Source organism: Brassica napus (genome assembly GCF_020379485.1).
Source record: "Brassica napus cultivar Da-Ae chromosome A5 unlocalized genomic scaffold, Da-Ae chrA05_Random_2, whole genome shotgun sequence".
Lineage (NCBI taxonomy): Eukaryota > Viridiplantae > Streptophyta > Magnoliopsida > Brassicales > Brassicaceae > Brassica > Brassica napus.
The window spans coordinates 3048-75136 of NW_026014014.1; the positions used below are offsets into that span (position 1 = coordinate 3048).

The following is a 72089-nucleotide window of genomic DNA, read 5'->3' on the forward strand; positions in this document are numbered from 1 at the left end:
CCCTCCTTAGTCTTTACTCCAATTGCAGTAGAACCAAGCTGCAGGAGTTCCACACTCATGAGAGAGACTCAAGAAATATAATACGAACACAACTGAAAATCCCCAACTACAGCGAGCAATGGTCTAAAAGCAGCCAAAGAAAACACATTTCTTCAAACTTTTATAGGTTCTCCTATTTATCAATGAGCTACCTTGATAGCTTCAATGGCATACTCGACTTGGAATAGCCTTCCTTCAGGAGAAAAGTGTTGACTCCTCTGTCGTACTCGGTCCTTCCGACAACAACAACAACATCACAAATCACCATAAGCAAAAACCCAACAATTGAAACATAAAAAAGGAAGAAACTTTAAGTAAACCCAAAAGATAGACAAGACAGACTTGTGAGAAACATCTTCTTCTTCGATCTGTAAAACCTTATCAGTTATCCACCACAGAATCAAAACCTTAGAAAATTAACAGATCTGGATGAATGCAAGAACTCGGGAACAAAAGAAAGGGAGTGTAATCAAGGAAGAACTTGTTGATTAGATAATCATAGCAGCTGATTGATTGATCGGCGAATCGAAGAAACTGAGATGCTTTGTACAAGTTCACTACTTGAACAACAAGTTAGATGGATCCCAAACCCGTCTTTTAAAATGGCTTTCATAGGCCTAACTATCTTATTCATTGGCCACAAGTAGGCCCTACCTTTTTGCTCTTAATTTTGATAATGAGCTGGAGTTTTAGTTGGGTTATTGGTAGGATTTAAAATGAGAAAAAGACTATGATAGCACCAAACCAAGTTTTTGTTCCCAAAGTAGCATTCAAGGTTCAAAGTCACAAAAATAGGTTTCATTAAAGAGGTAAATATACACTTATACCCCTTGGGTTAATTAATCTTAACCTTAGGGTTTAGAGTTAAGGGGTGGGGTTTTGGAATTAGAGTTTAAAATTTTATTAAAAATAAATACTAAAATAAAAAATAAAAATTTTAAAAATAGTTTCAAAAGTATTTTTAAATTATAAAAAGAAAATTAAAAAAAAAATTTCAAAAAAAAAATTATAAAATTTCGAATCTGAAAACATATAATCTGAAACTATAAAAAAATTTTTATTTTTATTTTATTTTTATTTCTTTTATTTTATTTATTTTTATTTATTTTTGTTTGTTTATTTATTTTAAACCAAGGGTATTAGGGATATTTTACCCTTTAATGAATGTCATTTTTGTGACTTTCTCTTTCTAGTGCTATTTTTGAGACATAAACTTCAAAAGGTGCTATTATTGACAATTGCCCATTTAAAATTGTGAGGATTGGTAACTTTTTTTATTTTTCAAAACCACCTATTATTAACTTTTTAGTGATTTATAATAGAGAAAAAGACCAAAATAGCACTAAATCAAGTTTTTGTTCCCAAACTAGCACTCAAGGCCAAAAGTCACAAAAATAGCACTCAAGGGGTGGAGTTTAGGGTTTAGAATTTAGGGTTTAGAGTTTAGGTTTTAGGGTTTAGAGTTGAAAAGTAAGGTTTTGGGGATAAGATTTCAAATTTTGAAAAATAAAAAAATTTAAATTTTTCAAAAGATAAAATGCTATTTTGGTCATTTTAGTTTTTGAGTGCTATTTTTGTGATATAAACTTAGAAAGGTGGTATTTTGGAGATTTGCCATTTATAATATTACTTAACATATAGTATTATTGAATCATATGAATTTTACAGTATATTTTGTGGATCTTGAAAGAACAAAATATGCTAAAAAAGAATCAATCGGAAAGAACAAATATAATTGTACAAATACTAATTAATATGTATTTTTATAAAAGGAAAATCGCATAAAAATCTTGAAATTGTCACACTAACACTTTAAACTCTTAATTTTTGTAGCTAGCACTTTTAACTTTACTAGAGTTTGACCCGTGCATCCGCACGGATATTTAATTTAATAAAAAAGATATATAATTTTTTTTACAATACAAAATATAATAGTTGTACAAACATACATTCATATGGGTATTTATTCGATATATAATTGTGATAAATGGACTATTTTTATTGTGTGTAATTTGTTGATTTCTCATATTATGATAGAATACAAAACAAATTAAAAATATATTATATAATATATTTGTCGATTTATTTTTTGACTATAGTAACCATTTTGATGTATTTATTTCTAAATTAGAGTACCAATTATTATGTTTATATATATTAATAAATCTATATTTTCAAAATTAAATGTATCATGTTTTAATAACATAGATATATATATGTCTCTAATTTTTTTTATATGCCAAATAAATTTCACTTTTATTTTCCTTTTTGACAAAATATTAAATTGAAATTTATTTGTTGTATTCTTATAATTCAAATTTATATGTGTGAATTGTATTAATCATCAAATTATTAATATCTATTTTAAAAATAACTTTATATATTTTAATAAAAATCTATAGTTTATATTTTGCATGTGAAATAAAATAATGATATATATGAATATATCTATAACATTTAAAGTTTGTAGATACATTTTAAATAAATTTGTTTAGTTTTATTGTAAAATTTGGTTACAGAATAATCTGGTTAGAAAATAATCGTAAGTTTCGTACGTTTGGTTAGAAAAAAACTTAACAAAATAAATGATTTGTAGTTAATAAATTAAGTTTAAAGTTTGGATAGCAAAAATCTAACAAAATAAATGATTTGTTGTCAATTAATTAATAATTTTTAATTAGGTAGCACATGTAGTTATTAGAATGAAAAAAAAATTCTAATACTTACTTCACTTTTAATAATATAGATATATTAAAATAGATATTTTGATTATATTGAGTAAATGAAGAGCTTAACAAAGATATAATATTCATTGAACAATGGATGATGTTTGTATATGTTTTCTTATTGTTCATATGTTGATCTCGTGTGGTTTAAATTGATTTTTTCACTTATTATTACGTCATATTTTTTGTTTTTACACTATAGTATAAATATATATAAAAATTGGATTGCAAATTACAACTGATTCATGATATGATTATGAAAGTACAAACTAATTAATCATCTTTTTCGTGAAAAAATTGTCTCAATTGATTCATGTTTTGATATTCCTTATTGTTTAGATTTGCATAAATTATTGTTGCCATGTTTTTAGTTAAAAAATAAATTTAAGAAAATAAATTAATAAAACAGGAAAGACAAAGAATATCTATTTTTAGGTTTATTAAATATTGCAATGGTATTCTATTGTAAATATTGTGCAAGTTTAAGGGTTAATTTAATTTTGTACTCCTCTTTTAATAGATTAGAAGTGACATTTGTATCATAAAAACCTTCAACCTAAATTAATTTCATCAAGTAAAAATTTGACATGTTGTATAAGTAAAAATGATGAAGTGTCGTTTTCTTCCAAAAAAATAATTATTTAATTAATAAAATAAACAAAATTCAGAATTTAAAGAAAAAATCAGAAAAATAAAAAATTTCAGTAAGTTAAATGAAAATTCAGAAAATTAAATACAGAAAATTGAAGAAAATTTAAAATCCTGAAATTTCACAAAATTTCAAAAATTCAAAATATCTTTTCTTTTTGAAAAAAAATCACACGATTTTTTAAAATTACAAGGTTACATGATTATATTTCGTTATTGACATATCTACTACTGTCATTTTCAACGGTGATGTCAAAATTATCATTGAAGATATGTCAAAAACTGTTATTGTTAATAGTTATGTGAGAAACCATCATCATCAACAGTGATATGTTTAAAACTTTTATTGTCATCGATGATATGTTAGTTTAAAAAAAATCTTGTAATTTTTTAGAAATATTTTTATTTTTGTTTAAAAGACATTTTGAATTTTGAATTTTGAATTTTCTATTTTTTTATGAATTTCTTAGTTTTAAATAATTCTTGTTTAATTTGATGTGTTTTAATTTAATTTAATTTTATTTCTTAATTTTTAAGTAATTTTCTGAATTTTTATTTAATTTACTGATTTGTTTTTGTTTTTTTATCGAGATTTTTTTGTTTAGTTTTCTGATTTTTCTGCAATTTCTGAATTTTTCTTTATTTTTTATTTTATTTTATTTATTATGTAATTATTTTTTGGAAAGAAACTGACACCTTATCGCTTTTGTACATGCCAACTTTTTATTTGATGAACAAGTAACTTAGGTTAAATGTTTTTATGCTATAAATGTAATTTTAAAGGTTAAAAGTGTTAAAACCAACATGATTATTACCCAGATCTTATAGTGGATTTTTTTATTGATTATACTTCGTGAACTTAGAATTCGCAGGTACTTCGGGTTTTGGTGGACCCACATGATGTAAAAGTTATAGAAAGAATACCACTGAGCAGAACTCGAATGGTAGATAGGGATGAATGACATTTCACAAACAATGGAAAATATACGGTTAAATCAAGATATCATGTAGAACGGGTTTACTCAGACAGGGACAAACCACCATTAATGTTTGGATCCACAGTTGATATATTGAAAGCGTTCTGCTGGAAAATATGGTGCCCACCAAAGATAAAATATTTTCTATGGCAATTAGTGACGGGATGTATAACAGTCAAGAAGAATCTGCAAGCGAGAGGGATACATGAGGATATACGTTGTGAAAGGTGTGGATGAGGAATCTATAAACCATGTGTTTTTTGAATATCTTCCAGCACTTCATGTTTGGCCTCTTTCAAAGATACCATCAAATCCAGCTATTTTTCCAACAAACTCGCCTTTCACAAACATGGATCATCTCTTCTGGAGAGTTTTTCCGCAAATGGATGATCATCAGTTTGCATGGATACTACGGTATATTTGGAAAGGAAGGAATAATAAAGTTTTTAGTAATCTGGACATTGATCCTAGGGACAAGCTTAATTTGGCAGAAACAGAATCAATACTTTGAGCTGAGGGCCGTCTAACAGCACGTGCAACTGGAGCGGTCGAACAGGGTCCGAATATTTTTAAATTTTTTTTAGAATTTTTCAACAATATATGCATAAATTATGGTCTAAATTTTCAAAATTAGATATAGTACTCACTAATTTATAATTTATAAAAAATGTTAAACATATATAAATAAAATTATTAATTTATTAAACAATTTTATTATATTTAAATATAACGTTAATATTTTTTGAACAGGGTCCAAACAAAATTTGAGACGGCCCTATGAGGCACAGATGTTGAATGAACAAAGGAATCTACAACACATAGAGGTTACGACTCTACCGTCAATTCCAGGAAGATGGTGTTTCACAGATGGTTCCTGGAAAGAGAATGATATTTTCTCCAGAAGGATTTTATGGGCTGTTAGGGGCGAGGAAGTTTGGGCTAGTCTTTCACCTCTTCATGCGGAGATGGAATCACTATTATGGGCAATAAAATTCATGAGAAAATCATTACTATGGGCAATGAAATTCATGAGAAACATACGTCAATTTCAGGTCACGTTTGCAACAGATTGCTCTCAATTGGTGAATATGGTTTCGGAAACAGAAAAATGACCAGCTTTTGCAAATTATTTGGAAGATAGTAAGGTCTTTAAAGAAAGTTTCTTCCAATCAGAGATTATCTATGTACCAAGAACGCAAAATATAAAAGTAGATAGCCTAGCATGTAGCGTTAGGAATCAACCGTCTTTCGTCATTCACATGGATCAAGATCTGTCGGTTTAGTTCATAGAGTCAGTATGAGTCTATATAAGTTGATGACAAAAGAAAAAAAAATTAAAAATGTTAGTCAATAAAATTGAAAGTTTAAAGTATTAGTAGGTGACACTTTGAAATTTTTTTTAATGATTTTCCTTTTTCTTAACTCAATATCAGAATTTAAGTGTTACAATAAAAACAAATGACAAAATAGCCTGCTGAATTATGTTTTTGCCTGTACAATGTACTGTGTCAGAATTTAAGTGTTACAATTAGTGCAAGGAATACAACCAGGCAGAAAAGAACAAAAAGAAATGCAGGAATATTGTCTTGTAGATTACGGAGAGGAAGAAATGCTGTTACTTGTTGCAAGGCTTCTCACGTTTTTGTCTTTGTTCAGTCTTCTCTCTGTATTTAAGCTTTTGCATAATAACAACAATTCAAGTTTAGTTAAACAAGAAAACAACAACAACAAAACTCCATAATACAGGAAACAATAGGAGCTTCACTGGTTAATATTTTCTTTTCTTTTCCAATTTTTTTAAAATCGTAATGTTAAATCATCCACTCTTAAATTCAAAAAATTGAGAGTGTTTAGTATGTAGTTATCAAAATAATGCCATACTTGACGTCTAGAAATCATAAAATAAACTATTATTATATGTTTACGTTTTAGGTGGAGTCCAACAAAAAAAAGTTTTAGTAATCTAAAAAGGGAAATTGGTTTGTATAACCATCAAACAAATTATAATTTAATGGCTAACCAAAAAACCTTGATCATCTATACACTTTCCTTCTTATACATAATATTGCCATATTGCCCTCAGATACAACCGGTTGAAACCTGCAAGAAAAAATAAAGAAAAATTAATAATAATAATAATAATACTCAAAAGTAACGTGTGGCCCTTGAAAATCACACATTCTCTCTCACATGTGCTTTGTTTTGGTAACTTTACAGTAGATGAAATTCTTCTTCCCAGATTTTTTCTTGAATTGATTTCTTCTCAAGAGAAGATCAATCAACTGTGGTAAAAAAAGAGGCAACGATGAAGGTGTAGACGGTGAGAACACACACCATCTCTTTAATTTTTTCCTCCATCTCTTAACTCACTGATTCTTACAATCATGCTTTTGTTTTCATATTGTTTTCGTTTTTAAATCTTGTAAATGAGATGGGATTATCGCATCAAAGTTAGATCTATGATAGATATCCACTGATGAAGAGTAACGACGGCGGATCTGTAGAGTGTTGTTGTGTCAGAAAAAAGAGTACATGAAGACGATCTTTATATGGAAATAAAGAATAATGAGAGTGAGCCAAATGAATGCGTATCAGCATGTCTAAGAATGAAGAATTGAAGAAGATGAACTTTTCGTCTATACTATATTCAGTGAAATGAATAGTATATATATTCAGTGAAATGAATAGTATAGTATATATTCTTTAGGGTAGCTATTTGTGTAAAGATACCATACTATTTGAGACGAAATGCTATACTATTCCTTAAAATGTAATAATATGCCATGTTTTCAAATTCGATAGTTATTTTCATTGTCATTTTCTGTGATTGATTGTAATATGAAATTTATTTTTTAAATGTTGCACAAATTTGATTATTTGGAATCTTCATTATTACCAATTCTAGTTTAGAAATCTAAATTCTATTATTTAGATGAATGGTGGTGAAGTTGAGGTTTGCATTATATTTTGAGATTTGGGTTTACAGTTTAGGGTTTTGGGTTTATATTTGGGTTAGGATTTAATAATTAGTGCTTAGGGTTTAGTAATTTCGTTCTTAAACTTGGTCATTTGGAAAATGTAAATGGAGTGGACCAGTACATCTATACTATTTATAGCGGTTCCATACTATGTCGTCTACAATGAGAAAATTGACAACATATTATATAGATTGTTTGGGTTTATACTTTAGTTATTTGGGTTTAGATTTAGTAACTAGGGGTTTGTCTAGGGTTTTAGTATTTAAGTGGGTGAGTAGAGTTTAGTTTTTAGAGTTTATATTTGGGTTTAAAGTTTAGTGATTAGGGTTTAGGGTTTATATTGGGTTTAGGGTTATATTTGGGTTTAGGGTTTAGTGATTTGGGTTTAGGGTTTATATTTGGGTTTAAGGTTTAGTGATTAGGGTTTAGGGTTTATATTTGGGTTTAGGGTTTAGCGATTAGGGTTAAGGTTTAGTGATTAGGGTTTAGGGTTTATATATGTGTTTAGGGTTTAGTGATTAGGGTTTAGGGTTTATATTTGGGTTTAGGGTTTAGTGATTAGGATTTAGAGTTTAGTGATTAGTGTTTAGGGTCTATATCTGGGTTTAGAGTTTAGTGATTATGGTTTAGGGTTTATATTTGTGTTTATGGTTTAGTGATTAGGGTTTAGGGTTTAGTAATTTTATTTTCAAACTAGAGTTTAGGGTTTAGAGTTTATATGTCATGTCTTCAAATTTGATATTTCTCTTCTATGCCATTTGTATGATTGCTCGTAATATAAAATTAGTTTCATTCAAATGTTTGACAATGTGAGGGTCATGTCTAGTTTAACAACGTCTTTTTCATCAACAAGTACTTTTATTTCTTCTTCTACTATTTTACATATGATTCCCAACTAACATAAATAGAACAAATATTTGTATACTATTTTATACAATGTTCCATACTATGTATGTATAGTACTTGAAAATATTATAAAATATTATATATTTCAGATTTTGATTTTCTTTTAAATATATATTATAGCTTAGATTTTAGTTTAGGATTTAGTGGCCATGATTTAGAGTTTAGTAATTAGGGGTTGGATTTAGAGTTTAGTATCATATTTTCCATCTTTATATACTATAGTTTAGTATCACAAAATATTATATATATTTTTAGATTTTAATTTTATTTAAAATTATAAATATATAATATAGTTTACATTTGAGTTTGAGTTTAGTGGTCCATTTAGGCTTTAGTATTTAAAAGTTGGAGTTAATGAAATGTTTGTGGTGATATAAAGTAAAATTAATGAAATATTTGTGATTATGTGTATGTGATGTGGCTGTGTTATCTTCCTTTTGTTGGTGACAGTTTGCATTAATTATTAGCCACACTTGGATTTTGTCAACGTCATCTCCACATCTTGAAGTCACCGGCAACTTGCATGAATCAAGGGTAAAACCGGTGGAAATGAAGCACAATTGATAGATACTATATTATGTCAAAATCAGTGCTCTGCACTTAGTTTCTTTTCCAAACTTGGTCATTTCACAAATTGACCCATCTAAAAATGTAGTTATCCACTAATTTTTTTTTTTGCAAATAAGTTATCCACTAATTCCTTGTTGTATTTCATTGTTATTATTAATAACATAAATATTGATAATCCAACACACATAATAAACAAAAATTCTTGTCATTGTTGTCCATTTGTAATATACTTTCTCTTCTTTAAAATAAGTTAGTGACAAGTATTAGTGCAAGGAATACAACCACATGAGCTTCGCCCAGAAACCAAGTAGCCACGACGGTTTGTTAACTTCCTCGCCGTTTCAGCTGCTCTGTGCAACTGCTCAGCATGTTGCTGCCTCGTCGTAGCTCTCCAGTCCTCCGCTCTCCGGTGCACCGTGTCCATTCTCTTCATCAGTTTCTCTTCAAAATTTGATCTCATCTTCTGTATTTTCATCTAAAACAAATAAAACACCACACAAGAAAAGACAAATTAATTATTAAATGTTAAAAATCAGCACAACGCTGTAAAATTAGGACTTGTATGATTTAATAAGTTACATAATAAAATGATTAACGGTTTAATACAGATATAAACTCTATAAATAAATTTTCACATGGGACTTGCACAAGTTTCAAGGACAGCTACAAGATACATCATCATCTCTTTTTAAAAAATTAGAAAATCGAAGTTTGTTTGAAAAAAAAAAAAAAAAAAAACTCGAAGACTTTTTTGCTTCTAAAGTAACAAAGACTAGTCAATGAATTCGTGTAAGGGACTTCGGACATTACTCTAATATTTGGCGCATGGCTCCACAAATCTATTACTAGAACAGAACAAAAACCGTATTTTTATACGGTTCTCTCTCTAAAATATACTCGTATTACCATGCACATACCTCGAGTTTCCTGGACTGAGCTTCGGCTTTAGCATTTTGGAGATTCACCCATGCCTGGATCTTGGCTTCTTCTCTTTGATATCTTCAAAAGAAATCAACTTTTTGAGTTTACCAAAATTAAGTTTTTTTTAATAGGTAAAAATGTTTTAATAGTTTAACAGAAAAAAAAGGTTTTAATAGTTTCTTTCAAGACTTTTTCTTTTTCTTTCAAGATTCATGTTACCTTTGGCAAAACTTGATCTTGTCGTCTTGACCATCCCATAAAACAGCTTTAGATTCTGAAACACTTCTCCGTAACTCACTTTCCATGTCCATTTGTCTTAAGCTCTTCGATATCTCTTCTTCTTCTTCTCTTCCCTCGAGTTCCAATGAGTGACCGAGTTATAGTACTGAGTCGCTGCTGACCCACTGAGTCGTAGCTTGTCGGCGAACTCGGAGATGTCTATAACGTTTTTGGTTTCTGTTAACGGACCAGACATTTTCGAAGGCGTGTTGTGTCTCGCCGGAGACATGCTTTTGAACGGCGTGTGACATCTTGAAGCGGTTACGCTTCCGGCTGGTGTCATCTCTGTTCCCATGTCTCTGTGTTGAACTTGAGCTTCTTCTTCTTCCTGAAACTGGAGAAACTTGTCGGAATCTCTGAATATAACCCTTCCGTTGATGGGAGCACTTCGTTTGCTAACTTATCTACAAGAACACAGAGTCAAAGATCAAAACTTTTCAAGAATCTATTAAAAGGGTTTCTATATTTGTACCTTTAAGTATAAGACCTGGTGGAGATAATGAGACTTTCTCCTCTGTAACCCTAGACTTCTCCGAGTAAACAACTTTGAGGGAATGTGCCGGAGATTCATGACCGGAGGTGACCCATTTCTCTGCATCGACCCATTTAGAAGGAAAGTTTCTTCTTCTCCCAGAGACATTGCTACTGAAACTGAAGACTCCTCTACCTGGAGTGCAAGGAGACTCCATTAGCATAACTCTTCTCTGCCCACTGCTTCTTCCTTCTCCAATGCTCTTTTGGGACGAGAAACTCTGTCTTCTTTCATTTACCATATCACTACTGCTGCTGCTACTGCTTAGGTCTGCATTTTTATTTGGGTTGATTCTGCTTGTAAGCGAATCTTCTGCAAATGGGTTTGTGTCCATTCTTGGCTCCACATCTACAGTTTTCTCCTGAAAACAAATAAACACAAGAAAGAGAGATTCAATAACAAGAAACAGAAGAGAAGTATTAAAGACAAGAAAATACATTGTTTCTTTTACCATATTAGGAGGAAACAAAGACTGAGTTTGAAGATGGAGTTTGGTGTTGCTGTTTCTTGTGATGTCCATGGAGTTTTCTTTGTTTTGTTTCTTCTTTTGTGGTTTTGTGTTCTTATCTTGCTAACTAGTTGTATGCATCTATGTAGCAGTTCTATTGTCGTAGAAGAGCCTATAATTAAAAAGTGAAGTAATTTTAAAATGGCATTAGCTTTTAGATGTCTATAGGAAAAAGGCTTGACCAGTTTTTAAGAGTGGACGGACCATTGGATTCTATATTTCATTCGTTTTCTTACTTATCTTGTATTATTCTATACTAGTCTTTGGATTCTAATAGGAAACACTTTTTTTTTTTTTGAACAACTAATAGGAAACACTAAAAAATGATATAATTATAAACTAGATCCGCGCTTACAGAAATATTTTTTTTTAACTAAATCTACTTACAATATGAATAGACTTAAACATTTTTTTTTTGATAAGTAATGTTTTAACATTTTTATTTTTGTGAATTTCAAAACAATATAATTATATCATTTTACATTTATATTAAATAGGAAAGTTATCTAATATATTTCTTAATTTTGTTTTTAATTATTTCAGTCCATTTCATTATGAAGTTTTAGTAAAATATTTGTAGTTTCTTTGACTAAATTTGTAATATATACTTATTTGATTAATTTTTAATTGTTAAACTTATGCAATGTTAGTTTGTATAAAACTATTTGATGTCTACTTAAACCAAGCATAATCTCGCATATATAATTATATGTTCTTAAGAATAAAAATAATTTACGAATAAGAATCTAATATTTATTAAGTTAAAAGGAATGAAAATACAAACAAAATAATCTATTAATTTAATTAATTTTTATAGTAAATGATTTTTGTAGTATCTAAACCCGCAAAAATATATCTATTATTAAACAAAAATCATTTTCATAGACCCAATCTTTCTTTCATAAGCTTTTAAATTATATACAACCTTCTACTATATACTTAAATTCACTTTTCTAATTATGGAAAATAACATATAAACTACTAAATGTGTTTCCAAACAACACGATAACTAATCTTTTGGCCAAACAATATAAAACACTAGGTAGTAACCCGCGCTGTGCGCGAAGTGAAATAGTTTATTAGATTATTTATTGTATGTTGCACTAAAAAATTCGTTGTATAGATTGTTTAGTGATGTGCATTCATATATTCGTTCGGATTCAGTTGATCTATTCAGATTTCAGATTTTTAGAGTTAAAATTTTAAATCGTATTCAGATATTTACAAATTTTGGTTTGGATTTGGTTCGACTCATTGCGGACTCGGTTCGGATTCGAGTTCATGTACCCATATTAATTATGTATTTTTTTAACCAAAATCTAAATATACTTAAATCCTCAAAATCAAGAAATAAAATAATATAAAACATAAAATTTGAATAATGCAAGACTAAATATTTAAATTTACGTAACAATTAGTTCAATTTAAATAGGATGGAGAACGAATAAATATTTTCAGTATTTTGAACATTTTTAGATATTATCAAGCTATTATAACACATTGGATAGTCTAGCACGATGTGCCAGAAAACAATCGTCTTTCGTCGTTCATATGGATGCAGAGCTTCCGGATTGGTTCGCAGAGTCTATATGAGTCTGTTTGTTGTTGACAAAAAAAAAAAAAAAAACACATTGGTTTTCAGTTGGTTGGGTCATGAATCAAGATTTTGTTCAAATCCGGCGAGACACCAATCTTTCGGAAACAAAGCCAGCTAGTTACAGAACAACCACTGGAGCCATAAGCTGGTGGACATCAACCACATCCCCAGAAACTAGACAAACATAACTAAAAGCTACAATTTTCCAGATAACAATTTAAGATCCAATATCACAATACACTGATAAAAGTAAAGATTAAACGTGATAAGAAGGATAGAAAGAGAAACCACCAAGGTTCGAACATTATTAAGGATGTTCAAGCCCTGGCTCTTTATTTTTCTCCAATCCACTTCATATCACTTAGGAGACATGAGTAGGAAACATGAAACAGCCACGTAAGACGTAGAGAAGACCGGTTACCTAAGAGCATGATTATCCCTAGAACCCCATTAGGATCTCTTAATGATTTTTTTTTTAGTAATAAATGTTAGTTAAGAACCTTAAGTTAAGAAACACCTACTTTTTGTCCTCCATTGCTAGTTTTTTAATTAAGAGTTAAGAAATTGTTTTTGATTGTTTACAATAGAGAAATTGTTTTTGATTGTTTACAAGATAGAAGAAGAAGGAAGAACATGCGAAGGAGAATGGAGAACAAAAGCTATATATACAAGTTTGTGAATTACCTTGAATATATACAAGTTTGTCTCTGCATCAAATCCTCCTGCGAACTAAAAAAACATACAACAAATAAACAGATTTATTTAGAGTTTGGACAAACAAATGTTGTAACAGAACCAAACCAAAACAGAAGAAGATGATCAAGGCCTTTTGCTTTTACCTGATGAACATGGAACGCAAATCTGACGCCTTGAACCATAAGCTCTTCCTCTTCAGGGCCACCGCCTCCAATGGCTTCAAGCTCTGCAGATACTCTCTTCATTTACTTCATTGCTAGTTTTACATACGCCAATTTTATCTAAAAATCACATTTGCTACACACTTGAATACAAACTTCCATATTCCAAATTTTTTATTTGCACAAACTTTCACCATGTAAACACGCAAAACAGAAAACACAATAATAGAGTGAAGACAAACCAATCTTCTTACATTGTCCTGCCTGTGCCAGCCAGCAACAATTCACTTTAATCAAAGAATGGGGACCATAACAATTGTTGTTTCTATTATCTTCTTTATTCATCACACTACTCCAATCGAATAGTAAGTAGTGACCACAAGTAACTAGCTAAATCAAACCATTACCGATTTGTAATCAGACCATTAAGCAAAAAAAAAACAAAACAAGTGTTACTGACCTCACTAGTAATGCCGTTTTCGAGCATCCAATCAACAGGAATCTGGAAAGTCTTGAACTTTGTAACAGCTGATTCCTTCATCCTCGAGAGACTATAAACACAGGGAGACTGAGACATATTAACCATCAAAAGCCTTGACCTTTGCTTCTTAATCCGCAAAACAGGGACTTTCAGTTCCTTAATCAAACCTCCAATTGATTTGTCTGGTAATCGGTTGAGAATCTCCCTGATGATCTCTGGAGGAAGTTCGAAAGATTCCGGAGAGGTTTCTTTCGTGATCTCTTCTCTCCGCCGTCTCCTCTTCGCCAATCGTCACTTCCATTACTGCGTAGAGAGAGACAGAGAGATAGCGCAAAAAATGACTCCTCTCCTCTGCCTCCTGATCTTGTGACACATGTCACTTAGTTTCCTTCTCTTAATTAAGAGACGTATCTTGGATTTATTTTTTTTTCATTTTTTTAAATTCTAATTACCTTAAGAAACATATTTAAGAAAATGCGTTAATGATGGCCTAACACCGTAAAACTGTAAAAGCCTTAATTTATTACGATAGGACAACTTTTATTTATATAAAAAAAGAACATAAATAAAAATTACAATATCAAAATATAAAAATAAAAATAGTTACAGAGTACATATGACAAATTCTTTCCATGGATCTTTAAATGCCCGTAGGGCAACAATTTTGTAGATATCATATTCTCAAGATACAATTCTAGTGTTTTTTATTGTGCAACACTAAAAGATAGAATCTAGCGAACCAAGAATATTTGTTTACTTTTAAGGAAACAAAGTAGAGAGAAAAATATTGAGCTAATTTGCTCAAAAAATATTCTAAGGAATTGTTGAATATGTTTTCCTCTGTCTCAAATGAGCTACCACAAGTGTGTTCCTATTTAACTTGAAAATGAGTCACCTTGTGTAATAATGGAGTAAAAAAAAACGTACCAATTTGCATTCAATTGTAAGAATGAAAGTTTTAATTACCATGGCACACACGTATATTTTTCATATCAAAGCCATAAAGATCATCAAATACATCAATATACTTTATTAGGTATATATTTTTATATTTAAGCAAATATAATAATATTTTATGAATAAGATTTGAAACTAAATTAATTGGCATAAAGTCTAGTTAATAAATTTTAATTTTAATTCAAACCTAAATAATAAAAGTGAAATAATTGCTAAAATTTCATATCTAGCCAAATAAAAACTTCGGAAATTTTCCAAAATAGAATGAAAACAATTTTTTTTTGTCTCTTTGATATAATTCCTTTTTGGTCATTGTTTTTTTCTCTTTTACTCATTCCATTTTTCAAACTTAAAGAAATAAATAGTTTTATGAATAAAAAATTATGAAAATAGAAATAATTGATTAAATATCCATATACACAAACTGATATTTCTTTTGGGTTGAGAAATTTGTTAAATTAAAAATTTTAATTATGTTCTAAGAAAAGTAGATTTCATCTTCTACAAAAAAACAGCTTGGTAGAAATTGAATTTCATATTAAAAAATTTAATCTACTTTCTCTAGAACCAATATTCTACTTTTAGATAAAATTCTAAATATGAAAAATGCGAAATTTACGCACTGTAAATGTAGTTACATTTTTTCTGAATGCAACTTCTATTTTTATGAGCAATTTTAAAGTTCTAAGAATACGAAATTCAGAAATAACTCAAAAGGCTACATACAGTAGAATCTGCTTACTTCGTAGTTGTCATTTCTCTACATAGTGTAAAAGCTACATTCTACGGATAAGAATAACAATATTTCCGAAATATGGCAAGTTTAGTTACAAAATATTCTGAAAATATTTGAAAATAGTTTTAGTTTCCTATAACATGTTTCAGAAACTTTTCTTGTCAAAAAAATACAAATAAATTTTCATATTAATTTTCGATTTATTTTCTACAAATAGATTTTCAAAAATAAAAATAAAAATAAACAGTTTGATTTATTTTAAATTATATTTAAGAATATATATGTAGATATTTAAAATTACAATCTTAGATATATTTTCATTTATTTCTTTGGGTTAAGATATATTAAATCAAATTGTATAAAATTAAAAAAAAATTATAAAGATAAAAATACAAAATAAACAGAATTCGTATATTAAATTGATTTGGGGATTTATTTTCTTTTTATTTGTTTCCATTTAGATTTTTTTTAATTAGATCTTGACATAATTTTTTGTGTTTTCTTTTGTTTTTTGGGTCAAAATTTGTTTTTGTTTTTAATTGAAAGGGGAGAGGGTGTTGAAACCATTGTACATGATCTTAGGATATCTAAAGTGAGTAGAAGGCTTATAATATCTAAACTTACATGAATTCGAAAAAAAATTAATCAAACTAGAAATGAATTTAGTTCCATATTAAGTTGACATACATAAAATATATTCAAATCTGAAGTATTATTAACTGAACTCGATCCAACGTATATAAACTTCAAATGAGACCTATGAGACCTAGAATTGTGAATCCCAAAACCCCCAAAACTTTACATAAACAAAAAGAAATTTTGAAAAAACAATTTCCAAAAAAAAATTCAAAAAAGAAAATTTATAAAAAAAAATTGAATTTGAAAAAGTATAATTCGAAAACATAAAAAATTATTTTATATTTTATTATTTTATTCATTTAAATAATTATTTATTAAATATATAAAAAACAAGTATCTAATAAATATATAAATAAATGCTTAATGGATAATGGTATAAAAAATGGTAAACATGAAAATTCTTCATGATATCTTCTCGAATTTGAGTTTAGGCAAAATACAATCCTGAAATTAAGGAAGATATTGATAAATATGTTTTTAGGGAAAAATATTGATAAAAATTTATAATAATATATTCATAAAATTTAGAAAAAAAATCATAAATGTGTATTTTAAAAATACATTCTTAAATATATGTTAGGGAGACATTCATGAATATATATTGATGAATACCCTATTAGATTTAAGTTACATGTATATTTAGTAAGATATTCTTAAATATGTATATTATCTTCCTTAAGTTTTTGGAAGAACTTCTTCAGTTTGATATCTAAATTTTATAAAAATAATATATATATATATATATATATATTTAAAAGCATCGACGTAAATTTTTGAAAGATGTTATATATTGAATAATAATTTTCTAAATATGCATATAAATCAAATTCAGGAAGATATCATATATATTTATGAGAAGCTTTCTAAATATTGATACAAATCACATTCAAGAAGTCTTCCGACTTATAAAGAAATTTCCTAATTTGGGAAAAATAAAATGTACATATTCAAAAAGATATTATTAAATATTTAATAAAAGTTATCCAATTATTATTTTTATTTTGTTTGAGAAATAGTTCGTTTAAAAAGGAAATTTGATAATATAGTGGAACTGATAAATTTGATATTTTTACAATTATATAACTCTACGGGTTATTTCCTCGATCATCCAATAGATTAATCATATTTAAATGAACCCAATAAATCATTTTCATTAATAAGAAATAAAAACAAATAATTTTCAATGCAAGACATATTAAACGATGTATTACTCTTTTTCATTTTATTTTGTTAAAAATAAATTAAAACAAATTTGACTCTTACCAAACTAAAATTAGTGATTTATAAATTTATAAAATAAAATAAAAGAGGCAACTATAATTTATAGTGGATAAAATTTTGTAAATAAAAGTAATCTCACGGTTTGAAAACACATATACAATTTTATTATTTATTAAATAAAGATTCTTACTCTTATGGCTTTATAATATTTTCTTATCTTTGATAACAAATTTTTAAATCATTAATCACTAAATTGAGTCTTAATCATATCTTAGTTTTTAAAATACTGACAAAATATATCTTTGGACAATCAACTTTACATTCATTTCTCGATTCTTTCCACTTTTAAAACACTCACAAAATATATCTTTGGACAATCAACTTTATATTTTGGGTTTAAATTTTAGTGATTATTGCTTATGATTGCTGTTTATAGGATGTGTCTGAGTTTATAAAAACTTAAAAATGATTTAAAAGATTTATTTTAGTCTTTTACATCATAAATTTAGAATATTTATGAAAATGACTATTATTTAACGGTAAAAATTGAAAAGTAATATCAAATTTGTGGTAAAACTAGAATTCTCCCTACATTCATCTCCCCATATTTTCCAACTACATTCCGGATGGAGTTTATAATTGGTAAAAATATGCCATCTATCTATAGTTTTTCTATAAATTCAACCTATATAATGAAATGATATAATGTTTAACAATTATTTTCCCTCCAAACAATCTATTGTTTAAATAAATTTATATAAAAAATAAAACATGGTTTAAAATATTACTAACCACCTTAACTAACAAATAAAATGCATTATTATTAAACTTTAATCATGTTTTATTGTTTAGAAATTTATTCCCAAATATATTAACGTATTAATTAACTATATTAATGTAAAAGAAATTAAAATAAATATTTTTTACCAAAAAAGTAACTATTAGACTGAATCAAAATCAAAAGTTGAATATCTGATCTTTTTCTGAACAAAAAAAAAACAAAAGTGGAAAACTTAGAATTAAAAAGAATTATTTAATTAACATTAATATTTTCATCTAAAATTGATTATTATTTATTATTTAAGATAAAATTTCAAATTACAAAAAGGCAATTTGGAAAATGTTGAAAAATAAAATTGAATTAAATTATATATAAAATTGATTATTATTTATTTAATTAACTTTATTTTTGCATCTTAAATTGATTATTATTTACTATTAAAGATAAAATCTAAGATTATAAATATTTAATTTGAAAATTTTGAAAAAGAAGTTGAATTAAATTAAAGGCAACTAAAAATTATATTACACACAACTACTTATATATATATATATATATATATATATAATCACATTAAAATTTATTTATTATCAAAATTAAATAGATCATAATTATTGAAATATCTATATGTAATCACATCTATTTATTTCTGTAAAAATAAAATTTAATGCTATAAAACATACCATATTTTAAATATAGAAAGAAATGAAAAGAGAAAACCAATTAAAATATAAGAAAACTTTAGTAAGAAAATCTACTCAAATTAAAAAAGATACAAACAAAAGTATTATATATAGAGTTTGATTTATTGAAAATTATATAACAATCATAATTATAAGATAAAAATAAGAGAGAAAAGGGTAGAACAAGCTTGTTAAGATATAAGAATGGCAAAATGGAGTGCAATAGTTTTAATAATGATGGTGGTGATTGCTGTTGCGGTTACAGTAGAAGCAAATAAAAAAAAAGAATGTTTTCACAAATGTTCTAAACCTTGTAAGCCTCACCACGGTAATTGTTTTAAACATTGTAAAGCTAAATGTGGTGAGACAAACCCTCATCATGGTCCAGGAGGACATCATCATGGTCGAGGAGGACCCCCTCCTCCCCCTAGGTACTAATGTTTCTACTCCTTCTATCTAATACTATTCTATTGTAATGTATTATTAGTGCTTCACACAATAAATTTTACCTATAAATTGTATATGGTTTATTTTCACAGACAGAACTTTACATGAAATGGGACACGTGGAAGTTCGTGGAAGAAAAAAGTAATTAAAAGAAGTTATATAGAAAGTTTGTGATAATTTCTATAGTTTTAATTTCTTGTTAAAATCGAATAAAAATATTGATAATATAATTATTTCTAATTTCTTATGCGGGTTATATAAGTCCCAGAAAGTAAAGAAAACTACTGAATGACAAAAAAGAAGGAAAAATAATATATTACAAAACAAAACTACTAACACAAAAAAGATAATTGGTTTTACCGACTTTAAAATTATGAGTTTATATAAAACTGTGCCATGTTTTATCAAAATTTGGTTGCTCAACAAATTTCTATAATAAATTTTACAATATAGTATATATATGAGATCATCTTAAAAGTTCGAGATCTTTTTTGTCAATATTAATAAAAGTATCCAAAAAGATTCATTTAACCCAAGTCTCTGAACGGATTTAAATAAATAAAATTCGTGTTAAGTTAAACTCAGCCAAATAAGATAAAAAGTACTTATAAAACTACAATTGGTTTACGAAAATAAATTTTCAGCATGTTTAATTTATGTTACTGTTAAATAAACGCTTCAACATTGAAATTATGTGTGATTGATATACGAAAAAATTGTTTTTAGACAAAGATCATTGTGTTTGAAAAAACCATTTATGTTATTATAGAATTTTTCCATTTTATAAATGAAAAAAAAAAATATATATATATATATATATATATATATATATATATATATATATATATATATATATATTAGGCATGGTACTATTGGGTTTGGGTGGAGTCTGTTAGACCCACTGATTCTGTCTAGTAGAACCCCATTTTGAAAGACGGCAGGGATACTTGTACTTGAACAGAGGACTGGTGGTGGCTGCGTCAGTGGCGGTAGTGCTTCTTCGGTGGCAGTGCCGTCCCAAACAATTAGGTGGCTTAAAGCATTTGAAAAAAATGTGGTCTTCATAGAAATTATGTGTGTCTCAAAGACAAAATTATGTATGTCCATCGAGATGGTCAAAGTTTTTTTAAAGTCACGGCTGAAAGAGCTTTTTTTGTTTGTCAAATAAGTTAAATTTCCTTCTTTTTTTTGTCGAGGATTTATTTAGATATTACAATTATGAAAAAGATTACAAAGACGATCAACCGACAATACTACCTACCTTATGAGGATCTACGTCTAACTACATCATTTGAGCCGTCCTATGAAGATCACGCCTGACCGGATTTACTTGCACCATGTTGAGAAACTCTTGTAAGCCTTTCTTCCGTAATCGCATAATTGTTGAATATAATAAATTAAAAAATGGAAACTCGTAAAAAAGAATGAAGATCATGCATTTTTGGTATTAATATAATAAATGAAAAAGGCTTGTATACAAAATTTAAGATGTGGCCTAAATTTTTTTTAAAAATTATGTGGCCTAAAGCTTGTGCTTTTGTTGCCTTAAGAGGAACGGGCCTGTTCGGTGGTTTCCATGGCTCTGTTTCAGTGGCGTGTCTTCAGTTTAGAGTTAAGTAGTGGCTTCGCAGTGGTTCAATATCTTCATCGGTGTGGCACCTCCAGATTCGTTTGGCAGAGACTGCGGCATTCGAGTTTTCATTTCAACTATTGAACCGCTTTTGGGCTTTTCTGCTCAATCTCTATGGTCAATCGGATCCAAATTTAGTGGGCTTTGATTTTTCTTTACAACTGTTATTTTTTTATCTTCTAGATTTTATAAATTCCCAAAAATTAATATGAAAACCCTTTGAAAAACCCTTTAATATTAACATTGTATATTCCAAAACCATAGAAATGAAACCTCAATTACTTGGACTAGTGGGCCAAAAACCATTTTCACTAAATTCTTCTGTATTTTGGTTTAGATTTTATCATCAACGGTTTTACAAGATAGAACACTTTATGTTCATCAAATATATAGCACACTAGGTAATAAGTCAGAGTATTTGCATTCTCAACACAAGCATCATATTGTATTTAGCTATATACACATTTGAATCCTTCCCCACGTTTTTCTAAGGTATAATGACTTTTCTGTCCTTATGACCTACATTATGTACATAGCTAAAATACACTAAAGTATTTTGGTTGAGAATCCAAATACTCTATTACTTACTCTTCTTTGCTTGTCATCTCTCTCCTCTCGTCTCCTAATTTTTTTTACAAAAATCTTTATTTTTCTGCAAATCTGAAATCTCCACTATCTCTACCATCGATTCATCTCATCGTCATCTCACATTCCTCTGTGCCACTTCCTATCTTCGTTTCCTTTTCCATCTGATCCAATCAATTTTTTATTCTTACAAAATCTTCTTTAAGTTCAAACTCCAAATCATCATCGACACCGGAGGACATGCCTCCTCTCCCGTCTGAATTCTGCTTTCAATTTTATTTTCACTTTTTCACAATTTGTGTCTTAATTCACTGATTCTTTGTAGGTGGTAATATGTTCCGGCGCATATATAAATCCACCTCTCCCTTTTTATGTTCGCTTGTCCAGTGAACATAAATGTTCAGCGTTGACTTTTCTTATTTCGAAAACCCAGACTCCTTGTTCGAGCACTTACATAATGGAAACTGGTCTTTGAGCAGAGCAATTACAAAGTGGTTACATAATTCAATGAAGGTCATATATTACATTAATGGTTAGAGGAAAGTTTGACAAACCAAAATAATCCAACACCTCACTAAACTCACCTGTAACCGTTTTATGAAACATATTACATCCTTGAAATTGTTCATATATGGTTACAAGAAAGTTTAGCCACAAAACCTCCCCAAAACAAGCTAAACTTTTCTGTAACCGACAAATTTGAAAAATGGTTACATAATTCATTGAAGGTTATATATTACATTAACGGTTGCAAAAGTTTTTGACAAACCAAAATAATCTGACACCTCGCTAAACTTTTACGTAACTGTTTTCAGAAAACATCTTACATTCTTGAAAGAGTTCATATACAGTTACAAGAAAGTTTAGCCATAAACCTCCCTACACAAGTTAAATTTTTCAGTAACCGATTCAAAATGCTACAACACCGCATACATACATTTTCGAAAAGAAAAATATATTGCACTAGGAATACTAAGCCTTTCATCTGCTCAAAGATTCAACACCTACCCTCCCTCTTGCTCTCTACGGAGGAACTAAATTCCCAGTTTCTCTCCTTTTATACATAATAATTTTGTATGTAGATGAAGATCTTTTTCTATGATTCACCATTAATTCTATCCGAATTTGTCAATCTTCCTCAGCCTTTGATTTATTAATTCCACGGGACTCCATTGTTTCACGTTATTGCGAGGAGAAAAATAAATCTAAGATAAATCTTAACCAAATATTTTTAAAATCCTATTAATTAGCCTCCTATGGTCCTACCTATACACATCCCTAACCTAGATTGTTTCTTCAGTAAGAGAAGGGCTGAAATGTAATTTTACTTCTCCTTTTTTACTGTTCAGGCCAAAAAATTATTGTCGTGGGTATTTTGCTAATTTATCATATTTTTTAGGATTTCTACCCAATTCACTCAATAAGTCATACCTTGCACGGAACGTTTTTTAATAAAATAATTGTTAAGTAAATAATTTTTTTAAACATATTTTGAAGTTGAAAGAAAATACATTTTGAAATAATATATATAATTTTAATGATTTGATCAAGTTAAAATTAAATAAACAGTTAATTTTGTCAATTTAAGTATGAGATCCGATCTGGATCCGATCCAAAAATCCGGATATCCGGCGGAGCCGAATCCGGATCTGGATATTAAAATGTTGGATCCGTCAAAGCCGGATCTGGATATCTTGAGTTTTTAGTCTGGATATCCGGATCCGTAAGTTTTATTATAACTATTTCAAAAATAGTAATATCTATATATAAAAACTAATTTTATTTAATATATTTTCATTTTTATAATAGTATATATAAATTTTATGTAAATTTGGTAATATTATACAAAGAAATAATTAAAAACCTTATATTTTTCATTTTTAAATTATTGTTAATATTTTATATATTAATATTATTATTTTTATTTATTTTAAGGATCTAGATCCGAATCCGGATATCCACCGGGTATTACAGTTTTTAGAAGGATATTCGACGCCCGGATATCCGAGAACCCCGGATCCGGATACCTTAAAATTGTCGGAATACCCGATCCGTCCCAGGCCTACTTGTCTCTTGCCGACGTATATTCTCATAATTTATACTATTAAATTAGAATTCCAGATATGATTATGCCCTTAGTTTTTAGAATTATTTACAAAACAAATGCCATTGCTTATTTTGAATTTTTTTAATAATTAATTCGCTTTCTATATTTATAACGAATCATAAACAACATTATTTTTCTTAGTCAAACTTAGTTCTTCAAAGTTGCTAATTAACATGATTATGACACATGACACTTAAGAATTTAAAATGTTGACATGTGTTAAACTATTTTATAATTAAATATATCTATATATATATATATATATATATATATATACTAAGAAAATAACAAAACAAATTTTATTAAAATGCAAATTTATATATATATATATATATATCAATAGTAATTTTCCATTTTTAAAATTCTAAACAAAAGATAATTGATTAATATGATTGTGACACATGGCAATTATCTATTTAAGATTGTGATATGTGTTAAACTATTTTATAACAAATATAAATATATATATATATATACTAAGAAAATAACAAAATCAAATTTTATTTAAAAAGTAATTATACTTATTTGATAGTAATTGTCCTTTTCTAAAATTTTAAACATAAGAAAAATTAAAAAAGTGTTTAATAAATTATTTAATAGTATAAAAATTTTAAAATTATTTAAAAATATTTTCTATTTAAATTTTCCTTTTTAAAAATCTTAAATAAAAAATGATTTTTAAAATAATTGATTAATACTAATTTCCTTTTCTAAAATCCTAAAGAAAAGATAATTGTAACATATTATGTGATTGTAATTTTTCCTTTTAAAATTTTGACATGTGTTAAAATATATCATGATTAATAAAAAAATATATAATAAGATGACAAAAATCGTTTTTGAAACAAAATATTTTAAATATTATTTTCTAAGTTTTTTTTGTAAATATAGTTAAAAAGTATTTGTAAAATAATTTATTTACTACTAATTTTCTTTTCTAAAATCCTAAAAACTTAATTATTTGATAGTAATTATCTTTTTCTAAACTGCTAGGAGAGGCAGGAAGAAATTCAAATCTCTGATGTTGCTTTGGATTATTTGATCTCTAGGGTGCCAACCAAATTTTGTTCTGCCTTTTTTTTCCTTTCTTTTTGCCATGGTAGAACAGTATTTTAGATTGAACTCTTGTACAATCTATTTTTCATCAATATGAAATTTACAGTTTAGCAAAAAAAAATTATAATAACAAATATGACTCAAATGCTTTTAATATATGCATACAAGAATCGAATATAATATAACTGCATAATACAAATATGTGGATATATTACAAGGCATGAACATCGATGGGTAAGCTATGACATGCACATCGATAGATAAGCTAAATCACATTTTAGGTAGGTTAGTTAATACTCCCTCTGTTTCTTATTACTTGATTTTTTACTCAAATGCACAAATATTAAGAAAAACTACTTTTTATCAAAATCATCACTAAATTATAATATAAAATTAGTTTATTTAATTATAAATAAAAACTAAAAAATCCAATTGGTTACACAGTTTTTAACAAAGTTAAAGTTACTTAGATTTGTGCAAACTTCATCTATTATGAAACAACAAAACTTCTCTAAAACATCAAGTATATTGAAACGGAGGGAGTAGATAAGAAATTGGCGAGCTTAAGATTGATTTTTAGGCTAGATTTTGTTTTAGTTCATGTGCCTTATGAATTATGATAATGGCTATGTAATGACGAAATAATTTTTCTACACTCTGGCTTTTAGTTACATAAATAAATTTTTTTTAACAAAAAAAAAAAAAAAACCTTTAGCCAAAAAAAACTAAATATTTTTTATTAGATCCATTACATTTATACATGTGTTTCCTTCGTAAAGTTATATATTCTATTCAGAAATATTATACTAAACTAAAGTATTATCTTCCACATTAGATGTGACATGAGGATAGACAAACCAGTAACTCGATATAGAGTTATTTTTGGGTTCACGTTCGCCACAATTTCAAATTCGATATCTTTTAAAAAGGAAACAAACTATTGTTAAGCTATATTATGTTTTTAAAATAATAAAAAAGTAAAAAAAAAAGATAGTAGTTATCGAGAAAAGACATAAAAATTATTTTTTAACGTCGTCAGAAAAAAAATAAACCCTAAATCCTAATCCCTATACCCTAAATCATAAACCCTAAACCCTTGGATAAACTCTAAACCCTTGGGTAAACCCTAAACCTTTGGGCAAACCGTAAACCCTTGGGTAAACCGTAAACTCGTGGATAAACTGTAAACTCTTGGATAAATCCTAAACTCTAAATAAAAAACATTAAAACCCTAAATTCTAAACTCTAAGCCCTTGAGTGTTTTAGTGTTTAGTGATTTTGATTTAGAGTTTAGGATTTATCCTAGAGTTTAATGTTTATCCAAGGGTTTAGGATTTAGGATTTAAGGTTTAATGTTTTATTGACGACGTTAACAATATTTTTTTTGTAATTACTACTATTTTTTATTTTTTTATTTTTATCTTTTAATTTTAAAAGCATAATATAATTTGACAATATTTTATTTCTTTTTTTTTAAAAGATATCGAATATGAAATAACACAATCTTATTGGTTGGTGAACCTAGAGGTTCACCCTAGGGGGTGAACCCAATAATAAGTCCTCGATATATACAACAATAATTATATTAAATTGAGAGCACTATAATTATAATTTAATATATAAGTTAAAAAGGGTTTATTGATATATATTGAGTTGATTTTTCTTTTAAAAACAAAATGTTAATGAAAAATTAGTCAACAGAGTTTTAAAAAAAAATTAGCCAACAAATAATAATTTAGTCAACATACATAATATAGTCCAGTAATATAAAAATTCCAATAATAAATAGAAAACGTCTATAAAAAATAAAAGGGGTGAAATATATTTATGATATTTTCTTTTTAGTTTCATCAAGTTTTTAAAAAATAAACAATAAAATAAATAAAAACCACAATAAAAAAATTAAGGGAACAAAGATTTCAAAAAAAAGTTGCGAAAAACAAATATGATGTAATAAATAAAATAGTAAGTATAAAACACAAAGAAAATATATATTTATTATACTCAAAATAATTGTGATTTTTTACAGAAAATAATGTACTGATCCCATAAAAAAAAAAGCCTAAATTTAGTATTTATACAAAAATAAAATAGTATATATTTGCATAGTCTAAACAAAAGAAATTTAATATAAAATAATTTGACAAGAAACACATAAGAATATAAATAAAAATAGATGACCTCACATAAAAAATATATAGATATCTAATTAATAAAAAAACAACAACAACATCTATACTATTAAATCAGAATTCCTCATAGAATTTTCCCTTACTTTTTAGAATTAGTTACAATGGTATGCTATTGCCTTTTTAATTTTTAAAAAATAATAATTCGCCAGCCATATTTTCATCCAATCAAAAGTCACTTAGTTTTTTAGCAAATAACATTTAAGCAACATATAATATCACTAACATTTTGATACCATTTTTGATATCCCATTAATTTGCTTTAGATTTTTTTTTATAACAATCTGTTTTAGATATTACAAGTATGCCATTATAATTTACTAAAAAAATATATTAATACCCCAGATTAATGAATAATACGTGATAACTTTATGTTGAAAAAAAAACTTACGTGACAATTTAAATAGTTTAACCCGCATGTTATATAATAAATTTTAAAAATTTACTTTATGAGAATAAGTCTTTTGTGAATTTTTTTATGAGAATAAGTCTTATGTTGAATTCATATATTATGTTAATAGTTTATGAGAAAAACAAAGAAAAAAAGAAAAAGAATTTACCAAAAAAAAAATTATGATAAAAAGAAGATTTGATTCTATTTAAAAGATACAAGCCGGGTGAAAATATTATTATGCTTTATGAGAAAAAGAAGATTATTTTTGAAGAATATTAATTCATATACTCTGACTGCTAAATCCTTAGACGTTTATATCAACATTTACTATTAATCAGCCCAAATGATCGTTTTGTTTTCAGTCATGACACAAAATTCTATAGCAATGTAAAACTATATCATCATCACTATTTATCTTTTTAGTTTTCCAAATAAAAACCCGGTACACATATAGGCGTATATATATCTGATACTTTTAAGAAAATATCTAAACTATTTTGTATGGAATAGGTCGTATAATATATAAACATTTCCTTAATGATTCCATAAAATATAAATTTTTGGAAAATTTTAACATATAGAAAAAACTTAAAATTCTCAAACAAGAAGATAGCGAACTTTTTATTAGTTTGAAAATAATCCGAAAATATATTTTCTATACCATGTTTTTAGAAATACTTAAACTTATTTAACAAGAAAGATTGTATTTCCATATTTTGTGTTCGAGAATATTCTCAGTATATTGAATTTATGATCCTCATCACCTATGATCCTTAAACCTACGTAAGAATGTAGACATCACCATCTCAACAAATCAACCTAAACTTATATTGTTGTGCATTTTGAAATTTGTTATGTTATAAAGATTACTACAATTTAAATTCAGTACTATCAAATGATTTATTATTAGAAGTACACTATATATATATAATAACTAACATGGAATATTAATAATTTTTATGCTAAATATAGGTCTTCGAGGGATAATTCATAATTAATAACAGATATTGTTACAAATTATTATAAAATCCACAACTCATATAATTAGCTCATTTCAATTATTTTAACAAACTATTATTTGTTTGTTTTAGACCATAATTAATAAAAAGAGGTATGAAAAATAATTAAGAGTAAGTGCATAATAATAATTCATAAATAGTATATAAAAATATTTTCTAAAATAAAAACAAATGTTAAATAAATATTTAACTAAAACAAACTCTTCCGCGCGAAGCGTGGAACAACCACTAGTATATTAAGAAGGGTTTATTGCATTGAAGACACCAATACCAACGTGATGGTCCAAGTATACAATGCTTGGAACCTTGAAAGTATACAATGCTTGGAATCTAAAAACAAAAACAATGATCCAATATATCAACTTAAAAATACAATGATCTAATACATCTAAACTATTAAAACTGAAGTACAAATAAATCTTAACCCTAAGTTTTCCTCAATAATTACCATCCAATGCCATTGACTTTATAAATAGCAATTTTCATAAAAATTGTTATGAAATTGTCTAATATTTAGCTACCTAACAAATTTAAAAGATATGCAATCATTCATTTATTTAAAAAATAAAAATCAAAAAGTCAATTTTACAATCCATAAAAAAATATAAAATAGATTAAATGATCAGATTAATTTATTGGTTTATTAAAAATTAAATTAATCAAAATCGTTTAAAATTTTCAAAATAATAAAACTAACTCAGTTATATTTAATTAATTAGCATTTTCTAATTTAATTAGTACAATAATATATGTATTTAATTTTTGAACGTTTATAAAAATTAAAAACAAATACCCGTGCGGAGGCACGAATCAAGATCTAGTTTAAGTTAAAAACAATGATAGAATACTTAAAAAAAAACAATTAAGTCATACCTTTGTCCATGAATATGTAGTGGAAAGCAAATTAGGAGTAACTCTTACTCCATTGTAACCCTCAACTTTGAATTTAATAGGCCATGTGTTCTTTTTACATTGAAATCATTGTATTTAAAATTAGTTAAGATGTGAATCATCTTTATCTTTCAAATACATATTGTTGAAATAAGTCATATGCCAATTGACATTCTTACTGTTTGCGCAAATTTTATTCATCATAAAATCATATATACGTAATTTTGGTTATGTTTGATTTGAATGTTTTTCCATTTTTATTTTCAATTTTTACTAGGAAGGTATCTTTTAAGATTTTTCTAAAAAATTATGACGGTTATCCGAAGCTAATCCGACTTAACCAAATTTAAAATCTAAATATTCGATCCAATTAGTAACATCATCTCAACAATTTGATAATTGTTTATTGGAAATTGTTATTAGTATCTGTTTATTTATCCAATTAGTAACATCATCTCAACAATTTTCAATTAGTAACATCATCCCTTTTGAAAATTATTTATGCTTGATAAAAACAATTTGAAAATTGTAACATATTTCCAATAAGAACAAGAATTTATCTATACTATTAATTAAAAAATATTTTGTAAATAAATTTTAATTGTATGTGGCATATTAGGAATATTCTGTTGAAATTTTAAAATAATCTAATAGTCTAAAATTTCATTAAGATATTTTCGTCATTTATTTTTACACCAAAAATATGTAAATATTTATTTATTTTCTATAAACAAGAGGAATAATTAATTTAATAAAAAATTAAATTTTAATGTATATTTTTATCAAAACAAATTTATTCAAAATTTAGTTTATTTATTTATTTTATATTTACTTTTGAAATATGATTATAGTTGAGTATTATTTCACTTGAATTTGTACAATGAGTAAAATTAAAAATTCTATAGTACTTTTATATACACATTTCATAAAATGAATTAAATAATTACATCAAATAATTAATATATTTAACTAATTTAATATACCAATTATTTATAAATTATGATATTAAATTTAGGTAATAATTCTATATTTGTATTATATACAAATGTATATTTAAAATAAATAATTTAACTATTTTAAAATATAACACAATTATGAAAACATGAACTCATCAACTTTATTATATGAATATATTTTTAATAAAATATAATACTAAAACTAACTATTTTAAAGATAATAATATTTTTATTCCTAAATAAATATTTTATATTTTAATATTTAATATTAATTATATATTTTAGTTAATGTACATTTAAACATAAGTTATATACAAAACTTAAAACATAACTAGAGTTTATCCCGCACATCGTGCGGGTATATTTTCATTTTATAAATATTTAATTTTGATATTATTATAAAAATTTAAATATACAATTTATATCTTAGTATTATGTATTTTATCTCTTTAATTTTATTGTTTAGGTTTCTTATTACTCTATTAATATAGGAGTTTGTTTTATACATTTTACCTTTTTTATTACGTTTTCGAGTTTTCATAATTTTAAATAATCAAATAAAAAATATTTTTCAACATATGATTTTTGAAAATATATAGCTGTAGAAATAAAATTTTAACATATGTTAATAACTTCATTTGTATAAAAAAAAATCTGACATGATTAACAAATTTGAACCCGTTTTAGTGGTAGATGATAATTTATTTAAATGAAAGCATTATATTACTTAATTACGAAATTAATTAATGCAATATCTAATAAAAATTTATAAAAATTTAGTAGGATTTTGTTAGATTTTTCTCAACAGATTTTGTTATAACTGAAAATAAAATTTAAATCTATAGTTAAAATTAATTTATTATTAATATTCCTATTAATTATTATATCATATTATGTGATTAATGAAATGGTCCTAGTAGACTTTTAAATAGTAGATAAAAATGGTACTTCTCTTTTAATAGAGAAGATAATAACAATTATAATTTTGATAATAATTTTGTGTCAATCAAAAATAATCTTGTGCTTTTAAAAGGCTTTTTAAATTCGCTTATAAAGATAAAAGAATGATAGAATATACACGTTTCAAAGACATATATAATCCAAGCTATATCACATACAGAATACATAGCAAACACTTTTGTAATAACAAATTATGGAGAAGTGTCGGTTAGTCTCCATCATCTTGTTCGTCCACACAATAATTTTATCGATAAGCTCAATCAACTGCACAGAGAATAATGGCAAACTCGTCACAAACCAAGCTGCTTTGTTCGTGTTCGGAGATTCTCTGTTCGATCCAGGAAACAACAACTACATCAATACTACCAACCGAGCCATACGGTCAAACCTTTTTCAAGTTTCCCACCGGAAGAGTCTCCGATGGACGTTTGATTCCCGACTTCATCGGTAAGAATCATATCTTTAATAAAAAACTAATTAAACCTCACTTTTTTATTCAACTAACTGGTCTCTAACGTGACAGCTGAGAAGGCGTGGTTACCGTTGATCCCACCAAATCTACAACCAAGAAACAGTAACAGTCAGTTTACCTATGGAGTTAGTTTTGCTTCTGCAGGTGCCGGAGCTTTGGTGGAATCCTTTTCCGGACAGGTAAATTTCATCATCATTTCTTTTTTACTCTTCCATCTCTTCAATCTATAACAAAATTATTTTTCTTCAAAAAAACAAAATTATTTTTCTTCAAAAAAACAAAATTATTTTTCTTCAAAAAAACAATATTATTTTTTTTTTCTTCAGAAAAACAATATTATTTTTTTTGTAATAAAAACAATATTATTACATAACTGATGTCGGTCTGTTATATCGGTTAATCCAAGTCGGTACGTTAGGTTTTAGTTTAAATTTTTTTTGATAAGTAGTCTTAGTTAATTTGCCTTTTCAATTTTTACCAAACTGAACTAAAGTTTTTGATATTTTGGTTAATAATATTAATTATTATAAGTTGATATTAGTTCGGTTAATTCAAATTAAAATTTTCATATAAATTGGTTTAGTCTGAAACAAAAAAAATAAGAAAAATAGGAAACAAGATAATCGAACCAACTGATAACGAAATTAATTTTAGTAATGTGTCGATCGGTTCAAAACTTATAACCGAACAAGAACCAAAAACAAAACATTTTTTGGCTCTGTTAAATCGGCACCCTAACCGATAGTTAGTTATACTACATATTTAAAAAAAAAATATTACATAACTATTGATTTAGTTTTTTTTGTAACTTGATAACTAATGATATAGTTGTTTGGCTAATGTACTCTCTCTCTTTTAAAGGTGATTGATTTGGGAACGCAGTTAAAAAGCTTCAAAACCGTTAAAAGGAGGGTGCGATCTGCATTAGGAGAAGCTGAGACCAAAAGGATTTTCTCAAGAGCTGTTTATCTTTTTAATATCGGAGGCAACGACTTATTTTATGCCTTATTTCAAACCTCTTCACTTGTGAACCTCAATGCCAAACAGAAACTAGTTGATTTGATTATTGGTAATACAACATCCGTGGTTGAGGTAAACCTAAAATCGAAAACTGATCTCAAGTTTATTATTTTTGGTCTAGAAAATGAGATATATATTGTTCTCAGGAAGTGTATAAAATGGGAGGGAGGAAGTTTGGATTCTTGAATGTGGGAGCCTACGATTGTGCACCAGCCGCATCGATCTTAGACACAGCAAACATAGGATCTTGTAACAAACCAGTCACTGAGCTGATAGATTTGCACAACAAGAAGTTTCCAGATGGTTTAAGGCGGCTACAACGTGAACTATCCGGATTCAAATATGCCCTTCACGACTATCGCACTTCCTTATTGGATAGAATCAACAATCCTTCTAAATACGGTAACTAGAACAACCTGGTTATTACATATATGTAAGAGATTAAATCTTTAGTAGAATTGTAAAAGTTCTGTTTGTTTGTTTTGAAGGGTTTAAGGAAGGGAACAAAGCATGTTGTGGAAGCGGACCATTGAGAGGAATGCCTACTTGTGGAATCAACCAAACGGGACTAAGTTACGAGCTATGCGAAGACGTTACCAATTATTTGTTTTTCGATTCAGCTCACTTGACAGAGAAGGCTCATCGTCAATTCGCAGAGCTGATTTGGAGTGGTCCGCCTAATGTTACTGGGCCTTATAATCTCAAAGCTTTATTTGAACTTAATTAGAATCACCAATGTATATGAAAATAAAGATGATAATACTATATATCTTGTCTAAGCTTTTTATTTTTAAATAAAAAGGTTTCTATTGAAATGCTAGAAGATAGTGCATGCATGAAGGCTGAAGCTATTTTTGGTTCACTGATCACGAGTTTGTTAATCATTTCATCAAAATCATGTAAAATACTTTTTTTAGTGACTTCGATTAATATTGTTAAATTATCATTAAAAATCAAATGTTTCTAAAAATACAATACTTAAATTTTAGATTGTCAAACTATTTTGAGTTAAAAATTATCTTTTTTAATTTTATTACTATTCAAAATTTATGGTATTGCATATTATATATTTTCACGCAATATTATATCTATGAATTCATGGGCAGACACCTATAATTATAAAGAACATAGCATATACATGTTTTCTTAATATATGTAAAAAATACCAAAGTAACACTATTTATCATACCGAGAGAATATTTTTTTGTGCACTATCATACGGAGAGAATATATATTATTACGCAAATACTAAATGAGCCGGATTTATTGGCACACAACTTTTATTTTTTTTCTAAATTGTATATACCATTAAATTTTTTTTTGTTGATATTGTGATACATAGCGGACGGGCTACAATACTGTCTGATCCGAATTCGGAATGTCTTCTCACTAATACAAGGGGTGGACTGATATATTTATACACCAAATCCCAAGAGATTATCACTATACTACCACTTGGTTACCATTAAAATTAAGTGTTAGCTTTACAACGTTTCTAAAGATTGGTCTCGTAGCTAAAACTATAAAGTGGAAGTAACATTTTAGTTTAGTAACATTGATATCAATTACTAGTGAAAAAGGATTTGAAAATGAGAGCAGGAACAGCTGAAACCGTGATAGACTTTCGAATCAATCCAATACAGAATATGAATTGCAAAGATCAATCTTTTATTATAGATGAAATGAAAACATCGCAAACTAAAACATCATTATATGATTGTGATACGGATATAAATTAACTCGTGGCCCTTGTGAAAACCAGATTGACCACAAGATTTTGATTTGCACTGACTCAGTAGGACTCGTAACCATGGCTAGATGACCTAGACTCCCTGGCCTGGACAGTGGCTGACGTTGTAGGCACCCAAACCTCAGTCATAGGTTCATCGACTGGGTAAACTACGAGCTCACGGACGTTCATTGGCTGGATCACATTTTTGTCGGCTCCAATAAGAAGATGAGCAAACATCTCTTGTGCCTTCTCGGTATTGTGACGCCCATCAAAGAATAAGTAAGATCGTTGGTACTCGCATAGCCTCACATGCACGTTAGGTAGACCGCAACCATAAGCATCGTGTGTCCCAATTCCGCAGCACGATGAGTTCGTCATGAAAAACCCTAGTAATAACCAATTGTAACGGTTTTATATATGAGTATTCACATAATATCAAAGCTTGAAATTAAGTTGTAATTAACCAACTCACGGTAGCTTGAGGGTTTCTGCGTCCTACGAATAATGGCATCATAGAAATCGAAGACGGTGAACTGGAAACCAGGAGTGGTTCTAGCCATTTCGTTCAACATCGGTCCGATTTTCTCATTATGTTGTTTAGCCAAATCGTTGAGAGGTTCATGGCATTTTTCCATCCCGGTGTTGTATTCTTGTCTGACGATTGGTAAGCAACCCAATGGTGCTAGGGTTTGGATCACGAACTTACTAGCTCCTGATGAATACAGCAAGCTGATATCGTTCTTTAACTTGTTGGTCACGGAAGTTACAAAAGCTTGTTGGGCAGATGCATCGGCGTTAGGGTTGTTCTTGGAGAAATTCAAGTAATCATTTGCACCAATGTATATCAAAAACGCGGACTTTTTGATGAAGTCATCATTCCAGTTTGCTTTCATTTGATTGAATTTCCTCACTTGTTGACTCAAAGTCAACTAAATCAGAAAGAAAAAAAAAATCTATATTATTATTGCTGTTAAAACAAAAAAGATTATTGATTTTAAGCAAGTCTTTATATGTGATGATGAATAAAACAAGACGGCTTTTAATAATGGGGGTAAGAAGACTGATGTAAGAATATATCTCGAATGATCTTGTAAAAGATATCAATTCAATGTGAGTTAATAGACATATAATATGTAAGATATTATATGGACTTACAGATTCCACCGGAGCTCCAAGAAGAGTAGCATCAGCGACGGCAAAACTAGCTCCACGTGAGACATTGACGTTCGGTACAAGTGCTGGTGGGATCTCGATCGGAATCCCCATGAATTTTGCTGTGTTTTTAAAGATTTTTCATATATTTCTGGTTAATTATTTTTTGGTTGAGTAACTAATATAGCAACACTATTTGATTAATAATTACTTCCTCAGTTCCAGAATGATTGATGTTTTAGAAAAAGATAAAAATTCTAACAGATTGATATTTTACCTTTTCATTATATGTAATAATGGTAAATTATAAATTTCAAAGACATTAATTATATTTACTGATCTTTGATTGATTAAAAATTATACTTCATCCGTTTCACAAAAATAGACTTTTTAGTATTTTCACACATATTAAAAAAATACATTAAACTACCATAATAAATGTATCGTTTTTTGTAATTATCAATTTTCAATAACTTTTAACCAATAGTAATTCAATAAACTCAATTAATTTCTTGAAGTTTACAATTTTTCATAGAAAACACAAAAATACATCTTTCTGAAACAAACTTTTTTCTAAAAAATCTATCATTAAAGAACGGAGAGAGTAGCAAATAGGTAAACAAGGAAAATAATGCATTTGTCAAAATTTTACGTGTTTTTTAATAAGCGTGAAAACTCTAGCTATAATACACATTATTTTGAACGGAATAAGTATTAATCTATACTATTAAAAGGGAAGGAGTCTAAAAAAATCTACCTATGAAAAGTTGTTGGACCCTTTTATTAAACTTAACTATTTTATTGGTCTTACCTTATATTTCTCTAACTATACAATAATCAATTATCTTACATTTATTTAACTATAAAACAATCAATGTTCTTAATTATTACTCAACTTAACTAAAATATCATTCTCATGAATCTATAAGCAAAAAGTGACTGATGAATTTAAATACCAAAACTATATTGTTCCTTGGTGCCACCAACTTTACAGCATTTCATTCAATCATTTTTTTTATCAAAGGCTTCACTCTATCATTTTTTTTGAATAAGATGACCTTTCTGAAATATTTATCTACAAACCTTATACATCGTAGCTTTTCCTTGACTAACACTTCTAATATATTTATCTACAAAGCTTACACATCATATTCTAAATATATTGTTAGAACATTTTTGTTAAAAAAATATTATAGATGCGATTTTGAAAATTTATATTATGAAAAGAAAATCATTTTAAAAATCTATTATAAAAAAGTTGTTGCAACTATATATAACTCTTTATATTTTTATCCTACCATTTACTACTATAACTATAAATAATTTAAATATTTTAAATAAATCTTATTATTATTTCTCATTCTTTTCCAATAATTTTTCTCCTTACATAAATATATTATGCTCAATGATGGATATATAATATTTAGATATCAATTATTAAAACGAAAGCATATATCATACAACATATTATAAAATGTCATCTAATATTATATAATTCTAAATATTTACAAAATCAAATTTGATAAAAACACTTCACCAAATTATTTTTTAAAATAAAATTATTTATATTTACGTTTAATTATTTTTTATAAAAAATATCTATAATAAAAATTGTTATTCAATATAATTTTTTTTTAAAAAGTCCTGAAAATATATACTATTAAATTAGCTTAAAATCTGCCAATTAAGTCTTAAGTCTTACTAATTGAACAAAATAAATAAGTAGAATAGGAATTGGCATTCGAGTCTTCGGATCGGATAAGAGTCGGGTTTTTTTCTGGTCGGGTCCGTTAAATCCTAAATATTATAACTCAACTAAATATCTGAAAATTTTCTATCTGAGTTTGGGTCAATTCCTTCCAAGGTTGGGTTGGTTTGGGTCCATAATTCAAATACTTACAAAAATACATGTAAATTTTGGGTACATAGCAGGTCCGGGTCGATTCTGGTTTAGAACCCAAAAGACTCGAAGTACTCGAAATCCCAGAAAAATCCAAAACTCGAAAAATATAAAAAATACCCGATAATATTCAAATAGCCGAAAAGACCCGAAAATTTTACCCGAAAAACCGAAAATACCCAAAGTTTAATCCAGATACCCAAAATATTATATTTTAAGAAATTTTAAAATTTACCTAAAAACTAAAATTATAACCGAAAACCAGAACATGAAACTTAAGAGGATATAGTAATATCGAAAACATAGTTGAAATATCCAAAAATACCTAATATGCACATAACATTTCGGGCACTTAGAGTATCGATAGGGTCTCGAGTAGGATGTGGACTTGAACCAAGAACGTGGATCCAATAAATACCGAACATGTATTTATCTATGGATCCAAATCAAGTCTGTATTTTCTGGTCGGTTTTTGGATCCAGATAAATGTCCAAATTTAAGAGAGAGTTGCGTAAAAACATACATATAAATTATAAAATATTAAATAATCTAATTCATAAATTGCATAATTTAAAACAAATACTCTACTTTGTTATAATACAATTTACTAACAATACTTTCAAAATATTAATTCATATCAAATTTTGTTTATAATCTACAGAAAACCCGCGCTTTCGAAGCGCGGGTCAAAATCTAGTTAACGTATTAAATGGTGCATCTACTCTTTGTGTACGAGTTTCGAAGATAACTGGCGAAAAAATGTTACCTAGAAAGATGGAAAGATGTATGGGTATTCGTACCAGAAACTTTTAGTCATTCAAAAAAATGGTACCTAAGAAGTCTGGAGCGATGAAACCGTCGGAGAATTTGCCGTTGGGATCATCTCGAGATTTTCCGTACGGCCAGAAACTCTGTGCAACGTTAGTTTTGGTGAGAGTCTGTTTGTTCCCAGCGTCAAAGTTGGAGTCACCGAACGTGAACAAGGCGGCACCCGAGTTTCTTTGTCCGGCGACAGTGACCGGGTTGTGCATCAGTGTCAGTACTAAAAGTAGCCCTAGAACACTCACTAAATTACAGTTGCTCGCCATGGAGGAAGAGAGATAGAGAGAGATGAAGATTGCTTTGTGCTTAAGTTCGTGGACCGGTTCACTGTATTTATATTGCAAATTTAGTTTTTAACAAGTTTCAATATATATACTATTAAACCTAGCGTGTCGCGCGAGGTTAATTTTCTAATACAACTACGTACGCACTAATGAAAGTGAATTGAGTAAACCGTTTATTGATTAATCATATAATTCAAAAGTAACTTCTCACGATGTATTTGGCTTTAATACTGTTTTAGTAAGAAAATCTATTTATTGTCACCCGGATCAGGAATCCAGGATCGTGCATATTAGAGGCCAAATAAACTTTCAAAAAATGAGAACCTTTAACCCACGTGAAACAAAATAAGACATCTCAAATGTTAAGCAAGAAAAAAAGAGACACGCAGAAATAAGTAAGTGAACAAATATAATCTATAGTGGTAGCGGCCACGACGATGACAATAGAGATTTGAGATCTTGCTCGAGATGACAACGTTCGAATAAAGACGATACCGTTCCACAGTATTTTAAATACAAAAAAAGATATGCTGGGCATTTTATCAGATACCCGAACCAGTATCCGAACCCGATCCGAAAAAACCGAACCAAAATAGCAATATACCCGAACATGTATTAAATTATGAGAGATTGAATATCCGAATCCGAACGAGTAATATCCGAACCAGAGGCGGACGGAGGTAAGAAAAGGGTGTGGCATGAGCCCCACTCTAATTTTTTTTTAAAGTGTTTTGGTACAAAATTTGTTAAATATCTTTAATCTAATTTGTTATTGCATTATGTGCCCCACACTTTTACTTTAGATATCCTTATACTAACTATTTATAACATTTTGTGCCCCATGTTTTCTAAACTTCTGGGTTGCCTCTGATCCGAACCCGAATGGATATCCGAAGACAACTGTACATATGTATACTTAATTCTATATTTTTAAGTTACTTCTCTTATTTTATTCAAAATATTTATATTAATGATGCACATTGCTCAAAATCTGACAATATACATATAATTATAGACAAAATCATAGCAAAAACGAGTTTGTCCTAGCTGCTTTTTTTCCAAGCACGACTATCGAGGTTACTCGTTCTCCACTTTTCTCTGGCACCGGAAGAGCTCGTGCTCACCGGCGTCGGGACCTATTGTCACATTTTCGATTTATCTTCTTCAGTCTCGTGTTTTATCTCCTTTTTCTTCTGCTGTCTGTGTTCCGTTCTTCTTGGAGGCGTGACTCCATGGTGTCTCGACGGAGCTGCAGTCGGATAGAGTATCCCTCGAGACTCTTCATCCTGTTTCTGAACTCATTGAATTCTTCAATCACCTCCGTTCTCTGTTTCCTGGTTTCAAATCCCGCTGCAAGCTTTTCAGGAAAGAATCACATTTCTTCGCCGCTCATGACGGAGACGGTCTGTTCTGTCAATTTCGCTGCTCTCTTTGTCACCACCGGATCTGCTCAATCTGAGTGCATGCTCACTGGATCTACTCGGCTATCCACCGCCACTAAGCCTCCGCTTCCTCGGTTTAGCGTTTCTCCTCTGGTTCGTGTCAAACCCTAACGAGGAGACCTCTCTTCACCGCGACAATTTGTGTCTTCTTCAGACGAAAGGCCAGAACAGAAGCCTCACCGTCGCACCAGCGAACCCTCACCAACTGGACTATGCAGCTCCGCCGCCGTTTCTGAGCTTAATCCCAACAGATCTTTTGATGTGAGCTTTCATTGTGTTGTAATGGACTTGTGGTCTAGCTCAGGTCTTGATGAGAACTATGGATCCCAATACGGTAATATCGGAGTTCTTTTTCTTAGTTGGATCTCAGTTCGCTTCCCCCATGGATAATAGTCAAGAGTATTGTCTCACCTCGCCGTCGTCTGGATTTAGTATATAGGGTTCACCTCGCCCAAAAATGTGATGTTGTACTTAATTTAAGTCCAATCGTTTTTCATCCATTACAGCTATACTGGAATCCTATTTCCAATTGTAGGCGTCTATGGTATCTATTCCACGGTTCCGTCCGACAACTCCTCTGACTATGCCAACCATTCTGTTCGGGTCAGTGCCAAATTCAACAATGGTTTTGGAGAAGAAAATAAGTTCAATTGCCTCACCATCTTGCTTGCCGATAATGTTGCTTTCCGGGTCAATTGAGATTCACCTAATCTCCCGGGTCAATATAATCGGTTTTAGAGCTGATCTCATTTGTTTGATGGGTTCTTTAGCCTCAATCGGCTTCTCACCCCTCTTTAGAACCCTTTCCCCAGGGTATTTCAACGTCGTTTCAGGCTATTTGAAGCACCTTTCGAGTTGTGGGTTCAAGGATACAAGTGAAGATTATATGCAGATCTCTCTACTTTGAGCAAGTATCTCCTTGAAACACTTATATCCCAAGTTATATTGTTCTACTACTTTTGTTGTTCATCTTGCTGTCGAGCATAGCTCCGGTTGTAATCGTGCCTTAGACTTTATTTAATGAAATTTGTGTTACAAAAAAAGACAAAATCATTTGCTACTCACTTAAAATACATATCAAACACTTGTTTCTTGTGTTAACAAAAGTTGCATCCAAATTTTCAAAACCATGACTAAATTAGTATCTTTCTATTTTTAAAGTCTTATCTCCAAACCTATTAATAGTTTAATCTATTAAAAATTAGAAAACCAGTTAAGTTAAAGTATATTTTAAATACAAAAAACTTAACAGTGAATACTTTATTTATTTTTATTCAAACTTTAAATATCTGAACCCGACCCGAAATATCCGAACCCGAACATAAATTATCCGAACCCGACCCAAAGTGTAGAAATACCTGAACGGGTTCTATACTTCTATACCAAAATACTCGAAAATATGAAATATCCGATCCGAACCCGAACGGGTACCCAAACGCCCACCCCTAGCTCTGAAGGACAATGAAAAACAATCGATTCAGCGGCATAGATCCATAGAGGAAGTCCAATTGATATACCGGAACCAAGAGCAGGCCCAACGCGTTAGATACTTAAAAGGGTATAATAAATAATATTTGTTGATATAAATAGATCAAGTAAGTAAATTTTAAATGATAAAATAATCTTAGCCGATAAAATAATGACAGTTGACAGTAAAATTTCTGATGGATTTCTTATAGTATTTCTTTGCAATTTTGTTTTCATTATCTTCCATCTTTTATGGTTGGTGTTATACCTTGTTCTGAAGAAGGAAAAAGTTACTTGTCCTTTGATGGTTTAGAACGGGTTGGTGTCTTGTGGCTTAGCATGCGTCTGTGTTTGGAGCTTAATAACAAAATTCACCTGAGCAGGAAGCACATGAGCATCTTCATCTCCAGAAAAGTACTTTCTAATTCTACCTCTCTTGAGGCAGAAGCGCATGAATCTTAATTGATTCTAGCAAAAACTGAAGAGTTTTTCCTGTTCAAGATATCTCATATAACTAAGATACAATGGGGTGACAGCAATACAGCTTGCTATCACAGGCTCATTAATGCAACGAGGAAATCGATTAACCATATTCATTACTTGATAGACGACAACAATAGCCGTGTGGAAACTCAGTCATGGATCTTGGACCTTTTTCTTCAACACTCACCAAGATAATGGCTGAGAATCAGACACCTCCTTTGTAAGATGCTGCAGATTTGTCCCTTTTCATGCCTTATCATTGTTCTGAAATCCAGAAAGATACGTTAACAAAGTACTTCTCGAGGCAGGATATCAAGGATGCTTTTTAGCATTAGCAAGAAATAAAACAAGTGGCTCGGATAACTACTATGCAGAGTTTTTCACTGGCGCTTGGAGTATTGTCGGCTCTGAAGCAACGGACGCGATCCTTGATTTCTTCAAATCAGGTTCTATGCTCAAATAGTGGAATTCTACATCATTGATATTAGTCTCCAAGGTCAAAAATGCGGAACTGGATACTGAGTCCAAACCCATTTCTTGCGTTAATATTCTCTACAAAGTAATTTCCAAGCTGTTGATTAAGAGACTTCAAGAGATTCTGGTTCAAGTAATATCGCCTTTTCATTCTGCTTTTATAAAAGGAAGATTATTAGCTGAGAATGTGCTCTTTACTATTGAAATGGTCCATGGGTACAACATGAGAAATATAACCAAGAGAGAAATGCTAAAAGTGGATTTGAGAAAGGTATTTAACTCAATAAGATGGGACTTCATTCTATCCAATCTTTGAGCTATAGACTTTCCAAAAACATACATCAGTTGGATTTCTGAATGCATAACCCCACCAACCTTCTCAATTGCAGTTAATGGTATTTATGTACCTCTTTGTGTTGGCAATGGAGGTTTTCTCTCATCTGTTGTATTCGAAGTTTAATTCTGGGTATATCACGTATGATCCAAAAGCTTTAGAAACTGGGTCATCACACTCGATGTTTTTCTGATGACGTGGTGATCTTTTTCTGATGGTGGGTATACTTCTCTCCATGCCATCACAGAAATGCTTGATTATCTTGCAGGCTGGCCTGGTCTCCATGTAAATAGAGACAAATCTGAGCTATTCTTGGTGGGTCTAAAATAATCTGAGACAACCAAAATAGCAAGGTATGATTATCGTCTTGGAAAGCTGCCAATTAGGTACCTTGGTCTGCCATTGATGCATAGGAAGTTTAGAATCTTTGAATATGAACCTTTACTTCGTAAGCTTGGTATTATATTTAAATCATGAGCTGTTAAGATGCTTAGTTATGTGAGTCGCCTTTAGTTAATGTCCTCTGTGATAAATAGAACAATAACTTTATGGATGACCTCTTTTATCCTCTGTGATAATATAATACTATAAGAAATTATATTTAATTTATGACTAAACTTGTTTTTTACAACAAAAAGACATTCTATTACTCATACTTGAGTTGGTATGAATAATCAAATCAGAATAAAATAGCCAACAAAAACAAAATGTTCCTATGAAAGTATCTCACTGTCCTACCTAAGTGATCTATTCTGTTATGTCCACTTGGGATATAGATGATCTTGAATTCTTTAATCCTGCTCTTGAAGTCTTGAATTACTCCACTGAGAAGCTCAGCAGCCATGACTCAAGATCCTTTACCATTGTTATTACCTCTTTGCAATCTGTACAAAGCATTGACACGTCGAATAATGCATCATGTTATCCACAGCCCATCGAAGCGCTTCTAACTCTGTATGCAATAGAATATCTATTTGTCTTATATTTCTTCTACCAATGATCTGTGTCCGTCCATCACCATCAATCCATGTCTATCCACATCCACTGTATATGGAAGAGGTCCAAGAACCATCGGCCAAGCAAATACTCTATAAGCGTAAGACTTGAGGTGGTATCATAGTCTCAAGCTGTGAAGTTGTGGTTACTGCATTAGCAGTAAACCATTCTTGACCTTTTCCTTCAGAATATCTTATCAACTCCAATGGGTCTCTGTCGATTCCTTTAAATAGCTTATCATTTCTCGCTTTTCAAAGGTACCAAATTATCCATGGATATGGATCCCTGTCCATTTCCAGATCCTCGATAGTATTCATTCGCTAAAAAAGAATTCATATTTTTCTATATGCTGGAAACGGGGAAGATATTTGTATGAGATAGAGTGGCTGCTAGTACCCATGCTTGAAGTGCCGGTGGGCATTCAAAGATCGTGTGAGTTACTGACGACTCATCTGGAACCCACATCGCGGCAAATATTATCACATCGCATATGACAATGTTTTAAATTCCTCGTGAGTGCAACGTGGCCTGTGATTAGTTGCCATATAAGATGCTGAATGTTCTGAGGAGCATTTATCTTCCAGGGAAAGGCCTGTAGTTTCGTAATGCTTGGCTACGTATAAGAAACATCTTCCTGCTCCTTAAGTATGTCTCTTGCAACCCAATACCATGACTTTTGTACCTACCACTCTTGGTGTAGCTCCAACAAAAAGTATCCCTTTGTAAAAATCTGTTTATGGCCAGACTCTTAATCAATGGAATATCCTCTCACGCAACAAAGTTCTCGAGCATTTCCTCGTCCCATTCCTTTGCATTTCCATTTATAAAGTCGCTAACTGTCATTCTGGGATGTGCCACTGGGACATTTGGTCTAGACTTCTTAAGAAATATTCTCAAATTAGCTAAAAACATCAGTAAACATGAATATTTAAAATCTCGTAATTATCACCAAATAAGTTATGGAGTTCAAAAAGTGAAGAATGGTGATTTCAATCTTAAGGGGAAGAATGGTTAATTAAGCATGAAGCTAACATAAGTTATCCTAATGAGTTTAGGATTAGGAAGAAGTGTTTTAGAGTTATCCACTTATGTTTTACTTAATGAGTTTATAAAATTATAATAGATATATAAGGAAGTTCCATGATGTGGTACAACTTATGAGTTGTGGGTTTTAATTTCTGAGATAAGATTTCTAAAGCAATAAAGAGTTTGAGCTTTGAGTTCTTGAGTTTTTGATCGTTGAGTTATGATTGTAGTTTTGGTTTCAATATACTTGACATGAATTAGCATACATTATACCCCATAGTATATGTAGTAAATTATATTTATATCGAAATCATTATTATAATACTGTATTTATATCGCAATTATTATTTATACTTATATGAAGTTTATTATACTCTTCATTCAACTTTGTTATGTTGATCTGACACCATTTATTTTGCATGATTTATCGTTCTCCCATTGTTTTATTAGAGGAGCTACTCTCTCCTTTTTGACATGCTTGTTCTTCTTTAGGCGATGAGCTGTCAAAATTTCAAACAGTTACTATAAATACTAACATTTACTCTATATATTTTATTTTCTGCAAGTAAAATATATTTATAGCTACTATATAATAACTTGTTTTTTATATGGCTTTTTGGGTCATATAAATTACATAATTTAGATTACAATGCAAATCTCATGGGACTGTTTTATTTTATGATACATATATAAAACTCATCCAAAATATAATTAGTTAACATACAAAACACTTGTAATTATATATCTACCAAGAAACTGTATAGCCAATGATAGATAAGACTTACCACATAGAGAAAAGGAATTTGGTAGATTTCCAATATAACTGGATGATATCGCCTGTTTTGAGACCTCTGTCATCTCTGATTTTTTTCCACCCAGATCCGATATGATAAGTAGATTTGTGTTTGTTAAGGTTTACCCAATAGGATTTGTCATTGTCCAGAATTTTCACTTGAACACCATTACGGGGCATCGGAAATCCCATGTTCTTTTCTATGTTCTCCATCTTATTTTTTGGTAAAATCAACCAACCATTTACAGACAGATCGGAGTCTGTTAATACTTTTTCTATCATCATATTGGGATCCATTTTACTAAACTTGTAAAGCTTTACTTTTATAACTAAGAGTTCTTTCAGAAAATGAAATGTTTGGGGGAGATAAGATCTCAACACATATATTTATATATAGTTCTCGGCTAAACAATTTTCCTTGTCATCAATGTTTATGTTAACAGTATCATTTTATCTTAAAAATAATTCTCTAATTTAAGTAACTTATATGGATGTATTTTCTACGCCAGCATATTTTAATTTTAAAATTTATAGGTTAAATTATTTATTCTAATTATGCTACTGCAGCAACCGTGATTTTTAATCCTTACAAAAATTACTTTCATTTATACAAGCTAAATATATTACAATATCTAACAAACATTAAAAGATATTAATACTATAACATTTTTATTCCAAATACTTTGTAATTGAACATTTGGTACATACCTTATATTTTTGACATCTGTTTAGTTTTTAGTTATTACAGTTAATCAGTTTATCCTTTCAACATTTATTCTTGACCACCACATGACAAGCCATGCATATTAAACTAATGTAAATGATATTCATGACAACATTTCCCAACTTAGTAATGTTATGTAGTTAACATTACAAACTTAACTTCATTAATCCAAAGAGTGACATGGACGTTGGAAAATTAACTCTTTTTAATTCTCATGTTTGATAAATTAAAATCCGGCCCACCCGACTGTAATTTAACTAAAATTCGATCCGTCATGACAAAGGGGGAAAATTAGTGTTTTGATTCGAATAGTGAGAGAGAAAGGAAATTGGTGAAACTGTGTGGGTTATTGACCAAAATATAGAGAGAGAAGTTAATCGACCCCGAAATCGAGTAACTCATCTCTCTCAAAATTTTGGTCAATAACCCCACACAATTTCACAATTCCTTTATCTCTCACTGATTTGAATTGAAAACCTAATTTCTTCGAGTTTTCCCCTTTGTTACGACAGAGAGACGACGTCCCCGATATTATTAAAAATATTTGTGCCAATTTCAAAATTTGTGGCAAGATTTCATTTTGTTTTATTAGGCTGAATTGGGTCATACTTTAGTTAAATTACGGTCAGGTCGGTCAGATTTTAATTGGTCAACAGGAGAATTAAACGGAGTTAACGTCTCCAACGTCCACGTCACTTCTTGGATTAATAAAATTAAGCTCGTGATGTTAACTATATAACACCATTAAGTTGAAAGATGTTATCATGCATAACATATACGTCATGTAGTTAATTATGAAATTCATAACTAATTTGGTTATAATTATGAAATTTCAAATATTCATGTTTACTACTGTTTCTAGCTAATTCGAGAAGATTTCTTAAGACTTTTGGACGTTAGATTTTCAAGAGGGTTAAATAACTTCAAGGTATGTTCTTTAACTTTCAAAAGTGTTAAGTAACTTCAAAAATATTAAGGCATGTGGCTTAATGTGTCTTTTAGATCATAAGATATAATTTTATAACTTTCATGATATTTAAAATTTCATCTTTCACCTAAAATTCAATTTTGATCTTTTCTGAATTTGACTAAGTTTTCTTGAGAAGTTTTTTCTCTTAGTTTTAGTAAATTTGATTCTTTTTTTTTGTTTAGTTGAGTGGGTAGAATGGTTAAAAAAAATTCTTGGTATGTTGTATCAATGACTTCAATAATATCAAGTACTTTTGGCAAAACATAAACATATTTACGAAATCCTTTTGATTAACATCTCTTCAAACTTACAAAAGAATTCACAACTAAAATAGTACACATACAAATCATAAAACATACCATAAACAAAACTATCACACATTAAGCTAGGTATCAATCCTAAACATAAATAAGTTTGGACTCTACTTGACATCATCCATGTGTACCACTTTGGGCATTAGACTTCAGAAAACTTTTGAAGACTTTGTGGGAAGTCTTCAAGCATAAAATACATTGGAAGACTTTCCAAGAAGTCTTCCGAGAGTCTTTCAAGAATCTTCTAAGAGTCTTTTGAGAAGTCTTCCAAAGTCTAACTTAGATCTGAAAAATTTGCATATTCAATAACATTCAAATGGATTCAAAATAGAGAAAACTTCAAAAATATTTTTTTAGGCTTAAATAATAAACAAAACAGTTACATTAGGATGAATCTATAACATTTTAGAATCTAATATATGAAACACACAAAATAGATATCCAAAAATTTTACCACTTTTGATATAAGACTTCGGAAGACTTCCTGAAGACTTTGTGGGAAGTCTTCTAGCATAAAATGCATTAGAAGACTTCCCAAGAAGTCTTCCGAGAGTCTTTCGAGAGTCTTCTAAGAGTCTCCTGAGAAGTTTTCCAAAGTCTGACTCAGATTTAAAAATTCTGCATATTTAAAAGCATTCAAATGGCTTTAAAACAAAGAAAACTTCAAAAATATTTTTTATGCTTAAATAATAAACAAAACAGTCACATTAGGTTGAATCTATAGCTTTTTATAATCTAACATATAAAACACACAAAAATACATATCCAAAATTAATAGACCTTTGAATGAGTGAAAGATGAGAATCATGTAATGAAAAACCTTTTAAAAAAAGATAAATTAGTGAGAAGACATAAGAAAAAAATAAAAAAAAATGGATCTAAAGTTTGGTGTTTTGATGTTCAAAGAGATTAGAGAGAGGTTTGAGAGGTTTTGAGTGAGAAACACTATATTTTTGTTGCAACCATTTGAGAGAAAGAAAGAGAATGTGTAAATTTTCTTTATATATGAAGACATAAACTCCAATTAAGTTAAATATTTTTCTAGACAGAAGACTTACCAAGAAGTCTTCTAAGAGAAGATTTCCCAAGAAGTCTTCTAGACCCTAAAAGCAAATAACTAAATAGCAAAACAACACTTCATTAAACTTAAAATCAACTTTTAAAGTGTTTAAATATACACAAAGCTAAACACATATATCTCAAATTTATTTGTCTCTAAGTTAAGATTTAAAAATCTAACCCTAAATATACCAATAATACTATAACTTATGTTACCAAACCCCTAAACCAAGGACTATCATGACTCAATCTACATTCACTTTGCTATGTTGAAAACAATTCAATTTTAGTAAAATTAAATATACATCATTTAGAAATGTTTATATTTACATGATTTGGTTTTTTTCCTATCAAAATATATTTATAAATTACTTTTAAAATCTAATATATGAGAAGACTTTTGGAAGACTTTGCTTTAGGCGGAAAATAAAATTCTACTAAAATTTAGGTGGAAACATGTTAGAAGACTTCTTGGGAAGTCTTCTGGAAGTCTTTCAAACCCTAACCTAATAAAATAACTACCTAAATAGCAAAAAACAATTCATGAAACGTAAAATCAACTTATAAAGTGTTGAATATACACAAAACTAAATAAATGTAGGTAAAAAACAAATTAAGTTAAGATTCCAAAATCAAACCCTATATACAAACAATAATATAACATATGTTATCAAACTTTAAACCAAAGTCTTCTCGGAGTTTCCAGACTCTATAATCAAATAACAAAGCAAAAAAGCACTTCCTTAAACTTAAAAAAAAAAAAAATTTAAAGTGTTTAAATCAAGTTATTAGATAAGTCATTAAACACATATAGGTCAAATTAAAAATTATCATGACTCAATCTACATTCACTCTCATCTATGTTAAAAATAATTTAATTTTAGTAAAACTGAATTTTCATCATTTAGAGATGTTTATTAATACATGATTTCAATTTTTCCCTTTCAAAATATTTTTTATAACATTTATTAATTACTTTTAAGATCTAATACATGAGAAGACTTGTCCTGGAAAACTTATGGAAAACTTCAATTTAGGCAGAAAACCTAAATTCTTCTAAAATTTGGACGGAAAACCTAAATCCTTCTAAAATTTAGGCGGAAACCCTAAATTTTACTAAAATTTAGGCGGGATACACTAGCAGATCCTATAATCAAATAACTAACAAAAACACATCCTTAAACTTAAAAGATACTTAGAAAGTGTCGAAATCAAGTTAAAACCGGACCGACCTAGTGCTTAGACCAGATTCGACCATGAACCGGCCACGTAGCCAGGTTGGGCCTCATAACTAATTCGACTATGAATCAGTCAAGTAGTTGGATTGGATCGTAAAGTTATTGAACTTTATAAAAATCATTAAAACTATCAAAAATATATAAACTACCATATGAACAAAAATAGTTTATATGTATACTGTTTTATATTTGATATTAATTTATATTTTAACTATGCATCATATTTACTAACTTCAGTTTTAGTTTTCTATATTAAAAAAACATTGAACTAGATTATTGAATTATCCGGTTCAGGTTGCGGTCCGTTTTTAAGAGCTTTGTTTAATATATACGCTTATTCATATTTTGAAAGCGAGCTTGAGTACCTTGCTCTTTTGTTTTATAGCGGTGGGAAAACCGAACCAAACAGACTCAACCAAATCTAAAGTGATCTAAACCAAACTAATTATATATCCAATTTATCAATCCAAATGGTTTGGTTCGCCATTAGATCGAACTGAACCAAAAATATCGAAGTATTTATTTAATTAAATTAACTAAATATACTAATAATATTAAGATTTAAAATATTTAACAACTTAACTTAAACAATAAACATATTTATACATTTTACTTCTACATGAATAAAAAACCATAACTAAGAATAAATAAAATAGTGTGAAGTTCATAATCTATCATAAAAATCGAAAAACTACCTATAATATTTATACTAAATTCAAAATAATGATTTAAAATTATTGAAATACATGTTATTGTACAGTTTTGACTTTACATTTTAATATGAAAAAATAATAACTTAGTGTCATATGATGATTTATTTTAGGTTTTATATATATATTATATTTTTGTAACCGAACAAGAACAAAACTAAAAATCAACTCGATTGAATTGAATAAACACAAATAAACCCAAACTCAAAAGAACCGAACACAAACCAAACTAAATATGAACCAAACTAAACACGCACCAAACTAATTTCGATTGACTTTGGTTAAAATTTTCTAAGACCCAAACAAACCAAAGCGAACCAAACCCAAATTTAAACCGATATGACCAGTCCTACTTCTTTCACATCACACCCTGAATGGATCTTCTGACGTATACCCAAAAGCAATAAGGGCCTCGCTGCTGATAAACTAATCCATACGTAAAATGGAGAATCTACAGCAGCAGCTCGCAATAGTAAACTTAATATGTAGTATTTTTCCGGTAAAACTCGAGCGACAAGAGAATTTAGAAATTTTATCATCTTCATAATCTGTAGTGCCATGGCTAAACTTGTTATATATAGTTAAAGTAAATATAATAAATAGAAGATCAGTTTTTTAAATACCAATTCAAATATACATATACAAGAGCAATTGTTTTTTTTAAATACCAAGTCAAATTTCCGTACGTTAGGGCAAAGCATGTCTATTAGGGTATGCAGATCACATCCAAATCAAATATTTGGGTCTTAGAAATTAGGAGCAAAATTGGAAACGAACAAATATTGGTTTTGAATTTTTGATAGCTTTAAATTTAATTCAATTCCAATAATAACTACAATCTTTTGTTACAGAGGGAAACGCACTCGAGCAAGATGACGAGCTAGAGTCACTAAAAACATTAAGATTCCGAATTTTGTGAAATAAGAGATTTTTATATAGACTCAGTAGAACTCGTAACCGTGGCTTGATGACGAGGTAGAGTCCCTCACGGACGAAGTTGTAGGTAACCAAAACTCACGCATTGGTTCATCGACTGGGTAAGTAACGAGCTCACGGACGTTCATCGGTTGGATAACATTTGGATCGGCTCCAAAAAGAAGATGACCAAACTTTCTTGTGCCTTCTCTGTATTGTGACGCCCATCGAAGAATAAATAAGATCGTTGGTACTCGCATAGTTTCGAGTGCACGTTGGGGAAACCGCAACCGTAAGCATTGTGTGTCCCAACTCCGCAGCACGATGAGTTCGTTACCAAAAACCCTGTCGCAATAACAAATTTAAATGGGTTTTGTATAGTACGTATTTACTTGGTAAAAAGCACATAAGTAATAGATGTAATTAACCAACTCACTGTAGTTTAAGCTCCTCTGCGTCCTACGAAGAATAACATTGTAGAAGTCAAAGACTGTGAACTGGAAACCAGGAGCAGTTCTAGCCATTTCGTTCAACATGGGTCCGATTTTGTCGTTGTGTTGTTTAGCCAAATTATTAAGAGTTTCATGGCATTGGTCCATCCCGGTGTTGTAATCTTGTCTGACGATCGGTAAGCAACCCAATGGTGCTAGGGTTTGGATAACGAACTTACTAGCTCCTGATGCATACAATAAGCTAATATCGTTCTTTAACTTGTTGGTCACGGAAGTGACAAAAGCTTGTTGGGCAGATGCATCGGCGATAGGGTTGTTCTTGGTGAAGTTCAAGTAATCGTTAGCACCAATGTATATCATAAACAGCGACTTCTTGACGAAGTCATCGTTCCAGTTTGACGCTTTCATTTGATTGAATTTCCTCACTTGTTGATTAAGATTCAACTAAAAAATTATAATTAATATTACAATTGCCATATTAAAGTGAAGCTTTTATTTATTTTTGGTCAGATATCGTGTTATGTGTTGATGAATATAATAGATTAGTGGATTTTTTTGATAAATATTATATTAGTGGATTTACTAATGTAAATATATATTGAAAATTTATGTACACTTTGGACTTACAGATTCCACAGGAGCTCCGAGAAGAGTAGCATCAGCGACAGCGAAACTAGCTCCACGTGAAACATTGACGTTCGGTTTCATCGCCGCGGGGATTTCGATCGGAATGCCCATGAATTTTGCTGCATTCTTAGAATATCTTAGCTTTTTTTATTAAAAATAAAAAAGGAAACGTAATATATATATATATATATAAAGTAATATTTATAGTTACTTTTAGCTTTACTTTCTTCATTAGTAATAATAATTCAGCTGTACATATTTTAAATAATTCTTACTGGTTTATCGTTGTGGGCAAGTGTAGGCGATAACTAAAAATGTGTTATAATATTCTTTTAGAATTTGAATCTTTTTAAATAAAATCCACAGTTATGTGAGAAGTTTAGGTTTACATACGTCATTTAGCTACGGGCTACCCTAACACTAATTTGGATCAGAGTACAGTGTAATAGTTCTTCAAAACAATTACTCGTTTCTACCGTAACTAACCAAATGAACCAGTAGAGAGTATTTAAATATATATACAAAATTACTACTCAAATGTCCGGATTTGTTGACCAAATCAAATACATAGACAAACAAAAAATATTTCCATCCGTGAGTTGCATAACAGCTGAAAACTTTACAAAATATGAGTATTTTACTTCATTTGTTTTAAACTAATACTACATGTTTTAAGTTCTTATCTATTAGACTATTAAGAAGATTGATTATAAATACATCATTATTAAATTCTAATAGTTTTTAACTAAATTTTTATTAAATTTAACAATTTATAAATAATCATTATCAATTAATAAAATATTTAAATTTTCAAAATGTATTTTAATAAACTTAAAATATTTATCGATTCAGAACAGACAAAATACATACATTTTATTAATTGTTAAAATACATCTTAAATGTTTTATTTATAAATTATATCTTTAGATATTTGGTTATTTGAAAACTGAATAAAACTATATATATATCATATTTTGGATATCAAATAATCAAAAAAGCTGAATACCAAAATTAAGATATTTTAAATCTGAAATAATAAATTGAATCAGAACTGAACTAACAACAGAATTAAAATACATATACATTTTGGTATTTATAATTAGGTTCATTTTGTTATATTCCGTTTGGTTATTTCATTTCAAAGGTACCCAATCGGCCAAAACCCATGCCTAGTTTGTAGCGTGGAGATTGGATTTCACGAGACTAAAAGTCAAAAACTATTCTAAAAGTGAAGTCATGTGCGGTAGCAATACCTCACCATACCCACTAGTAGTGGGGTCATGTAAATTCAAGAGATTAACTTCGGTTATAAAGATTTTAAACGTACCGACGAAGTCCGGAGCGATGAATCCGTCTGAGAATTTGCCGTTAGGGTCGTCTCTGGATTTTCCGTACGGCCAGAAACCTTGTGGAACGTTTGCTTTGGTGAGACTCTGTTATTTCCGGCGTCGAAGTTTGAGTCACCGAACGTAAATAAAGCCACCGCCGGAATACTTTGTCCGGCAACAGTGATCGGGTTATGGAACAGTGTGAGCACCAAAATTAGCCCTAGAACAGTCGCTAAACTACCGTTTCCCGCCATCGTATAGAAAGTGAGAGAGGACGACAGTAGAGAGAAAAGATTGCTTGTGTAAGTCCAATTCATAAAGACCGATTCGTTATATATAATATTACCAAGTATGACCTTTAGTATTTGTGGCGCTGATTATTTCTTAAATAAATGTCTCGCGCAAGGTTACAAATTCTAATGTAAGCATACATCTATCCATTAGAAAAAGTGAAACAAGTAATCGTTTCTTGATCAATCATAATGCTAATATCAATTAAATATTCTAAAACATGGAAAATGGAACCTCTTACGCGTACCCACAGGAAGAAAAAGTTAGTAGTTTTTCAGATTTTAACTTGTCAGTGTTTTTTTGTCGTTAGTTTTTGTTTAAAAAACATGTAACGTTTAGTTGGAATCCTCTAATGACAAAAGTCCACCAAATTGGTCCTATTTAAAAACAAAAAGGTGTAGAAACTATGGAATAAACAACAATTTACGTGCGGGTGGAGAGTATTTCCTTATGAAGCGTGCATTTTTACTCATCTATAGGTTGATGGTCTGCCCAAAGCGGCAGATCATATGTATCGGTTGATTTTTTTCTTCACAAACTGTTAAACCATCGACCATGTTTTGTAACAGAATTAGAGATGATAAAAACGCTGCAGATATATTTTGGACTTCAAAATATCTCATTCCGAGAGCGCAAAATGGAGCTCGGACTCTTTAGCTAAGATTGCAAGATCTTTTTATCGAAAACTTTGTTACATTGCTTGTTCTATTACGGTTTGGTTATCCACACCACCTCAAATCTTAGTAATTGAATAGTATCGTTCATTGTAAAAAAACAGTTAAACCATCGGTATTTTTCTATTTTTCTTTTAAAATAAAAAATTCCACAGTACAGATAAAGTTTGAAAATATTTTCCTGTCTTTTCTTCAGAAACTGTTAAACCATCGGTATTAAAAACAGAGATTTCTTTTTTGTCTTCTTAAATACAAAAGTAAAAAAAATTATTTTAGAAGAAGATCGAATAGCAATGCATTGGAGTAAAACTGCTTATACATGCTATTATAAACAAAATTTCAATGGGTTGGAGATGATGCTCTTAATCTCTACACTTTTCTTCTTTGTTGATAATCATTTCTTTGTTTTCTCTAACCACTTGTACTATATCTTTTATGAATTTTCAAACTGAAGAGAAAAAAAAATAAAAGATATTAAAGTACATTAAGTACATTAAATACATTAAAGTTAGTTTATACAAAACCAAAACATTTTACAATAACCAAATGAACATCCACAAAAAGATTTATGCTTTCTTTATTTTTATCATCTTTATTTTGTTAAAACACAAAAAAGTAGAAAGCTGAGAAATATTTTTAAGAAAGAAAGTTGGCGAAAAAAATAATCCCTCAACATAAAAGCACTATTAAAAACCATATAAAATGATTAGTATTTACTATACTGATTATAATCAAACAACATAAGTTCACAATAAAACAAATCGACTTAAGAATGATTAACTTGAAACTTAGATGCAAACGATCCAAGTGCTCATATCAATACACCAAAACTTTCTTATAGCTAGAAATTTGATACTTATCAAAGATGCCCGCGGCCAACCACTAGTTGATGGAATGAGTACAATTATCGCTTGATAGAGGCTTAAATGAAGACACTTAAACACATCATCACTGAGCATAAGGGAAGTTCTTGATGGTATATATGAGTACAATCTAAAGGCGCCAAAAACAACATATCTAGGATAGAGATCTAGGTCAAAATGAAAATAAAGTGTTAGTAGGCAATCCGCTCGGTTGATCCAAAAAAATCTAACACATCCAATTTCGCTATATTTCTTGATCAGCCATATCTAGAAAGTTGACCATAAGAAGTTCATAATTACATTAAAAAAATTATCAAAAAAAAGAGAGTAAAAAGTCATCTTTTGGTGTTTAAAATATTGGGAACCGGGATGATATATCATGGTTTTTATGAGTTTGACTATGATATAAGTTCTATTTAGAGTTTTTATATTACGTTTCAAGTATTTTTCACAGACTTTGCAGGTTTAAGTATGTTTTGGATGACTCTGAAAATTCTGTGGCAATTTGGAGTTTGAAGAGAATCGAAGTTGAAAAGCTAACGTCGGAGTCGATCTTTAGGTTGGTGTCGATCGACACCCTTGTGACCAAGCCAACTAGCGTCTTTAACAAAGTTTCAAAAATTGCACTTTGATCCAAAATCTTCAGCATTTATAAATAAGTCTCAAACATGTTTGTGTCTATATTAACTATTATTTGAGCCGTTGTTTAGGCGATGCTTTAAATTATCTTAGAGAATATGGAGAGACAAGACAGAACTCTTTCTGAGAGAAGATTTTGAACTATGTGTATCTCTTACTTTAATTTATTTATGCAATTTATTCAGATTATGTTTTGTGTCAAAGTAGTTAATATTCTACTCAAAGGTAACAGGTTTAACACCACTTAACATCCCCTTTTTTGTTCTTCCAATTCAAATTTTAAAAAAGGTTTTCAGGGCTGAGCCTGATTACATTTATAGGTATTATTGGAGTTTTCGTTTGCTTTTTCAATAGTGACAAACTGTGTATAACTACACGATAACCTAAATCTATAAATAAGTGACTTTTTATTTTATTATTTTTGCAAATTTTTATACACACAAGATAACATTTTATTCAAAGATTAGGTTGCATGTCGTTTGTTTTTGCTAAAAAATGGGTACAACACTTAGTTTAATCCTCAAAAACGACAAAAGGTTCACCAAATTGGTGCTATTTAATTAGGTAAAAACAAAAGGTTTAATAAAAACAATTTCGCTTACGTGCAGGTGGCGTTTACCACTTTAAATTATGTATAGACGGCACAAGAACCAGATCAGATGTATATTGTGAACCTTATATATATATTTTGCTTATATATATTCTATTTATTCTAGAAAAAATAATTACTGATACATGGAGTATTAGTCATCACATGACTAATCAAATTAAACTAACTAAGCGAAATATATGTTATGCATGATATCATTCCTTAATTAATAATGTTATACAATTAACATCACGAATTTAGTTTTGTTCATCCAAAAATTAATGTGGATATTAAAAACTGTTTAATACTTTGTTTCATCAATTAAAATATGACGATCGTAATTTAAGTAAATGATATTTTAACCCACATTTTAAAGCGTAAGAATATTTTAAAAAAATCTATTTTAGAAAATCAATATGTTTTAACATTTTTGATAAGTAGTGTTTTAATATTTTTATTTTAGTGTATTTGAAAATATAAAATAATATTATTTTATTATATTGAATATGAAAGTTATATAAGATACTATGTAATTTGTTTTTAATTATTTTAATCCATTTTCTTATGAAATTTTAATAAAACTACTGTAATTCGTTTGATTAATTGTGTGATATATACTTATTTGATACATTTTTAAATGGGTGCAATTTTGTTTATGAAAATACAAATAAAATAATTCATTATTTAAATAATTTTATATCAAACAAATAAAATTAAATTGATCAAATAAGTTTTATAATAAAATTGATCAAATAAGTATATTTCACACAACTAATCAAACGAGTTACAGAAATTATTAAGAGTTAATAAGAAAACAGATTGAAATAATTAAAAACAAAATAAAATAATATCTTATATAACTTTTATATTTAGTTAAATTATCGTCAAGTATATCTTTTAATTGATAAAAACGAGAGATTTAAATGGTTTCTGGCATTTACATCAATTTTGGATGAATGAAAATAAACTCATAATGTTAACTACATAACATTATTAAGATGAGGGATGTTACCATACATAATACATACTTCGTATTGCTAGGTATACATTATTTTAGTTTACAGTGATGGGCAATACTTCGTATAGTCAACTATCTTTTCTTGTTTTTATTTCAAAATAGATTCCCTGAGAAGGGAGTGGCTACCTACTAGAGCTTCGACCAAGCACTCCCGATTCTTCTTAATTATTTATTTATTAAAAGCATAGCTAATAATATACATTATTATATTAATAGACATTTCTACTAAATTAACATTAGTCATTTTATGATCTGATAATTTATAAGTATCATACATATTTTTTCCACATTGAATGTAATTAATTTATATGACAAAATATTAAGTTTCTGAAACCTATATCTAATATTTGATTATATTATATTAAAGGAGAAATTGTATATTGAGTACCTTCTAAAATGGTGTGTGATGTTTTCAGATTGCAAAACTGCTCAAAATTTCTAGATACAAAAAAAAAATTAGGATAAATAAAATTTAAATTTATATAATATATAAATAAATAATTATCAATTTGTCGACTAATTAAAATTATAAATTAAAATATTGATAATTGTAGATTATTTATGGTGGTAACAAATTATATAGCAAATTTATTATATTTTTTAATTTTTACAAGATTTCATAACGTTTTTTTACCAAATACAATTGGATGATCTTAACACAATAATCTAAGAAACTCCAATCGTATATCATAGATTGCAAAAATACGAAAACTAGAGATGTGTTTTTAAAATATATATACGTCTTAGAAGGAATTCTCTATACATTATTTAATAAATGATTTGTATACGTATCATCACCACATTCAATCTTAGGCTACGCACATTGAAGCTGTTGAATGATTTTTTTCAACAGTTGGAAAAACAAGAGGCAAAATAGTGGGGCTGTCGAATGCTTATTTGGATTCAACCGGTTGAAAGAATTCAAATGTTGAATAAACACCAAGTGGGACCATTTTTAATATGAGTCTCTCTCTTATTATTAGATTATGTATTTTTTATTCTTATCTCAATAATTCAACAACAATTATTTACAACAAAATTTATATATCAAAATTCGTAATTTTTCTACTTTATAAATAAAGATTTGGTTCATTTGATTTGGATACAAAAAAAAACTTCAATTTCTACTATAGTGGATCCTAACAATAATCCGTCTAATAACCAAAATGGATCCTAACAATAATCCGTCTAATATCCAAAATTCTACAAATTACCTTTTTAACTATCCAAATACCAACAACTATCAATTTCAAAATTACTCTTTATGTAAAACTTTTTCAATTATATAATTTAAAAAGTCTATTTAATGATCTCATATTTTTTTTATTTTTGTTTTTGTAAAAATGTAACTAAAATAATTTATTTTATTTATATTATTTTAATTAAACTAATTGAAAACTCTTAACAATAAAAAATAGATAGAGCGTTAAATTTTATTAAACAAAACTATTGTATAGTATAAAAATGAATGGGTGTTGAATTGCTAGGTGGAAGAGAGAGATGATGATGTGTGAGTGTAAAAAGTAGAAATTAGAGTGTTGAATTTTTAAGACAAATGATCATAATCTTAGAAAAAATGATGATGGGCTATTGAAAAATGATGACATGACATACACATTAAAAATGTAAAGAATGATTTGTAACAAAACTATTATATTTATCAACCAGTTAAATTCTGTTGATAAAAATATAATATTTATTTTAACAAAACTATTTAAATAAATTAACTCATATATAACTATTAGATTAATATGTTATTAAATTTAAAATAATAAAATAAATATAATTACAAATATATTTTTACATCAAGTTAATAATTATACTTTGTATATATATATATATTATCAAAATTAGTTATAAATGTGCATATACAAATACAAAATTAAAGCAACACTAATCAAATAATGTTTTGAGAAATTGCTTGAAATAAGCTAAGTCGGATACCACTTTTCAAAATACACCGGATAAAAAACACTAACATTTGAGTTTAAGGTTTAGTAGTTATTGTTTAGGGTTTAGTATTTGGGATGAGGTTGAGTTTTTAAAGTTCTATAACTAACTATTAAAAATTTATAAATGATTTGAAAATGTTATTTTTTCTTTTTCATAATAAACTTAAGAAATTTATGAAATGGTTATCATATAAAACTAAATTGAAAAGTGATATCAAATTTGAAGTAAATTAGAATTTCCAATAAAATTTTGATAGTTTAATGAATAAAATTTCTTTTAAATTTATTGGTTCATTATTTAATTAACAAATTTATTTTACCAATTTAATTTACCCCCTTTCCACCTAGATAGAAGCCCACCATAAATCTTCAAAAAACCTACACAAACGAAGCCTCGTCGATCGAAACCAAATACTCAAACATCCGGACACAAATTGAAATGATAAGAGATCAAAGCAATCACCAAAACAGGAAAGAAAATTTGCAAAGAAACTGTCAAACACCATATAGATTGAGAAGCACGGTGCCCGTCAAACCACTAATACCATAAAATCCGACAACATGACACAAGTGGAAAGATCCAAAAGTTCCACCAAGAAAGACATCTACTGATCTTGCAACAAGCCAGCAAAACCGCACAGGAACAAGCTGGAGCCAAGACACTGAGGAGGAGAGCAATGCTCGACCATCCTTTCCGGAATAGAGAAGTACAAATCTGACCCAAATCTGTTTCATTTAGCAAGCGGAGACTGAAATCAAAGGTACCTTAGACTCCCCTACCCAACCTCGCTTTGCTAGTGCTCCAGAGGCCACAGACGTCTGTAGCTTCGACTAGATTCACCAAAAACTCAGGCGAAAAATCAGTAACACCAAACAAAAAAAAAAAGAGAAAGTGAAGAGGATGAGGCTAATGGAAGAGGCTAAGAGGATCAAAAGAGATGGCTAGGGGTGGTGACCGGAGCTAGAAGGCTATTGACCCCGTAACAATGAGTACGCGGTTTAACTCTTTCTCTCTGTTTTTATAAATTTCATATTCTTTTTTTTTTGAAATATGATTTTTTTTGTCGATAATAGATACTATAACATTCTTGATTCACAACTTGATCTAGAAAAAAAATGGTAGAATCAATAATTTAAAAAAAATGAATGTTAAATTTATTCAAAAACCCTATTTACATAGTGTGTAACCAATTAAAAGAAAATTGATCCTACTCTTTTATAACTCATCCACTAACTAAAGCATCTTCGTTGAAAGAGTCTCTCCACAAAATACCTCATATATATATAATAATATATTTTATTTTTGTTATTAAAGTTTAATTTAAAATATATGTAACCAGTAAAATAAAGACAACTAATCAATGAGTTTTTCACGTTTTTATTGTTGGTCTCTATGCAAAGAGACGTCTCCCAACATTTATGTGTCTCTTTCTCTTTTTTTCATTTTTTAATTACTACAATTTTAAGAGCTTTGTCTTTTTTTTGGTGAGCAAAAAGAGTTTTGTTAAGCAAAAGTTCCTTAGTGGTCTTGTAGCAAAGCAGAAGGCCATACTTCCTTCAATTCAAATTTTTTCTCTTTTCTTTTTCTGAATAATGCTAAACTTGTTCCTCATGTTTTTTATCAATCAGCTTGATCAGTCATGTTGCTGGTGAAGGCAATTGGTCATGCCTTCTTTGGTTTCTTTCTCTCTAAATACTGTGGATTGTTGCCTGAAATATATATCTTAAAGTGAAGAGCATCAATTTATTCTTCGAAAGAGTCTGTGATGTGGGAGGCCAAGAAGGATTTGCGAACTCGCTATATACTTGTGCCTTAGTACTCCTTTTGTCAATGTCTCCCACACTTGTGCAGACTATTGACACTCAAAAAGACATGCCCTGTTGTTTCCAAAGGTGCTTGGCAAAGAGCACATGTAGCATCAACATTCACGTTCCTTTACGGTCTCCTGTTGAAAATATATCGTGTATAGCAATCTATAAAAGAAAAGAGTACTTTGGTATTGCATATTGCAACCACACAGCTTGGTACCAATTGCAAAACTGGTGCTTTTCCCGGATTACATTCAATTTTCACAAGAGGAAAAAGCTTTTGTACTTATCTTGTCCATGCTTCCACAAAGATATATTTTCCTCCTACACAATGTTAGTTATGCACTTTTCAGTCTCTATTTCAAGCCTGTTCAAAAGTGGGACTCTGTAATACCATCAATAATTAATAGAACTGCAATTTTGAAGTTTGAAAACAAATATGATTTCGTTTGCTAGTTCGTAATCCTGGACAAAGAGTTCCATCTCAGAATACTTTCTTCTTTGGTTTGAGAGCTTGTTCGCAGTTCAATAACAGGGCCAGCTTACTAAGGGGGACAAGCGCGCGGTGCGGTCGCCCGTGGCCTAAGCTCAAGCTCGTGTCCCCCGTATATTAATAATAAGAAGCCCATTTTTTTATAAATTTATATTTTATATATAAAAAATTATAAATATAATAAATAAAATAGAAAATGGTCCAAAATTATTTGATATGTATATAGTTTTGTTTTCATTAAAAAATATTACTAAATAATTTTAAAAATATTTTAAACATTACATGCATATAAATTTTAGAGATTAAAAAAAAGAACTTGCCCTAAGGCTCATAACAGTGTTGAATCGGCCCTGCTCAATAATGAAAACAAGTGATTATGAATCAATCTCTAACCGAAGATAAGCTTCGGCGTTTTAACTCTACGGAAAAGACCATGTGGATATGTTCATCAGTTTGTTTTGTGGTTCATTAACTAGGTTCCTCTTATTTTTAAAATTATTGTATTGTCCTCTTTGTTAAGATTTATACATTTTTATTAGGGGCTTATTGCGTTTCACGCGGAATATTTGCTTAGTATTGTTATGTATAATTTTGTGGATGATGTAATTATGTGGTTGTCTTTATTTGTTAAGAGCATTGTTTGATATTTTTATTGTGTTATGTAGTAGTAGGTGATATCTATCTATATCTTATATAATAAATTAGAGTTCAGTCTCTCCACAATCATCCACCTCAGCATATAGAATGGGGGAATTAGTGACACGTGGCTTCTCCTAAATTTATAACTTGCTTTTTCACAAAAGCCTTATGAACCAAACGACCAATCGCTGAATTTGTCGATTGGCATTTTTTCTTAATGTTGAAACGTAATGTCTATTTACTTTATTTTCCAAGTGTTTAATCAGACAATTGGAAGAAACAAAGCTCGGCTCCTAGCTCGAAATTGATAATCCTCACCATTAATCATCAAATCAATCAGATCTAGGCTATGGTGAGTTTATGGTTCAAATCAGTTCTAGGCTACGGCAGGTTTAAGGTTTAATCAGGTTGGAAGAAGATCTAGGAAGTGGTATGGTGGGTGCTCTCTGTGATTGTTTTTTTTGTTTCTCTGAGATATATCAGTTTGATTTATGGTTTTGTTTGTTTCTTTTGAGTAATATCAGTACTCTTACATTATCTTATGTTTAAGGCGTTTTAATTAAAAAAACACTTTTTTAATATTTTTCAGGCTTGATTCTTCTTTCATCAGCTTATATCTGGAGTTAGTTATTGTCATGCGATGGTATGTAAATAAAATGTTCTTTCAGCTCAAGGACACATGTTTTATTTATCTTGATGTTTGATGATTGTATGTGTTTGCTTACACATATTAATTGCCAGACATCTACTCTTCATTCATGGGACTAGATACTCAGTTAGATTTAACCACTTGGAAGTAGTTGAAGTTCCAGCATGAGGTCTGGCAAACCTTATTCAGTAACGAGCTTCTTGCTACGCCAGTATCCATATATTTTAAGTTAGTACAACTTTGTATTGCATAGCTTTACTCTGTTATCCTGAGATTTTTTGTTGTTATCTAAAGGAGTAAACTTCACGGATATGTTTGGATGTCCATTCTACATTTTTCCTGAAGTTCTGACCAAGCATTACGATCCAGAAGCAGATATTTCGAGCGCAGGCGTGATGGTTTATGTTTTACTCTGGCTCAGCTCCGTTTTGGGAGGTAACTTTCACAAACTTTTATACGTCTTTGGATGTTTCTCATGTGTGTTACTAATCTAAACATAAACAGAGAAGAAAGCTTTCAATGTCAGGTTTGATTTGAGTCTGCTGGTGCATCAAGGTTTGTGATTAGGCAGTTAAAGGGGTAGAGATATTATGTCAAGACTGTAGCTAAAACTTTGACAGGAAAAGAACAGCTTTGGCGAAGATGGCTAAAATCTGAAAGGCTATGACCTTATGATTGATACTTATATGGACTGTCATAACCCAGACATGTAGATGAGACTGAGATACCTAAGGAAGAGTCTGAGGAGCAAGAGTATTTTGAGCTCAGTATCTGTGATGAGGAGTGTGGGAAAGATATTTTCTATATACATGTTAATGACAATATATTTCATTGGCTGTTTCTGATTTGAAATTCTTATTTTCCTGAGAATTGATTTTGTTTATTTGATGTATGCAGCAAAACAACAGTACAAAATGGCAAATTTAAACCCGAGGATACTCAAAAGATAGCTTCATATGAAACATATTTGGTGAGAAGTAGCACAATTGCTCGGAGTTGGGAAGCTAGAACTCGGGTGTAACAAAAGAATTCACGCATATTGTTTTATTTGTTGAACCAGGGAAGCTTGACGATCATCTACCATCGTGCCTTCTTCAAATGGAATTACAAAACAGAGACGGAAATTCTCAGGTATTGATTGCTTCGACCTCCTCCTTCAAATATTTAAGCTTATCTGATGATTTTTTTATTTGCTTTGTTCCTATCTGTCAGAGACCCGTGGACATCATCATGAGGTGGTAAAGATGAGAGATCGGCCGGAGAAGAAAGAGCGAGATTCAAATTGTCACGTCAGACATTGAGGAAGATAGAGTCGGTAACTTTGGCTGAGCTTAATTCCTTTGTTTGAACGCCTCCCCACTGGTAAACACAAGATAACCTTTGCCTCTCTTAATTTACATTGTTGTAGAACGTTAAGTTCCTATGCACTGGGGTAGTAAGTGGCATTGATACCATCTACTGATGGTGCTACATTTCGTGCACTAAGATTTTTCGCATACTGTAACGAGGCTTCTCCTCCTTCACTTGCGTTTCATGTAATAAAGAGAATCAATTGGGGTTGTGAGGTAATGTTTTATCAGCACAAAAATTCTTCCTCCTTCCAGCTTTGTTGATAGTAAACTTTTATAGACATTATATGTCACATTCTGAAATTGTTAATGTGACAGTCTCCGATGCATCTGACTCAACTGAGTTTGTAGCTTTTGATACTGTAATAAGTTAGTTGACAAATACCAGGGTTGGAGAGGTCTCCCAACAAATGGTAACACTTACCAACTTACGCACATTTCTCTGTCCGTATTTTACGTAAACTGCATATTCAAGTAACTGAAATATTATCCCTCACCAGAACGCAGGGCTCCAAGACCCCCGGAGTTCGGCCCTTCTATAATGCATCAAAAAAAAATTCGGCGCCGCACCTTCACCTTCCAGTTGAAGGTTTCTCGATTCAACTTCTCATCCAAACAGCAGAGCTCATATACAATTGTCACTAGCGCCCAGCCCAACCAAATTTTGAGAATCAAGTCAGTACATTAACTTCATTTTGCTATGTCGGGAAACTACGAAAGTTTTTGATCATTGTTTAACATTGTTAATGACAATGATCAAAAACTAAGGTAGCAATGACAACCCGGTGATTACATGTCTGGTGGTGGAGCTGTGAAAAGAAGTTATCCATGTGAGAACATGAGGGACTCAGACATTAGAAGAAGCACTGCTGATGGGGAATGGTGATGGGCAAACAACTGTTCTAAGTGAACCAAATGAGTCACCTGTAGCTGACAAGAATACATGAGAGGATGCAGCAGTTCTGGAGGAAGGGCGCTCCACAAAGAAGAAGAGAAACAATGATATTATTAACAAGTTTGATGACTGATTGACTACGAAGATGCGTTCACATGAACATTGCATTGAAGACTTAAAAAAAAATCACTTTGTATAAACTAAGACATTTTCCTTAAACCATGTCATTGTTTTAATAAGTTAAGTTTCTCCAGCTAATCTATGTCCAGAAATATTTTTTTAATACAATGAATCGGCTACATCATATAAATCCACAGTTTAAAAAAAATGTATACGTTGACAAAAAAAATTGTATAGAATAAAAGGTAAAACAAACATATAAAAGGAAAAATAATATATGCTAACACAATCGACCACAATTTTTTTAATATAATTCTTATTATCTTTGTAAATTTAGAAAAACATTTCAAAAAATTAAAACAAATTTGTTTTCATGAAAAACAATAATGGTCGAACAAGTATATAAATGAAAAAATAAAATAGATAGTATTTTTTGAAAAAATAACAAATAGTAAAATTTAATACTATTTTAAATTAAAATAAATGAAAATTCATAAATTTATTAAACTTCAAATAATATTTATATTATTTGCTTTTTTATTCACCCCCCCCCATAGGTACTATATGTTACTTAAATAATAAAATTTCAAATGACGTTTCGTCTATATGCTGTCCACATGGTATTAAACAGTATAAGTATGTTTTCTAAATAAAAAAATCAACTCTACTTTATGTTTAAATTTCAACTAAATTAACTTTGTTACGACAATAGTTTTTATTCTACTTTATTAAATCAATTAGTCACAACCACTTATGTTATTTCACTTTGAACTAATCAACTTCAAAATAAATTAACACCATATAGTCGCTAACCACTATCAAATTGATCAGAAAAAAATATCATTCTCTTGCAACATATTTTTATTTTCATATTTTGAACATATTTTATTTACTAAGACCATAAAATAAACTGTAAATTCATGTAAAAATAATATACGAATCCGGCGCGTAGCGCCGGAATACCACTAGTATACTAATAAAGTTGAGGATACTCTCTCTTTCTTCTGCCACCTTAGAACACCCTATTCCAAATGACAACACGTGGCAGGACTTGAAAAACTTTTGATTTTTGTTTTCCTGGCGTGTTGTAATAGATCTGGACTATGGACCGTTATATGATAAGTAGGTGGACTTTCACAACTTCACAACTCATTAATTGATTTGTACCTTTCTATGATAGTCTTCGTCTTCTCCAATCATGTAATCTCCATGCTCTTGTCCTTTCTTGCTTTTTTCTTTTGTGAAATTATTAGTATTTGTTGTAGATCAGATTTATGAATTTCCAGTTGTGAGGTTGTTTCTCACGGCGTTGTAGACTGTTACGGTTAATATTGACTGCTCCTCTTCTTCCATAAATTTTGGCTGATGTTGGGTTGGGTCAGAGTTAGTCATTTTTGATTTTTTTTCCTCGTCGTTGACTTGCTATTGATAGTCCCTACTTGTCTTCGTTTTCAAGATCTGGTTTTTGGTGATGTGACTCTAAGCTCTCTTTCATAGCTTGGAGACGACTCCACGGTTTTCTGGTTTCGTTTTTTCTCCCCTTCCCTTTTTGTTCTTTCATCTCGTTACAAATTTCATCGCTGTTCGCGTCTCTGGTGGCGCTTCCTTTCGTCATATTTACCCCTCCAGGTTTGGATAGTGTTTTCCTTTGCTCGAAGGTTGTTTCTGGTCTTAGCTTAGGCTTTGATTTCTCGGTGGTTGGGTTCTATTATCCCACCCTCAGTTGTTTCTCTTCTTTCTTGCTTCCCTTGGTATAGGTATGCGGAGTAAGTTTCTTAGAGCTTTGGTCCCTTCTATCTAGAGCTTTGTGGTTCTTCACTGGCATAGGTGTCTGTATGTATTAGTTTAGTTTGTAAGGTGCTTCTTACCTTTTAGATGGTGACATTTATTGAGTTAATGTTACTTAAACATTTTGTTTTTATCTTTGATTGTAGAGGTTTAGGTTTTGATTATGTATTGGTGGTCTAGTTTCTTCTTAATTTGGTTATTTTATAATTTTAATAGCAAAATAAATATATAATTTGTATATAAAATTATAGAAATTAGTAAAAAAATAATAACATAGTGAAAGTTTAAGTTATTTTAGTTGTGAATAAATTAAATATTAAAATATATTTATATTATTGTACTTAATTGTTTTATTCATTTTTAATTTTAGTGACCAATAAAATAGATTATAAACTTCAATATGCTGATGTTTAATGCGAGAAGGATTAGATAATTAAAATTCTGAGATCAATCCTATCTATCAAATTATATCACGTTAGTTCAGTGGTTGATATAACATAAAAATAGGCATTTACAAAAATAAATGCTTTTTTAAAACTACTTTTCTCGCTTTGATACTCATTTTATTGGTTTTCCAAAACTCATATAATTGTACCTTTTATTTTAGAGATAGAGAAAAATGGGAGTCATTTGTATGTAGACCAATTTGGTCCAGCACATGTGATGCTTCATATTTTTGATTATTTTAGTGCTATGATTTATATCTAATAGATTTGTATGTAGACAATCCAAAAATAGCATAAATAGAAAGTGCTAGACTAAATTAGAGTTTCTATAAGATGAGGATCTAAAATATATAAAAAAAATACATGGAACACATATCAATAAATTTCTTCCACATGTGGAAAAAGTCTACTTTATATATATATATATAATATAAATAGATTGGGCATTATTTTTGTAAACTTCTTCGTTTTAGGCGTTTTATTTATGTAATTTATTACGGATTAGACAAATAATTCCACTTCTAAAAGACTAACCACGAAAACCAGTTGAAAAGTATTAGAAAAAGAAAAATACTAATAAACAAATAATTCCACTTCTAATAGACTAACAGTGAAAAGTCTTTTAATATTTTTGTTAAACAAATGCAAAAGTAAATCATGTGGTTTATCACCTTAATACAAACCAACGAACGACTGTAATCTCAGATCAACAAAACGACGGCGCTTCACCCTCTTTCAATGGCGAATCCCAAATCTCACCTCTTCGCTCTTCTTCTACTCCACTTCTCAACCGTCTCCTTGGCCCGACGCTCTTTCGTCTTCGGCGATGGTCTTTACGACGCCGGCAACAACAGTTCGTCTCCTCGAATCGCGTCGACGCTAGCTTTCCTCCGTATGGAATCACTCTAGGAGAGGCTACGGGACGGTGGTCCGATGGTCGCATCGTTCCCGACTATCTCGGTAATGTTGAGATCGATGGCTATAGGGTTTCATACTCGTTAGGGATTTGATTTAGTCTGATCTTCTCGCTTGTTGTAAGCAGCTAGTCATGGGTATTTCTCAAATCCCTCCGATTCTCCGTGCCACGGCGGATTTCTCTCACGGAGCTAACTTCGCCATCGCCGACGCCACCGTTCTGGGGCCCCCTCCGGAGTCGGTTAGCTTTTTCGACTGATCGTTAAATCTCACTCTAGAATTCAAATTTTTATATAAGAAGAGTTTTTTTGTTCGTTAATACATATGAATTTGATTTGTTTTTTTCTTTCGTTTTTGGTTGGTTTGGTTGATTGAATAACAAAACTAGGAACATGGTAATATACTAACAAAATCTGATTTAGTTCAGTTCAAGTGTTATGGATAATTTCGAATCATTTAAATAAAACTATAGGGTAATTTGAACTTTTAGAGAAATTATTGGAAACAAAATCAAAATCTGATTTAGTTCAGTTCAAGTGTTATGGATAATTTCGAATCATTCAAATAAAACTATATGGTAATTTGAACTTTTAGAGAAATTATCGGATGATTCTTTCTTCGAATAAAAAAGTCAAGTAGTTTGGATAATTTAAATATTTTAGTAAAAACATTCTAATAACATGATTTTTCAAAAAAAGAGAGGCAAAAAAAAAAAACAGAGAGAAAAAAGAGCAAACAAAGACCACCGTGTTCTCTCCGGCGCGTACGCGTCACTGCGACGTTGCCGGAGCTCCTTTCCTTCCTTTTCCTCCGTTTTTCTTCTTTGCTTCCTCTCCTACCTCCCTTTCTCTCTCCGATATACTGTTTGCTCTGGAAGAAGAGACATGCTGGCAATGGAGTAGCGACCAGATCCAGTTTTCGTCTTGGCTTTCTGGTGTCGACGTGAGTTGGAGTGGAGGAGATGGATTGGAGGTCGGCTTTTAGAACTGAGGATTTTGTCAGATTCAAATTTTCCACTTCCAGAGTTTCGACATAGCCTTCACGACGAGGGCGCGTGGTATAGGTGAGACGTCTCGGAGCCTGGATCTACCGTACTCTGCGATGGTGAGATGGCAGAAGGAGTGGTGTAACGGGCGATAGAAAGAAGTTTTTGGTCCTTCGGTGTTCGAAGACAAGCTCAGCAAGGAGGCTCGAAGAAGTCGTGGTCAACGAAGAAGAGGCCTTTGCGCTATGGTCTCTGCACTTCTTGAAGTCGCTATCAGTTTAGGTCTTGTTCCATCGCAGTAGTCAAGTTCATTTTCATTCCCGACTAGTCTGTTCGGTTTCGGGCTTAGGAGCGAGATGCAAGTTCTTTCGGCTAGAGGCCACTTATGATGACCCTGTCTATCCTCTGAGTGTTTCCTTTGCTAAGGTCTGGACTTTTATCTTAACGTTTGTGATGACCCTGATATGGAGGGTGATGTTCTATCGGTTGTGGAACCGGATTATATCAGAGGGTTGTGAGTCCCGTGTTTAGTTTTTGGGTTTGGTGTGTGACAATTTCAGTTGCAGAATTCTCTTTCAGTTGGTGGTGCAGTGATTTATGGTTGATGTGGTCTGTTTTTGAATGCGTTTGTTATGGGAATCATTGACGAGGCTTGTTTGTGTGGAGGTGTCTGGGGACTTCTATCTAGGTGTTAAAGTGGACGTCAGAGGAGTGCGTTCAAACCGTATCCGAAAGTTGCTTGCTTGTCGGGTTGTGAAGTCTTGGTTCTTGATTACTAATGGAGGATGGTATCGTTTGGCAGGCCATAGGCGGCAACGATAGATCCGGGTTGAGAAGATTGAGGGTCTTTGGGTTTTGAAGCGGATGGAATCGTTGGTTGGCCGAGAGCAGCTTCGATTTGTCCAGATTTCTGCGGTTGCTATATTGGAAGGTCATGTGCACTGAAATGTCAGTTTGTCTATAGATTTTCATGTTGGTAATGTTTTAGTTATGGGTGATTGGTTTTTACCCGTATTTGTTTAGTGTCTGTAAATCGTCCTGCTGTGGGCTCAAGTCGCCCCGTTGTGGGCTCAAGTCGCCCCGTTGTGGGCTAAGTCGTCCTGTTGTGGGCTCAATCGCCTTTCTTTTGGGCTTTAGTTCCGGAGATTTCATGATTTCTGCCAGCCTTTGTAAGAGTGTTTAACTATGAATGAATGAATCCCTTCAGACGGAAAAAAAAAACATGATTTTCAAATAGCTTTCCATATTAGCAAAAAAAATATTTTTTTGGCAGCCATATTAGGTAATATAATCATTATATATGTATTTATATTTAAGAAATTTGTTTATCTTATATATTAAACAAAAGTCACAATCTTGATTCATGTATGATTTTTTTCAAAAATGGATCTAATGGACTTATTCCTACAAAGTAATGTTACATTTAAATGGGTTACAAGAAATTTTTGTTGGGCTATCAATAATTGATTTAAACAATAGATGACCCATTTGATTTATAAATATAATTTAATGTTTGTAATTATACCTTCATATGTTAGTTATTTAAATATTTGTCGATGTTAACTTTTAAAATTATAAAAAAAAATTAAATAGAAAAAAAATCATATATTTAACAATGATTGATCTTTACTACCTTAAACCAATGAAAAAAAATTTAAAAATATATAGCTATTTTAAAATTAAACAAAAACTAAATTTTAGTTATTACGTGATCATATAAATCTATTAAGCGAAAATTTTAATTTTTTAAAAACTTTCTAAATTGTGAAATGTTGCAATTTCTTAAATATGACAATAAAATAATATTTTACTAATCTTTATATATATAGTTACGATTTTAATAATAAATAATAATCTAAATATATTATATAAGAAGATATAAATACATGTGAAAGTTTGAAACAATCTATTCAATGAAAAAAAATATACGTAAACTTATTTATTTTAAAAATTGATAGACACATCTTATAT

The 72089-nt window shown here is 29.7% G+C and overlaps 2 protein-coding genes, 1 long non-coding RNA gene and 5 pseudogenes across 3 annotated transcripts; 3 read left to right on the plus strand and 5 right to left on the minus strand.

Annotated features, from left to right (window-relative positions):
- LOC125594234 overlaps nucleotides 1–307 on the minus strand; it is a 1519-nt pseudogene extending 1212 nt beyond the window's left edge.
- An 8705-nt stretch (nucleotides 308–9012) lies between these two features.
- Nucleotides 9013–13963, minus strand: LOC125594241 (annotated as a pseudogene).
- A 5060-nt stretch (nucleotides 13964–19023) lies between these two features.
- LOC125594235 lies at nucleotides 19024–19807 on the plus strand. Its single transcript, XR_007329792.1, has 2 exons — nucleotides 19024–19467; nucleotides 19576–19807. It is a non-coding gene; the product is annotated as an uncharacterized LOC125594235 (long non-coding RNA).
- An 11618-nt stretch (nucleotides 19808–31425) lies between these two features.
- Nucleotides 31426–33582, plus strand: LOC125594237 (annotated as a pseudogene).
- Nucleotides 33583–34409: 827 nt separating this feature from the next.
- On the minus strand, nucleotides 34410–38702 carry LOC125594238 (inactive GDSL esterase/lipase-like protein 23). The gene is made up of 4 exons (XM_048770515.1): nucleotides 38379–38702; nucleotides 35650–35768; nucleotides 34967–35423; nucleotides 34410–34880 (listed from the first exon to the last, which is right to left on the minus strand). The coding sequence occupies exons 1-4, from the start codon at nucleotides 38632–38634 to the stop codon at nucleotides 34555–34557; spliced, it is 1158 nt and encodes a 385-aa protein (XP_048626472.1). The 5' UTR covers nucleotides 38635–38702; the 3' UTR covers nucleotides 34410–34554.
- Nucleotides 38703–45159: 6457 nt separating this feature from the next.
- On the minus strand, nucleotides 45160–46008 carry LOC125594239 (B3 domain-containing protein At1g08985-like). The gene is made up of 2 exons (XM_048770516.1): nucleotides 45660–46008; nucleotides 45160–45374 (listed from the first exon to the last, which is right to left on the minus strand). The coding sequence occupies exons 1-2, from the start codon at nucleotides 45962–45964 to the stop codon at nucleotides 45299–45301; spliced, it is 381 nt and encodes a 126-aa protein (XP_048626473.1). The 5' UTR covers nucleotides 45965–46008; the 3' UTR covers nucleotides 45160–45298.
- Nucleotides 46009–51468: 5460 nt separating this feature from the next.
- LOC125594240 lies at nucleotides 51469–54445 on the minus strand (annotated as a pseudogene).
- A 14511-nt stretch (nucleotides 54446–68956) lies between these two features.
- LOC125594236 overlaps nucleotides 68957–72089 on the plus strand; it is a 5380-nt pseudogene continuing 2247 nt past the window's right edge.

What these genes read in the sequence shown, in the direction of transcription:
- LOC125594238 (XM_048770515.1), bottom strand. Translation starts at nt 38,634, where the DNA reads ATGGCGAGCAACTGTAATTTAGTGAGTGTTCTAGGGCTACTTTTAGTA. An exon ending in CATCGCTCCAGACTTCTTAG is followed by an intron (nt 35,769 to 38,378) that starts GTACCATTTTTT and finishes TTAAAAACACAG; the next exon opens with CAAAATTCATGGGGATTCCG. An exon ending in TTGGAGCTCCGGTGGAATCT is followed by an intron (nt 35,424 to 35,649) that starts GTAAGTCCATAT and finishes TTTCTGATTTAG; the next exon opens with TTGACTTTGAGTCAACAAGT.
- LOC125594239 (XM_048770516.1), bottom strand. Translation starts at nt 45,964, where the DNA reads ATGGATCCCAATATGATGATAGAAAAAGTATTAACAGACTCCGATCTG. An exon ending in AAATTCCTTTTCTCTATGTG is followed by an intron (nt 45,375 to 45,659) that starts GTAAGTCTTATC and finishes AAATTTTGACAG; the next exon opens with CTCATCGCCTAAAGAAGAAC.